At 39.3% G+C, this 72,089-nt stretch overlaps 1 protein-coding gene across 1 annotated transcript; it reads left to right on the top strand.

The window, feature by feature from the left end:
- Positions 1-5,952: 5,952 nt before the first annotated feature.
- On the top strand, positions 5,953-28,234 carry dsc2l (desmocollin 2 like). The gene is made up of 16 exons (XM_061979533.2): positions 5,953-6,217; positions 6,295-6,385; positions 6,457-6,653; positions 6,723-6,815; positions 16,755-16,913; positions 16,986-17,130; positions 17,195-17,349; positions 17,432-17,566; positions 20,926-21,111; positions 21,183-21,430; positions 21,505-21,647; positions 23,276-23,497; positions 23,724-23,945; positions 24,031-24,146; positions 24,231-24,464; positions 26,255-28,234. Exons 1-16 carry the CDS (start codon positions 6,179-6,181, stop codon positions 26,450-26,452), a joined length of 2,583 nt encoding a protein of 860 aa, XP_061835517.1. The 5' UTR covers positions 5,953-6,178; the 3' UTR covers positions 26,453-28,234.
- Positions 28,235-72,089: the final 43,855 nt, after the last annotated feature.

Raw genomic sequence — 72,089 nt, forward strand, 5'->3', positions numbered from 1 at the left:
ATACATTTTTTTTTCCTTTTACGGAAGGTTTTTTGTAGAGAATAAATGATGAAAAAAAACACTTAATTGAACGTTTTAAAAGAGGAGAAAACACGAAAAAAATTAAAATACAATTTTGAAACATAGTTTATCTTCAATTTCAACTCTTTAAAATTCAAAATTCAACCGACAAAAAGAAGAGAAAAACTAGCTAATTTGAATCTTTTTGAAAAAATTAAAAAAATATTTTATGGAACATCATTAGTAATTTTTCCTGATTAAGATACATTTAAGAATTTTGATGACATGTTTTAAATTGGTTAAAATCCAATCTGCACATTGTTAGAATTTTTAACAAATTGGACCAAGCTATATTTCTAACAAAGACAAATCAGTATTTCTTCTAGAATTTCCAGAACAAAAATTTTAAAAGAAATTCAAAATACTTTGAAATAAGATTTCAATTTGATTCTACAGATTTTCTAGATTTGCCAGAATAATTTTTTTGAATTTTAATCATAGTAAGTTTGAAGAAATATTTCACAAATATTCTTCGTCGAAAAACCAGAAGCTAAAATATTTATTATTCTTTACAAAAAAAAAAAACAAAAAAAAACTTGAACATTGATTTAAATTGTCAGGAAAGAAGAGGAAGAAATTTAAAAGGTAAAAAGGTATATTTGTTTAAAAATCCTAAAATAATTTTTAAGGTTGTATTTTTTATCTAAAATTGTATTTCTAAAAGTAATAAGAAGCAAAGTAAAAAATAAATGAATTTATTTAAACAATGAAGACACATCCATCCATCCATTTTCTACCGCTTATTCCAAGTGAAGACCAAGTCTTTAAAATAGTTTTTTGGATTTTCAAATTCTATTTGAGTTTTGTCTCTTTTAGAATTAAAAATGTCGAGCAAAGCGAGACCAGCTTGCTAGTAAATAAATACAATTTAAAAAATAGAGGCAGCTCACTGGTAAGTGCTGCTCTTTGAGCTATTTTTAGAACAGGCCAGCGGGCGACTGATCTGGTCCTTACGGGCTACCTGGTGCCCGCGGGCACCGCGTTGGTGACCCCTGCCCTAGCATATACAATAATATAAACCAAGTCATTGTATTTCATTTAGGATTATTTCATATCTTCATTTAAATAAAAATATATTTTTATCTTTTTTAGATACAGTCAATAAATAATGTGAACATGTATCATAACATGGAAATCTAAGAGAACGTGTTGTGGATGATTGTGGACTGGGAATTTTTTTAATTAAATTTTTTTACACATTTTTATTAAAAAAAAAAAAAAAAAGTTTTTCCGACGTATTACATTTTAGACGATTTCTCTTAGTTATTATTTCTCCGGCTGTAGAAAAGACCCGCTCACAGGGCACAGAGGAGGCGTCAGTGCGACACAGTTCGCGTATCGGTCACGTGACCAAAACAGCTCATGATCGGTCACGTGACTTTCTAAAAGCGGTACGCGCACCGACACAGGGTTTTGCTCTATGAGCTCGACGCATGCGCCGATGCATCGGTGTTGCCGGACCCATCACTACCGTTTTATACTTTTGCCCTCTATTAGTGATGGGTTGATGAGGCTTCATGAAGCGTTTCGACACATTTCAAAACTGTATTGATACTGTGTCGATACTGTGTCACTACGGAAAATGACGAATGACGGTCGCGGCTTTTGCCGCAGTTGCTGTGGTTAAATTGGAGCCCTGGTTACTATGTTTTTGATATTCTTAAAAAAAGACTAAATAGGTTGCATCAGAGAGCATCTTTATTGTACGATCAGGGGCATCAAAGTGAGGGGTAGATGGGGTGTTGTACCGGCTTTTATGAAGTGTGAAAAAAAAAAAATTCTGCCATTTTAATAGATAATTTATGCAAAACCCATCATAAATGTTAATACAAAATGAATATAGTCGCTACATCACCCTATCAACGATACAAAGAACACTTCACTCAACAGATGTCGTAACGTCATCAAAGCTCACCTTTAAGCCAGCACTAACATCATGGAAGCGAGAGGGGTGGTAGAAGAAATGTAAATATATAATAAATCAATTTTATCACAGCACAGGCGAAAGTTATGTACAAGTTTCACTTTTGCCTCTCATTGCCTGTAACTGTGGTGCGTTCAAATACCCTCGATTAAAGTTAGACACAGAGGCGTCACTAGTTAATAAAGATTTTAGAGACTTAACTCCCAGGAGATGCACTAATAATATTTTAATCATAATGATATGATAATCCTACATTTATCAGATAATCTCTAATTTACACTCTGAAGTTAAGGAAAATGACAGATTTATATAATACAATGACAAGTTATATCATTAAATACATATTCTGGCCATTTTGTATTGAATTATTCTATCACTTTTTTGTAAAACAAACAAAACAAACATTCTTTTTTTTTTTTTTTTTTTTTTTTTTTTTAACAAAACTACATCATTTATCAGGTTTTATCTATATGCAGTACAGGCCAAAAGTTTGGACACACCTTCTCATTCAATGTGTTTTCTTTATTTTCGTGACTATTTACATTGTAGATTGTCACTGAAGGCATCAAAACTATGAATGAACATGTGGAGTTATGTACTTAACAAAAAAAGGTGAAATAACTGAAACCATGTTTTATATTCTAGTTTCTTCAAAATAGCCACCCTTTGCTCTGATTACTGCTTTGCACACTCTTGGCATTCTCTCGATGAGCTTCAAGCACACCTGTGAAGTGAAAACCATTTCAGGTGACTACCTCTTGAAGCTCATCGAGAGAATGCCAAGAGTGTGCGAACAAGTAATCAGAGCAAAGGGTGGGTATTTTGAAGAAACTAGAATATGAAAAATGTGTTCAGTTATTTCACCTTTTTTTGTTAAGTACATAACTCCACATGTGTTCATTCATAGTTTTGATGCCTTCAGTGACAATCTACAATGTAAATAGTCATGACAATAAAGAAAACGCATCGAATGAGAAGGTGTGTCCAAACTTTTGGCCTGTACTGCATGTTCTAGATGTGTTAATCAAATCATTAAAAAGTCAAAAACGTATTTAAGGTTTTTACATGTATTTTAAAAAACTGTTTTCTACCAAGTCCATGCAATATTTATTTTTGTTGTGCATGCAAACATACCCGGTGTGTGTATGGGGCGGTAACGTTGGGTTTAAGGTGGGATGGGGGGTCCTTTAGGAGTTTTAGACTTAGACAAACTTTAATGAGCCACAAGGGGAAATTGTTCCACCCATTAGCTCAGTTACAAAGGATGGAAAGGATAAGGCTGGAAAGGATAATGCACACAAGGGCACAAAAAGAGGGCGAAAACAAAAGGTATAAAGTAGAGAAAAAATTTACCATAGTAGCAATATAAAAACATAACCTACAGTATATGCAATATTGACATACTCTTTATGCAGTATATAACATATACTGATATCCATCCATTCATCCATTTTCTACCGCTTGTCCCTTTCGGGGTCGTGGGGGGTGCTGGAGCCTATCTCAGCTGCATTCGGGCAGAAGGCGGTGTACACCCTGGACAAGTCTCCACCTCATCGCAGGGCCAACACAGATAGACAGACAACATTCACACTCACATTCACACACTAGGGCCAATTTAGTGTTGCCAATCAACCTATTATATTATTATATAATATATATCTTGGGTATCTGTACGATTCCCCATAACTTTAACATTCCGAGAAGTTCAATCACTTCAACAGTGATGATACAGTACAGCTAAAAAAAAAGTTTGTTTACCTAACACCAAAATTCTGAGTTAAAGTGACTCATTCTGTTAATGATTGGCTAGTGGGACGGAGGGAGATCAGCACTGTACTGTAATGTGTTGTTATTTCACCCCAGCTCGTAATTCACTTTCATTCTGGGAGTGACAGGAGTATTTGCTGAGTCTGGTTTGCGTTTACTGTTATGGCTCCCAGCCTAGGGCGGTTTCCTCGTGTCCACGCCCATGACTCACTACAATCTTCCGGACATATTTCTCACCTTTCCTGTACGCGTAGGCCGCGGAAAGTCTCATTTCATTTCACTCGCTCCCTTTTTCTCAAGGACAGTTTCGCGCTTGAGGACAATGGCCCTCAGTGTAGTCAACCGCTTGAACTTTTTGTTTTGTTTTGTTTGTGCAAGCATTTTTTTTTTTTTCCTGAGATAGTGGAGTGAGAACAGAGCCTCCCCCCTCACCCAGCTTCATTTAGTGCACATTCCTGCGGTGCTAAAGTGAGGAGCCTAGCTGTGTTCCTGCTGCATGAGAAAGAGGAGGGGCATGCAGAGGTCGTTCATCTGTGCAGACCTGGGAGAGCTTCCCCAGACCGGATGCACTAGAAAAACAAGTAGACAAACAATTGTGTTAAGGCAACATGCACTAAATACAGTACAGACAACTCTCCCTCAGAGGCATTCATAACTACTAACATCATTAGCCATTAACATTGCTTTAAGGCAATAGTTTGCATGTGGTCGCTATAAAACCTTTATGGGCTATGTTTGGTGTTGCTTCTTCAGGAAGTCAATGAATAAACTTGAACAAACTAGAACAGTGTTTTTCAACCACTGGTGTGCCGTGAGATACAGTCTGGTGTGCCGTCTGAGATTATGTAAATTCACCTCATGGGGTTAAAAATATAAAAAATATTTTTTGCAAACCAGTAATTATCCATCCATCCATTTTCTACCGCTTATTCCCCTTTGGGGTCGCGGGGGGCGCTGGAGCCTATCTCAGCTACAATCGGGCGGAAGGCGGTGTACACTCTGGACAAGTCGCCACCTCATCGCAGGGCCAACACAGATAGACAGACAACATTCACACTCACATCCACACACTAGGGCCAATTTAGTGTTGCCAATCAACTTATCCCCAGGTGCATGTCTTTGGAAGTGGGAGGAAGCCGGAGTACCCGGAGGGAACCCACGCAGTCACGGGGAGGACATGCAAACTCCACACAGAAAGATCCCGAGCCCGGGATTGAACCCAAGACTACTCAGGACCTTCGTATTGTGAGGCAGATGCACTAACCCCTCTGCCACCGTGAAGCCCACCAGTAATTATAATCCGCAAATATTGTGCCGTTGTCGAGTGTCGCTGCTGTCTAGAACTCGGCAGAGTAACCATGTAATACTCTTCCATATCAGTAGGTGGCAGCAGGTAGCTAATTGCTTTGTAGATGTCGGGAACATGGTTTGTTGTCGTGATCACAATATGCAGACGACAGCGGGAGGCAGCGTGCAGGTAAAAAAAAGTATCTAATGCTTAAACCAAAAGTAAACAACAAAGGAATGCCACTAAGAACAGGCATTTAAGCTTAGGGAAGGCTATGCAAAACGAAACTAGAACTGAACTGGCTGCAAAGTAAATAAAAACAGAATGCTGGACGACAGCAAAAACTTACAGCGTGTGGAGCTGAGACGGCATCCACAAAGTACATCCGTACATGACATGACAATCAACAAAGGATAGCAACAATACTTAAATAGTCTTGATTTCTAAAACAAAGCAGGTGCAAGGAATAGCGCTTAAAGGAAGACATGAAACTGCGACAGGAAAAGGCACCAAAATAGGAGCGCAAGACAATAACTAAAACACTACACACAAGAAAACACCAAAAAACTCAAAATAAGTCACGGTGTGATGTGACAGGTTGTGACAGTACACCTACTTTGAGACAAGACCTATAGTGATAGTTGGTTATGGTTTAAGTTCATATACAACAATTGCCAGAACGACTTTTTACTGTCAACATTAGCTACTGAGTTTCATTTGTTTAATGTATTCTGCTGGTGGTGTGCCTGCAGATTATTTCAATGAAAAAAAATGTGACTTGGCTCAAAAAAGGTTGAAAAACACTGAACTAGAACTTAATTTGGGGAAACAGCGCCTCCCGCCGGTTGTGAAGGGTAAAAGTTGTCAAAAGTTGAGTTGCACAGGTCCTCCTCCCTGCTGTAGAGCCTGCTGGGGAGCCTGGGTGGGGCGTTCAAGGTGTGTCCGGATTATTGACACGCCGCCAGCTGCGAGTGCGCGCAAAAGGTGTTTATGGACTAGGAAAAGCAGCAGGATTGTTTCCCTCTTCTGCATTCAACTTTCAATCACCATCTGGACGACTGTTTTGTTTCTTTTGCGTGGCGGAAGGCTGCCCTGTAGCGTCGCACCAAGTGGGCAAAGTGCACTTGCCTTAATAAAAGATGGCACATGCTATCATTTTCATCGCGAGTGTGACTCTGGTGAGTAAAATGTGTTTTTATTTACTAAAAGACGCAAACAGGATGTGATATTTGACACGATCCCTGTGTAACTTTAGATCCTCGCCGGAGTTGAGTCGTGCTTTGTCCCGAGCTTGCTTTACGTCCCGGTGCCTCAAACTATCCCGACCGGGCGCGAGATAACAAGAGGTATTTACTTAATATTCGTCGAAAAAAAGTTGTTCGGAAGCCTAACTCACCCAATATTCTGTGTGTCGTAGTCAATGTCGCGGACTGTGCTAGCGTCTCTTCCAACGACCGCACGTTTGCGGTTTGGACCAACGGCTCGGTGACGGCCATGGCTCCCGTCACTGTTCCGTCCAAAGGCCGGACTTTTTCCGTCCTGGTTCAGGACTTCAATGGACCCCAGCTGCGAATGGACGTCATTCTCATCGCCAGTCCCATGTTGAACAGACAGGTAAAACACACAATGTTTATTTTCGACTTGTTATTGTCATTTCTGTAATGTTGAATTCTTGTTTAATAGCCCACTGATGTGTTGAAACGGTCCAAAAGACGCTGGAGCCCTCCGCCCTTCCACATCTTGGAGAACGAGCCGGGTCCAAAGGACATTGATCGGGTAATGGTTTTAAATCATGCTTTCGACAGGTGTCCCCTTTTACTCGCATTATTAGGTACATTCAAACTTTGGTCACCAAGTACCACCTCGGCAAACATTTGGCTCTCCAAGTGCCAGCATAATGACCAACATTGAAATACAGTAGCATAGTAGGCCCACATATTCATTGAAAACAAGGCAGAGGTTTTATTTAACAATTGTTTGAGTTTGAGTTTATTTGGAACATGCATGCATACAACATGATACATCACAATTTCCAGTTTCTCTATTCAACATGTTCGAAAAGGAGTAGGAAGAAGCAGAGCTTATTTAATCCTACCCCTTTTCCTTTACACAGCAGTTGCTAAAACTTTTGTTCACTTCCTGTTCTCAATGTACTCCAGAAGTAATAACAATAATAATAAATAAATAAAAACATACATAATAATTGGTGAAGTAAGTTATATTTCATATGGTGAGATGAGTAAGATTATCTTGAAAATGAATGGATGGATAAGATAAATACAGAATGGTGTTTTTTCTATGTACTTTGTAAACACTTTAAGTTTGAAGAGTTTGTTGAAGTGGATCATATTAGTACTTTGTTGGATTTCTTTGCTTAATCCATTCCATAATTTGATTCCACATATTGATTTACTGAAGTTCTTAAGTGTTGTACGTGCGTACAAATGTTTTAAATTACATTTTTCTCTAAGATTATATTTCTCCTCTTTTGTTGAGAAGAACTGTATATTCTTAGGTAGCACATTAGAGTTTGCTTTGTTTTTAACTTTAGCTGTTTGCAAATTCACAATGTCGTGGAATTTCAGTATTTTTGATTCAATGAATAAAGGGTTTGTGTGTTCTCTATATCCAACATTATGTATTATTTTAACTGATCTTTTTTGTAACACAGTTAATGAATGAAGTGTACTTTTGTAGTTATTTCGCCATATTTCTACACAATAACTCAGATATGGTAACACTAGCAAGCAGTAGAGAATATGGAGTGATTTTTGGTCTAGAACATGTTTTGCTTTATTCATTATTGACGTGTTTCTTGCTACTTTATGTTGTATATTTTTTATATGAGATTTCCAATTCAATTTATCATCAATCATTATACCTACAAATTTAATTTAATTTACTCTTTCAATTTATATTCTGTCTATTTGTATTTGTGTTTGAATTTCTCTTCTACTGTTACCAAATAGCATTATTTTAGTTTTACTGAGATTCAAAGATTTTTTTTTTTGTCAAACCATCTTTTTAATTTGTTCATTTCTTCTGTTATTATTTGTATTAGCTTCTGTGTTCTCTCCTGAACAAAACACTGTTGTATCATCCGCAAAAAATACTAACTTTAAATCGTTAAAATCTTTAAATTGTATTTATTATTTTTGGCTTCTGCAGCATTACGCACAGTTTGAACAGTAACACTGTGTTGTTTGAATATAGGAAAATAAAACACTGTACTTTAATTAAGTGATTCTTTGGCGTAACACTAGCGGTACACATACCACAGTTTGAGAATCACTGCTGTAAGCAATCTAATGGTTACAGGGAGATTAAAGTAGCCCAGTGATTCTTAAACTGTAGTGGTACGTGGGCTCCATCTAGTGCAGAGCTGGGCAGATATTTTGACTCGGGGGGCCACATTGAGAGAAAAAATGTGTCTGGGGGGGCAGATGTGTATGTGTGTATAAACCATATATACACAATTAGCTGTAAAAATCTGTTGTACAGTATGTGTGTTTGGGTCCCTTTTTTTCGAGGAACACTAATACCAAAAGTCACAATGTCCGATAGAATTCTAAAAAAGTTATGACAGACCACCTCAAAAAAACGGAATGGAATTTTACAGTTTTTTACTGAATAGGACACCCAAAATGTACATGAAAATAAAGAAAGTGGGATTTACAATATTAACTATGAACAATAAAACACTGAATATTAACAACATATAACATATATATATATATATATATATATATATATATATATATATATAACATCGCTCCTCTTTTACTTCTCAGACCAGCTCCTCCATAGACATCTTTTACCATCAAGCAGAACACAACAAAAATGTAACAAACAGTAAAATATGAATGCAAAGTGTAATAAACATCTACAATATGATATATTATCACTTTTATGCAGACATTTGTTGTAAAAATTTGCTTCCGCATCTGTTCCTGACACAAACCTGCTCTGAAAACAAATCTGGCCCACTAGTTCAAGACTTACGGTTATTTAAAAACAGCACTGCACGTCATAATGGCGGCTACAGTTTTGATGTTAAAAGGTCTAAAAAAGTTATGTAGAACGTCCGGCGGGCCGGATTGAAAATCTTAATGGGCCGCATGTGGTCCGTGGGCCGTATTTTGGCCAGGTTTGATCTAGTGGTGCGCTAAAAAAATGACTTGATTCAAGTACAGTGTTTTCCTATATTCAAACACATTGGGGCTGTTCAAACAGTGTGTAATATTACAGTGGCAAAAATGATAAATATACTTGTTAAATAAAACCTCTGCCTTGTTTTTAATGTACTACACTACTGTTAGCAAGTTATTTCTGAAGTGGTGAAAAAAGTTATAGTACCACTGCTATATTACATTTGGGGCCTCCCCAATTTTCTGGAGCAGATTCTGTGGATATTTCTGCTGGATAGATCATTGTTGTAAATACGCATTTGTTTGGTCTTGAACCAATTTTAAGTGTTTTGCTCCTCCCACTTTGAAATTATTTCCATTACAAGAGATTTGAGATAATAGTTTAAGATAAAAGTGTTTCCCCCAGGACCAGAATGTATCTGTGGTGTTGGGTTGTGGCGGCGGCGCTAAATGACGTAATTTTGCATACTTGGGCATGACATAAAACTCAGTGTTTGTGTGTGTGTGTGTGTGTGTGTGAACGAAATTAATGGTTTCATGGGTGCGGGTATCATTTTAGACACTCATGCTTGTCACACGGCTGATTTATTCAAATCAACAACATTCATGAGGGCTACATGTAAGCGTGCGCTGATTTTAAAGATATTGTACATTGTATGTCTGATATGTCCCTATATTGATGCACCGATGTGTTATATTGCGTGACCAAGTCCTCTGCCTTACAGTATATGCGTACAAGGTGTGTTGAGAAGCAAAGTAAGGATGTAACAGGTCTCAAATTTTAACTTTTTAAGGTCAAGGCAAGTGTTGCCTTAAAGGAGGGCTCATATTTTAGGGCACCAAGGCAAACATTATTTTCTTTCGAGGCAGGGGCTCCAAAGCATGCATGTATATGTGTGTATATATTATATATATATATATATATATATATATATATATATATATATATTAGGGCTGCAACAACTAATCGATTAAATCGATTATAAAAATAGTTGGCGATTAATTTATTCATCGATTCGTTGGATCTATGCTATGCGCAGAGGCAATTTTAAATTTTTTATTTAAAAAAAAAATTTTTTTTTTAATAAACCTTTATTTATAAACTGCAACATGTACAAACAGCTGAGAAACAATAATCAAAATAAGTATGGTGCCAGTGTGCTGTTTTTTTTCAATAAAATACTGGAAAGGATAGAAATGTAGTTTGTCTCTTTTATCCGATTATTAATCGATTCATCGAAGTAATAATCGACAGATTAATCGATTATCAAATTAATCGTTAGTTGCAGCCCTAACATATATACCCACCATGGTATGAAATATTCATAGTGTTACATTCCTAAAGCATAGTTATGATGCTATCTACTGTAGAGTTGAAATGACAAGCTACACAGGCAGTCCCATTATAATGTGATTATGAGCGAGTGCAAACTTGCTAAACCCCAAAAAACGGAAGCCAATTCTTTCTGAGGCGGTCTAAATTTAATTTTGGCAGGCTGCCACAAACGAAAGAATGTATGGGAAATATTAACTGTAATAACCAAAATATTACTAAATCAGTGTGAAAAATCAGAAGGCAAATTTTGTTTTGGATCTTATTAGATTGTTGAGCTGAGTGTACTGAATGTGGGGAATCTGGTTGTCAAAGTACTACCTCAAAAGTATTTTGCTCCACTAGTACCTCTGCTTGTCACCATAAATAGTGGCTTATACTCACATAATTTGCTTATTGCAAAGGAGGTGTTAAACATGAATGTTTCTGCAACGGAACATCAATTATTTCATATGTTACTGTTTCTTAATCTAAATTTGTTAAAAAAAAAAATCTCTGGTGCATGTATACTTGATGGAGTTAGTGTACCACAGTTTGAGGATCTATGATCTAATGGTTTGAGATACTAATAATGCAGTATGTTTACAATGGTGGTTCGGAGCTGTGTGTTTTCATGCACTGAAACTAACCTAAATATTTCAAGAAATAAATGTAGGCAAACTAGACTTCATTGAAATAATTAGATTATTTTGATTTCACTACAACCACCATAACAAATTGTGTATTTATAACTTAATAACTTATTTGTGTCAATCGACGCTCATATTGTCGGATATAATACTTTGTAGATGTGCACGTGGGCCTAATATTGTGGCTGTAAATTACTAAGATGATGTTGATGAAAAGTACTGGAATGGCACACAGTAACATTTAAATGTACACAATATTACATTTGTTATGGATTACATTAGGGCTGTACACAGTACCAGTACGTTATTCCTTGTGGCTTTTAAATCAATACGGAGGGTGTGTGCCAAAATCTGTAAAATTAAAAATAAAATAATAATGATAATTTAAAAACATTCAGACAACATTGAGATAAAAAGGGAAGCACTTTGATTTATTTGACTTCCAAATAGACACGATACCGTTTGTTACTCATAAAGGAGTGACGATAAAGTCAGCACATAGTAAATACTTTGGAAGTTCATTCAAGTTGTGTTCACTTGTAATGAGCACACACAGGGTTACACAATCACAACAGTACATGACTAAAAATAATATACTGTTTTTCTAAGTGTTTTACCGCAACACTGGCCTTTATAACAATTTAAAAGTGTTTTTAGTAAGCCCTACTGGACAGTTGTGTGTCTGTAGCTTTAGTGCCAATGAGCTGTATTTGTCCACGCCTGTCTCCGACAGAGTGTGTAGTTCCAAGAAGCGATATTGTGCACTTTTTACATATACTGTACACTCGCTCTGAATGTATGTATGTAACAATATGTATGCCATATATCACGTACAATAACATTAAACAGTGGGACAAGACGTTAGCATTAGACTAGCCTGTGAGCTACAGTGCAAACATTTTAGTCACATTTTAACAGCAACATCATACGAGTTTCACCTACAGACTGTTTGCAGAGCTCCAGGCCTGTTTCTTTTTTTCCCTCCCTTTTTTTTTTTTTTTTTTTAACAACGCAGTTCTCTGTTAAGTGGGCACTTTGTTGGGTTCGGTCAGAAAACGTATCCTTTGCACAGAAGGTGTTTCGTTTGGAACATCAAAAATAACCGTTTGAGCCATCTTAAAAGTTGAGCAAATAATTGAGGGAGATGATATATTTTTGTCATTGTGAGCAGTCATAAACAGGCTCTATGACTGCATTAAAAAAAAAAAAATTGCCTATCATTCACAATCCTTATGTAAGACAAGAATACAATTGTTTTTTATCCTTTCTAATTAGTAAATGAATGCGATCAAAAGTCTGCTTACAATACACCCTATGAGAGTCGCTCTAGTCTGCCTATAAATCGCTTAAAAACATCCAAACACCTCCATTAAGGTTTTATATACACGCTGTAAGTATACATGTAAAGTAGTAACAGGCACATTCATAATAACATGTCATATTTATGCATTTTGGTAATTTTAGCCATTCGGTGGCGCATCCATTTCATAGACTCATCACAGTGTTCGCTTTTTCAACACCACTGATTACTTCTCACTGCAGACTTCATTAGAGCCTACAAACATAATAAAACGTCACATACTGTACAATGTCTGCTGTCACTGGGATGCCGGCTGCTAGGATGTTGATATATTCCCGTTTAGATGAAGAATGACTCATAATCCTTGCAAAGAAAAAAAGTGGGGTAGAACTAAGCGCCATTTCTTGTCTTTCTCGCCAATTCCGGGTCTAAATTAAATAAATAATTTTGACCAACTTGTCGAATTATGTCCTCATCCTTCTACTATCAAGGTGAGAGAAATTATTTATGATCGCGAATAAACTTTCACGGGTTCCAAGGGTAGGTCATGAGGTCAATATAGCAGCAACAAGCTTGTTATCTCTCTGTAACAATAGTTTGTCTGCATTAGCGCTTATGTACTTGGTTAATATGCAGCTCACGAAATGTGAATGGAGTATTGCTGGCGGTTTTTTGACGGTTATTTAGAGGGCTTTATGAATGGAATATAGAACCTACCGTTAACTCCATTGTAAGCAGACTTTTATTTATTATCATTATCATTATTTTCGAGTTAGAATGCATAAAAAAAAAATTACACCCGTCTTCTCTCATAATTGTGAACGGTAGGCAACATTTAAAAAAAAGTGCAGTATCCCTTTAAAAGTTACATTTTCAAAACAGGGGACCTTAAAGCCAACAGTACAGTTTAACCTCAAATTAACAAAATTAATCGGTTCTTTAACAGGGGCCATAGATAGAAAAGTTTGTATATTGAAGCAAATTTCCCCAAAAGTCCATATTTTAGTAAAAGTTTGTACACTTTGAAAATAATAAAAACACTATTCAGTACTGTATATCAAACAATCATAACCAACATTATCACCAGACCTATGTAAGCGTCAATATATACCTTGATGTTGCAGAAAAAAGACCATATATTTTTTTAACCGATTTTCGAACTCTAAATGGGTGAATTTTGGCGAATTAAACGCCTTTCTATTATTCGCTCTCTTTGTGACGTCACATCGGGAAGCAATCCGCCATTTTCTCAAACACATTACAAACACCGAGTCAAATCAGCTCTGTTATTTTCCGTTTTTTCGACTGTTTTCCGTACCTTGGAGACATGCCTCGTCGGTGTGTTGTCGGAGGGTGTAACAACACGAACAGGGACGGATTCAAGTTGCACCAGTGGCCCAAAGATGCGAAAGTGGCAAGAAATTGGACGTTTGTTCCGCACACTTTACCGACAAAAGCTATGCTACGACAGAGATAGCAAGAATGTGTGGATATCCTGCGACACTCAAAGCAGATGCATTTCCAACTAGACTGGACAGATCAGCTTTCAGGAAAAGAGAGCGGATGAGGGTATGTCTACAGAATATATTAATTGATGAAAACTGGGCTGTCTGCACTCTCAAAGTGCATGTTGTTGCCAAATGTATTTCATATGCTGTAAACCTAGTTCATAGTTGTTAGTTTCCTTTAATGCCAAACAAACACATACCAATCGTTGGTTAGAAGGAGATCGCCAAATTCGTCCTCGCTTTCTCCCGTGTTGCTGGCTGTCGTGTCGTTTTCGTCGGTTTCGCTTGCATACGGTTCAAACCGATATGGCTCAATAGCTTCAGTTTCTTCTTCAATTTCGTTTTCGCTACCTGCCTCCACACTACAACCATCCGTTTCAATACATGCGTAATCTGTTGAATCGCTTAAGCCGCTGAAATCCGAGTCTGAATCCGAGCTAATGTCGCTATACCTTGCTATTCTAACCGCCATGTTTGTTTGTATTGGCATCACTGTGTGACGTCACAGGAAAATGGACGGGTGTATATAACGATGGTTAAAATCAGGCACTTTGAAGCTTTTTTTAGGGATATTGCGTGATGAGTAAAATTTTGAAAAAAACTTCGAAAAATAAAATAAGCCACTGGGAACTGATTTTTAATGGTTTTAACCCTTCTGAAATTGTGATAATGTTCCCCTTTAACAAAGCCAAAACAACATATAGCTAAACTGTCCTCGTTTGTACACGCACACACAATTTCACTAGCCCTGTGGTGCACTCATGGTTTGAAATCACAAAACTCCATAACTTTAACAGCCATGTTGCTACAATGATCAGGAATAAAAAATAAAATTCACTTAACTTTGTTGACTAATCTTCTTTGCGTGCAGCGGAAGGGATGGGGAGCAGTGTTGACAACACTGATTATAGGGCTGGAAGTAACAACTATTTTGATAGTCGACGAGTCATCGACTATCTTAAGGATGAGTCGACTAATCGGATTATAGCGCTTACACATAGCACTTGGCTTCACTGTGACCACGGTGGGAGACGAGGAAAGACCGTTGTGTTTCCAACGTTATGCAGAAGTATAATTGTAAGACTTTCATAGACAAAAATATACTATTTCTGGTCAAGGTGGAGATTATTATTTGAGAAGCACTGACATAACCCGAGAAGTTGGTGAACTTTGACATTCAACTTGGACCCGGAAATGGCAAGAATGACATGAAGAAAAGACACTTGTTTTTTTTGTTTGTATGTTTTTTTTCTACCTGCTTTGCGTATCGATCGATATCTTTGTCGAAGAGCACACAGCCTGGAGGTTTAATGTCAGTGATGGGCAAGCTACTTGGAAAATGTACTAAGCTGAGCTACAAGTTACTCTCGATTAAATGTAGCTAAGCTACAGGGGAAGTTATCCCTGCAGAATTGTAGCAAGCTACACTACACTACTCCGACTCCCTCGTCGTCATGTGACACGAGTGCCTGTCTGTTATGATTTTGCTTACTAGCTTTGATGACCCGTTTTATCTTGCCTATGATTGGCCAGTCCGTAATATTTCGCCCTTACCTTAGCCAATTGTGACTCATCATACGAACACCAACCAATCATTATGGATGTTCTCATTATGTGGGGATGTTCTCATTTATCCAGGTCATTGTATTTTGTCCAGATTTTTGGGGCCCTGGATTTGCAGTCCATTTTCTCTCTTTGTAGCATGTAGCTTTGATGTACCCTACCTAGCTACCGGTATATCGGTCTAAAAGTAGCTAAGCTCCAGGAAAAGCTACTTGTTAAAGAAATAGATAGTACTTTATTGATTCCTTCAGGAGAGATCCCTCAGGAAAATTAAAAGTAGTTAAGCTACAGGAAAATGTAGTTAAGCGTAGCTTGTTACTACCCACCACTGTTTAATGTGCACAATTGAATATCTTTGTTGCTCAGACAGTAATGTGTCATATATGGAAAAGTCATATATTAATGGAGAAAGATGTTAATGTCTCTTGTTTCATGTTAGCATTTAAGCTAGCCAAAACTAGCTTGCTTCTCCAGTAAAGGAGCAATGTCACCGGTCCATGAGTTTATCAGTGTTATCAGTCACAGTTTTACGATAACTTTAAATTTAAAACGGTAATACTAACCCTGGGAAGTTTACCGCGGTTTATCATCATTCCGTTTATTGTTACACCCTTAAATCGTATCATTGATGTGTGTGTGTGTGTGTGTGTGTGTGTGTGTGCGTTCCCAAGTTCCTGACGAATAAAAAGTACTTGAATTTATTTAGACAAAGTTTAGCTGCCGAACTTTGGCTAAAATGATAGATAAATCTATTTTTCACACAACTTCATCTCACACTTGCTAGCTACCTAGCAAGGTAACAAGATAACTATCTTACGGAGTTGAGATTACATCCTCCAGATGTCCGACAGTGTCATAAAAAAACTAAATCTGCTTTGCAAAATGAGCAAGGTATTTATGGTTTTAACAAGAATAAGAGGAAATGTTCCCACACTTTTTATGTTCTCACCAGTAGTAATGACATCTTGACTATTGTCAGCTACTTAAATTCTATTGTCAGCAAATCGTTGTACCCCTAGCTGTAAATACTTCCTGAACGTTTAAAACCACACGTCGCTTGTCCTTTGCTTTCTTTGGACTCGTAATGAGCTTGCAAAACTAGAAACATTTTATAAAAAGGCTAAAACACTTAAAAGAGCAGCACAGTAGCTAATAACAGCAGCACTGTGCTGACTGGCTGAATACAGAGTTCGACTGGTTAAATATTTTTTAAATAATTTTGCTTCTGTTGCAGCTGGTGTCCGACTCTGAAAAAGATCATGTTAAGGTGGTCTACACCCTTACTGGCCCTGGTTTCGACCAGTACCCTGTGAATGTGTTCGGCTTTGACAAAAACAGTGGAATGTTGTCGCTGCTGAAGGCGGTTGATCGAGAGGAGTACCCGCAGTTTGTTGTGAGTGGAAAGTTTTGAGTCTTCTTGCATTCGGACAGCTGAATTTTTACATCAGACTTCTTTTCTTCACAGTTGACAGCCAACGCTATCAACCCATCTTCCGGACAGATAACAGATGATCCTCTACCTATCACTGTCTATGTAGATGACGTGAACGACAACGCGCCACAGTTTCAAGGCACAATGCAGTTTACTGTGCTCGAGCAGAGCATAGCAGGTGAGGAACATAAACTTGTGTTTTTTGTCCTATCGTGTTAAACTAATCTAGTTTTACGCCACAGGCACAAATCTTGGCAAGGTGAATGCTACCGACAGAGACCAAGAAGGCACCGACCATGTGAAGATCCGCTATTCCCTTTTGAACGAATTAGACAAATTTGCCATCAACGCTGAGACAGGTCACATCACAATGCGTACTAATGCATTGGATAGGGAGGTGAGCGCTGGTACAGTCTGATCCTTTAGCAAACAATTCAGTTCTACGGTGTATCAAATGTATGGAAATTTCCCCTCATCAGACCAAAGACAAGTATAGCGTGACAGTGCAGATTAAAGATCGGGACGGAAAAGACACCGGTTTGATCACGACAGGTGTGGCGACCATCCTTGTTGGTGACATCAACGACAACCCGCCAACCTTCACAAAGTCATCGGTAAATGCATTTTTTAGCACCTCATGGAGGGCTTTGTTGCTAACAACCTCTGGTCTAGTTCATCCCAAATGTGTTTTCAGGCGCACATAATTCAGTCTTCCACAAAAGTTGCAGGACTAGGTTAGAAAAGTTGGAATTGTACAAAATGTCTTAGAATTAAGATGAAGAGGTCTAGACCAGGGGTCGGCAACCCAAAATGTTGAAAAGAGCCATATTGGACCATAAATACAAAAAAGTAATCGGTCTGGAGCTGCAAAAAAATTTAAAGACTTATATAAGTGTTATAATGATGACAACACATGTAAGTGGCTAATTAGCTATATTAGTCTACAATCAAAATGACTATGTGTCGCAGGCTGACGCAAATCTTCGTTGACAGAAATGTTGAAATGTAATATTTATTCTACACATTTTTACACCATTGGAAAACATTAGTAAAACTTTTCAGAGGGTGAGATAACTCCTGGAAATTACTGTCTTAGAATGGCCAAAGGTATAGATGTGTGTGTCCAAGTTAAAGGAAACAGCAGGCTGTCTTCTTCTAATGGATTTATTACAAACTTTGCAAGCTGGGTAACGTTTGCTATGGTCTGGAACAACATGGCACACGAACAACTATCAGAAATGCAGCCAATATTACATACAGATAATGTGTCATGAAACATGGAAAAATAAACTAAATACACAGAGGACATAAGTAAAGGAAATTAAATGAGCTCAAATATACCTACAAACAAGTCATAATGACGCAATATGTACATACACCTAGCCTAAATAGCATGTTAGCATCGATTAGCTTGCAGTCATGCAGTAACCAAATATGCCTGATTAGCACTCCGACAAGTCAATAACATCAACAAAGCTCACCTTTGTGCATTCACGCACAGTATAAAACGTTTGGTGGACAAAATGAGACAAAGAAGGAGTGGCATAAAACACGTCTTTCTGTGGCAGCATCAGAGAAAGTTATACATGTCAACAAACTGTTGACTCAGTCCACACAACGGTGAGTTTAAGGCCCGCTGAAATTAGTAGGACAAAACGGCGCTCGCCAAATAATCTCATCAGTAACGCATAAACACAAACATATTAAATAGTGGACTTTCTGACAATTAGGAAGGTTTGTGTCGTGGTTGTTCTCCTACAGAAACCATATTACAACACAAAATATATTTTTCACCCCATTTTTTACCATTTCCATACATTTTTGAAAAAGCTCCATGGAGCCACTATGGCGCTGCTAAAGAGCCATGGGTTGATGACTGCCGGTTGCCAACCCTCCCGATTTTTCCGGGAGACTCCCGAATTTCAGTGCCCCTCCCGAAAATCTCCCGGGGCAACCATTCTCCCGAATTTCTCCCGATTTTCACCAGGACAACAATATTAAGGCGTGCCGTGATAGCACTGCCTTTAGCGTCCTCTGCAATCTGTCGACGCGTCCGCTTTTTCCCCATACAAACAGCGTGCCGGCCCAGTCACATGTTGTATGCGGCTTCTACAGACACACGTAAGTGACTGCAAGACATACTTGATCAACAGCCATACAGGTCACACTGAGGGTGGCCGTATAAACAACTTTAACACTGTTACAAATATGCGCCACACTGTGAACCCACACCAAACAAGAATGACAAACACATTTTGGGAGAACATCCGCACCGTAACACAACATAAACACAACAGAACAAATACCCAGAATCCCTTGCATCCCTAACTCTTCCGGGCTACAATATACACCCCCGCTACCACCAAACCCCGACCCCCCAACCCCGCCCACCTCAACCCCGCCCCCCCACACCTCAACACCCCCACCCCCCCAACCCCCAATCTCCCGAATTCGAAGGTCTCAAGGTTGGCAAGTATGGTCTAGACCAGTGATCCTCAACAGGCGGACCGCGGTCCATGTCCGGACCCAGCGACGTGTCCGTCCGGACCCAGCACGAATTATAGTAAAAAAAAAATAAAAAAAAATGTTTTATTATTATAATTATAATTATTATAAAAAAATATAATAATTGTATTTATCTGTGAGTTATCGCTAGCGCAAGTCAACGTTCTTTGTTGTTTTTAGTCAAATATGTCCACGTTTCGTTTACACTTCTCGTGTCTCACTCACTTTGTCTCTCTCTCTCTCTCTCTCTCTCTCTCTCTCTCTCTCTCTCTCTCTCTCTCTCTCTCTCTCTCTCAGAGAGAGAAAGAGAGAGAGACGGAGTGAGAGCGAGAGAACGCCACTCTGATTGGCTAATTCCGGGGTATGGGTTGTCATCTCTTTCACAACGACGCGCTGATAGGCTGTTACAACCTGGGTCATGTGCACAGTGCATGGAACCTTTCGCTGCAGGCACACAGTTGTCTCGTATCGCTACTTCGCTAACTGTTCACTTGTCAGTCACTGAATGTGAATCAAATCACAATGGCATGCTCCAAGTTGGCTCAGGCTGGTAAAAGAAAGGTGGACAGGGAAAACCGACGTTTCAAGGAAGAATGGACAGAGCAATATGTTTTCATCCTACCTACTGCAAGTACCAGACCAATGTGTCTACTATGCAACACTACTGTTGCTCTGGTGAAAAGTGAAAATCTGAAACGTCACTATCTGAAAGAGCACCGCGAATTTGAAGAGACATTTCCTCATGATTCAGAGCTAAGAAAAAAAGAAATCACGAGGCTGAAAAAGCCATATGAAACATCAAGCAAGATTTTTGTTAAATCTATGACACAACAACAAATAGCAACAGAGCAGTAACGTGCGGTGAGGTTGATGGCTGGTGAGGCACTGACTTCAACACAGTCAGATTTACAAACATATGAACCCCAAAGAGTATCTTATTCACCATTTGATTGGCAGCAGTTAACGGGTTATGTTTAAAAGCTCATACCAGCATTCTTCCCTGCTTGGCACTCAGCATCAAGGGTTGGAATTGGGGGTTGAATCACCAAAAATGATTCCCGGCGCAGCGCCGCTGCTGCCCACTGCTCCCCTCACCTCCCAGGGGGTGATCAAGGGATGGGTCAAATGCAGAGGACACATTTTTTCAAAGTTCTTATTTATTTTTGTTTCAAAGAAAATATTTCATGTATTTTATTGGATATTTATTTTATTTTTGTTAATTTTAAGAAAATGTTAAACTACCTACCTCCTGCTATTATATAAGCTTGACCGATAATAAACGGACCCAGCCTGTTTGAAAAAAAACATTTGTGGACCTTCAAGATTTGTACTTGAGGACCCCTGGTCTAGACCAACCTCTGATTGCCAGATTTACTGATTAAGAGATTTTACCTATTTAAATGGACAGTTAAAGTTCACTGTAGAATGTGTTTGTAATACTAATGTAGACGATTGTTCCATCCTGCAGTTTCAAGCCACAGCGAAGGAGAATGAAATTGACAAACTTCTACTCCGACTCCCTGTTGAAGATAAAGATTTGAAAGACACACCAAACTGGAAGTCAAAATTTGTAATCACTAAGGGAAATGAAAGTGGCAATTTCCGTATGGCTACAGACCCCAAAACAAATGAGGGGCTTTTGTATGTCTCGAAGGTGAGCTTTTTTCACTGCTCTGAGGAGTTGAAGTATTTTTACTAAAAAAAAGAGTCCCTTGGTCTTTCCAGCCATTAGATTATGAGACGACCAAAACTGTGAGGCTCGACATCATGGCCCGCAACGAAGCCGACCTGATCGGCACCACGGCCCGATGGAATTCTGTGCCTGTGGACTTGACTGTCACCGACGACGATGAAGGCCCAGAATTCACGGCGCCTACCGTCCGCTTCATCGTAAAAGAGAACACACCAAACGGCACACTCATTGGAACTTACAAAGCCGTAGATCCGGAAACCAAGAGCAGCGACGGCATCAAGTAAGCGCTCCCTTCACTCACTTGGCGACACTTGCTAAAGAACGTGAGACTGACGCACAGGGACTTCCTCTCAGGTATTACAAGGTTACAGAACCTGCCGGCTGGATCAATGTGGATAAGAACAATGGAGAGCTGACGGTTGCAAACACCATCGACAGAGAGTCTTCCTTTGTCAAGGATGGAATTTACAACATCAGCATGAAAGCCGTCGATGCAAGTATGTCGCTTTCAATGATTTAGTAGTACGATGTCTGAGTCCGTCCGTCCCACATGTGCCAAGGTGAACTGAGCTTAGCAATCTCAGTCAGCGTCCTAGGATAGCTGTAGGGATGGGTACCGATTTGGGTACTTTAATAGGCACCGACTAAATTCCGTCGGTACTACCGGGTATCAATTCACGTAAAATCTTACGGTGCCATATTTGGATACCTTTTGTTGTACGTGACGTCACTTGGCGGGCAAACAAGCACTCAAGCAGCACTCAAAGCAGTGTTACATTGGCCATGCCAACAAAGCAAGTATGCCCGGTATAACACACTCCAACGAACAGTTTTCACAATGTGCGAGCTCGATGCTAATTTACATTAGATTTGTCATAGACATGCTACTGATTAGCATTAGCAATTTTACATGGCTCTTTCAACACCTCCAAATTTGGTTCTAAAAACTACCACTAAGATGCACTTTACAATCAACCAGATGGTGTGTAAGAAACACAAAACTGTAAGTATTTATTAAATAGCCTATACACTACTGCTATCTAACGTCTTGGAATTGTAACTGGATGCAAAGTCTAAGATGTAATATTTGCAAATGAGATTCAAATGTGCAAGAAATTAAGACAGCACAGTTATCAATAACACTGTTAAATAACAAATATTTATAATAAACACATGAACACACACACAGAAGTACTGAAAATTGGTACCGTTGAATACCGGTATCGATTTCTGGGTAGCAATTCAAATGTGAAAGATACCCATCCCTAGTCGTATGTGCGGGTGAATGGGCCTCATTGTCCCGTTTTTCACTCAGCATTCTGGTTTAGTTGAATTCGCGATGTTAGAGTTTATTCATATTCAGCAACTTTTGAGCACATTTGACAAGATCTGCATCGAGGGCGGTACACTTCCCTGGCTATTGCACGCTTGAAAAAGGTGGCAATGCCATTGATTTCATTTATTTATTTGTGACCACCTTGTATAATAAAAACAAATCAGAATGACAAAAGTATAGTTCATGGTAAGTTTGCTCAAGCACATGTGACTGTGTTATATAAATAATGTGACCGCTCCTCCCGCCAGTTATTAACGATCCACCTTGCACAATGAAAATAAACAGAATGACTTGAAATAATCCAGTGATTAATTTAATGTATTTGATTGGTGTGCCAATTTCAGTGGCCTGGTACCTCGTACTTGGTGATTAGTAATTCAGGAGTAAAGGTTTTTGTCCTTAAGAGAAAGGCTGAAGTTATTTGAGCAATATATTTCAACGAAAATTTGGTTCCAACTCTGAATCTTACCAGATATAGCGTTAATAATTGATATGTTGTTTGCCTCAAAAAATTGCTTCCGATTGGGTCGGACATATACCCGCAACAGGCAAAAAGCAATTGCATGCCAAGTCACTGCAGAATATGTTTTTCATCTGCCCTTTTCGATTGTTTTGTTGCTGTCTGAGCGAAACCCGTCCTGGATTCGTCTGACCTGATTAACAGTAACTCACAGGTGGAATGAAAACCTGGCTCTGGGCCCAAACTGTTTGTTAGACATGGGCATTTCCAGACAGAAAACTGTCTTTGGTTTACCGTTCATAATATAATACCCATGGAATTTGTTTCAGGTTCTAAGACTGGCACAGGGATGGTAATCATCCAAGTGGAGGATGTGAATGACAACGTGCCAACAGTGCCCACTAGTGAAATGGTGCTGTGTGAAAAAGAAGGAGAACTTGGCTCAGTGGTGGTTGAGGCTAAAGACTCGGACCAATCTCCATTTTCGGCACCCTTCACTTTTGGTCTGCCTGCTGACAATGATGGGAAATGGTCTGTGACCAGATTTAATGGTAGGTCAGCTAAATCGAGTCATTTGCTTTTTCTGTCCCTTAAATGCTCAGATCATCTCACAGGGAAGCCACATTAAACAATGCACATATGCAGACATTAAAAAAGTGTCTTTAAATATAACCTATGAAGGATGCTTAGTTTTAAGACATTGGAAGGTTTCTGTGTTGCTACCTATTGTACGCTACGCAAATTTTCAGGGACCTGACAATCTGGTTTCCGCTTCAGACACAGCAGCTACGTTGAAGCAGCTCAAAGCACTTCCTATGAAGGTGCACAAAGTTCCCGTGGTGATCAAAGACCTGCAGGGCAACGGACAAACCCAGGTAGTGAATGTAAGGATCTGCCAGTGCAGGAATGGCGCCTGCTTGACCAAGCCGTGGTCAGCCTCACTCGGCCCGCTGGGTTGGCTGACTTTGTTGCTGCCTCTGTTGCTGCTACTGCTGCTCGGTCAGTTCCTCTCTTACTTAGAATCATCATTTTACGACACGATCAATTTGTGTACTCGGCGACATCGAAGACTTTGCTTTTGCAGTGTTGCTGCTCGCCTTTTTCTGTAAGACAAGGGCGGAAAACATTCAGCTGGAGGATACAGCTGATGGTGGTGGAATCCTGATCAAATCAAACACGGAAGCACCAGGGGAAGAAGTGGTAAGAACAAAAATGGTATTTCCTTGCATGCATCGTGTAAAAGAACCTCTTTTGCTTCATTTGTATCATTCATTCGCTCGACAGGATTCAAGTCTCATCAAGGTCCCCATCCCGAGTGCTGACATTAGTCGGGATTGGGCGGTAAAGAGCTCCAGCACAATTGGACGCCAAGACGAAGGCATGTACAAGGGCTTCGTTTCCACTGAAATGAAAGACGTCTACTCCGGGCAATACGACAGCCAGTATGGTACTCAGCAGCTCAACTACGACGCAAACTTTCTCAGCACCTGGCAAACAAATGGACGCTATTTGCACCAGGTAATCCATGTCGCTACTTATGCTAAAGGATATATACCGTATTTTTCGGACTATAAGGCGCACTAAAAATCCTTTCATTTTCTCAAAACTTGACAGTGCACCTTATAATCCGGTGCGCTTAATGTACGGAATAATTTTGGTTGTGCTCACTGACCTCGAAACTATTTTACTTGGCAGTCACACACAAGAGATACGTGTAGACTGCAATATGACTCAAGTAAACAACACCAAAATTGTATATGTTCCATTGAAAATATAGAACATTACACACAAATTGCGAATCTACATTTTTGGGGGGTTGAACCAAATTACTAATGCATAATTTTTTTACAACTAAATTCCGGTGTGTATTATTTGATGCTAATTCCATTTACAGGAGTACCTCAACTTACAAGCTTAATTGGTTCTGTGACGTAGCTCTTAAATCAAAACACTTGTATCTCAACACATTTCCCATTGAAATTAGTTTAAATCAATGGTGCTTAGCCCCCCAAAACAACACAATTCTAACATGTAACAGGTCTTGAAAATAAAAACAAACTTTTTTTCATAAGAAATATCGTATGAAAAACAATACAACAGAATGTACTACAAACAACTCAAATAGTTTTATGAATAATGCAATTATAATGTACAGAACATACGTTGGAGAGTGGACTTCTAGAGTTTCTCCTACTCGCTGCTTTTCCATCAAACACTATTGTTTTTCATTACGCCTTACTTCTGTTACTATATGTCAAAGGTGTCAAACTCCAGGCCCGAGGGCCAGATCTGGCCCGTCACATAATTTCATGTGGCCCATAAATGCATGGAACCCACGCAGTCACGGAGAGAACATGCAAACTCCACACAGAAAGATCCCGAGCCCGGGTTTGAACTCAGGACTACTCAGTACCTCAGTATTGTGAGGCAGACGCACTAACCCCTCTACCACCGTGCTGCCCCAAAAAAAAAAAAAAAAATAATGAATGAAAAGGATTTGTATTGTCTTCGATGATTTATTCCTTTAGTAAATGAATATCATCCACATTTTCTACTCAGCACTGTCCTTCACACTCACTTTCTTCCTTCCCATGGCAGAAAAAACAAAGTTAGGTCCATCTTTAGCTATAAGCTAATGCTTATAAAATGTTTTGGTCAGAGTTTATGGGGTTCAACTGTGACATTTGCCACGTCAACTAATGGCGGGAATGCTTTTAACTCAAATGTTTGCATAACAATTAGCTGAGACCCAGCTCTTATCTCCAAACAGTCTTAAAGTCGGGGCACTCTTGAGTTGACATGTAGTTTAGTTGTAGGAGTTAAAATTAATACAGCATATGCAATTAAGGTGGTTTTTCAAACTGTTAGTTGGTAGTGACATATTCCTTTTAAAACGGGCAGTTTGCTTCTTTAAAAAAAAAAAGGAGAATTATAATGTTAATTCCAAACCGAAAGTGGATAAAAAAATGTACAGTCCAAATATATAAATATGTTTAAAAATGATATCAAAAAATCAAAATTACATTTCTGAAAAAATGCAAACACAAAAAGCTTTGAGTGTGAATGATTAGCAGCTTTGATGTTAAGGCTAATGTACTAGATGGGTATGATCCTCGACAGATGAGAAAAATACAGATTTTTGATTGATATAACCATGTAAGGATGTTTTCAACCTGTAAAATAATGAATGTTTTATGGTTTATGGTTTATGGTTTTATGGTTCAACAGAATTCATGAAGCACACCTTGTTGGTGTTTACTAACCTGGTGAGTCGAGCGTCACAATCATTCTCTTGCCTTGCCTTGCAGAAACTCGGCTATTTCGCTGGGGAGGAGGACGGTCGATATGCGGACGACATCGTCCACCAATACGGCTATGAGGGAGTGGGCTCGCCGGCCGGCTCGGTGGGCTGCTGCAGCGACGACGGCGACAATGAAAACCTGGACTTCCTAAACACACTCGGACCAAAGTTCAAACCCCTCGCAGGCATCTGCAAAAAGACATGAACAATGACGACGGAAATTAAGTGTTATGCTTTTTTTTTTTGGTGCACAGGATGCAATAGGGGTCATTGGGGTGCCAGGCTCCCCACTCTCATGCCACCTGAAAGTGAATGAAAGGATCGAGAGAGTTGTGTTTCCCTGCTGCTTTTTCCTTAGTCCCAAGCACTGATAACCTTCTCGACACTGTCAACTGTACATAATATTTACGCTTGGTTTTGCAGGTTGCTACTATTTAATATGGTATTTTGGGTTTTACTAATTCCATGTGTTTATGGTAAACTACTTCGGTTGTGCAAAGTGTGATTTGCTATTTTTTAAACTGTTTCCTTCAATTTTAAGAGTTTTGATATTTTTCTATTATTAATAAATATGAATTAAGATTAATGTAGAGTTGCCTTAGGCTGCGTTCAGAATTGTTTGGTACACTGGTCCAGACCAAAAATAAAAATATACTTGGTGCGCACTTTGATGAAGTTTGCTTAGCGTTTCACATTCGTCATAGAACTTGGACAACTTTCGTGACAGATACTAAAACAATCCACACACAAAACGCCGTATGCTGAGTTAAATACATTGTAGCTTTTATATTTTGTTTTATTTAGCAGGTTAGATTTCCACAAAACAACCTGTGTGCGGGAGCATCCTATACACAGTACAGGCCAAAAGTTTGGACACACCTTCTCATTCAATGCATTTTCTTTATTTTAATGGCTATTTACATTGTAGATTGTCACTGAAGGCATCAAAACTATGAATGAACACATGTGGAGTTATGTACTTAACAAAAAAAGGTGAAATAACTAAAAACATGTTTTATATTCTAGTTTCTTCAAAATAGCCACCATTTGCTCTGATTACTGTTTTGCACCCTCTTAGCATTCTCTCCATGAGCTTCAAGCACACCTGTGAAGTGAAAACCATTTCAGGTGACTACCTCTTGAAGCTCATCGAGAGAATGCCAAGAGTGTGCAAAAAAGTTATCCGAGCAAAGGGTGGCTATTTTGAAGAAACTGGAATACAAAACATGTTTTCAGTTATTTCACCTTTTTTTGTTAAGTACATAACTCCAAATGTTTTCATTCCTAGTTTTGATGCCTTCAGTGACAATCTACAATGTAAATAGTCATGCAACGAAAGAAAACGCATTGAATGAGGAGAAGGTGTGTCCAAACGTTTGGCCTGTACTGTATATCCGCTTTAAATCCCACATACGAAAGAGGCCTGGGTCGGATATGAAGTCTTCAGAAATGCATCGTTCACACTGACATGAAGAAATCCGATACAGGTCGGATATTGGCAAACTAATCGGAATTTACCTGCACTGTGAACAAGGCCTAAAGTTCCCTTGCAACTGATTTCAATCTGCTTGTTTGATGCACAACTGGTTTGAGAGGAAAATGCTCAACTTGATTGCTTGTTTCTGCAACTCTATGAGATTTGTGGTGTATTCCGGTGACGGTCACCGTTAATGAATGTTAACAGGGTGTGGTTGCGGCAGTCGTCAGCAGTTATTGCAACATTCTGCTAAACGTGTGAAAGTCAGCACAAAGGCGAGTGAGGCACGACTCACACTGGCCTGACAAGAAAACAGAAGTGGTTTAACAGAGGAATCACAGAAAACCTTGCATTTCCATACAGGTTTCTACTTTTCCTTGAACGTTCTAATCTAATGATGAATGTGCACAGGTATAAGTGGTTTAACTTACTATTTGATTTCAACAGTCTGAATGTCGTTGGGGGATCCTCCTCGCAGCTGTAAAACTAATAATAAAATGCTCTCTTGTACTCGGACTCTTTTCTGTGGAAGAAGGAATGCTGCTCATTGTGCTGGCAGTGTGAATGATTTATCGGGTGTGGCAGTCTGGGCTTGCACAACTCCCAAGCATGCAGTAAGACACCTTCTGCCGCAAACGCCCAACCTTTTTGCCTCCCTGTCAGATCAAGTTCCAGCAGATCGCCTATGCAAAGCATGTGAGCGCAACACTATGACACCATTATGTTTCACAGCAGCATACAGACCTTGAATTACTGTATAGTGAAACAACACTCTTTTTTTTTTTGGTTGTTCAATACAATGGCAGATGGGCATTATAATTAGGCCTACAGTCAAAGTTGCCAGATGTGTAATTATCATAATAGTCCGATAATTTCACTTTGCATGATCAATAATTACAAAAATCCCATATCCGACCCCTTCAACACAAACATATTTTCTGCATTCTCTCACACGCCTCTTTGCAGCCAGGTGGAGGTGCTGTTGCTGCTTTTTTGACCACATTGCCCTTTATTTGAAATTTAAACTACATTATAAGCTGTCACACTATAACGTATGTGGTAATGTTTTCTATACTTTTAATATAGCAGATGGTCCTGAGCAGTGTTGGGTTAGTTACTGAAAACCAGTAACTAGTTACAGTTACTAGTTACTTTATTTCAAAAGTAACTCAGTTACTAACTCAGTTACTTAAACCAAAAAGTAATGCGTTACTGTGAAAAGTAACTATTTAGTTACTTATATATATATATATATATATATTTTTTTTAAGGCCCCATTTAATGCCCTTTTAGCCTTCATTTTAGTACTGTTATTGCACTGGAGAATAATACAATGTGTTGATCAACTTGACATGCATTTGCATCACTGAACTCTGCTAAGCAATGTGCTCTACATACAACACACAAAGACAAAGATATGTTTTAAAGGGCCAATTTGTTTCAGACCAGAACAAATTGACAAAACTATTTTAAATACCGTATTTTCCGCACCATAAGGCGCCCTGGGTTAAAAGCCGCGCCTTCAATGAACGGCATATTTCAAAACTTTGTCCACCTATAAGCCGCCCGGTGTTGTAAGCCGCATCTAACTGCGCTAAAGGAATGTCAAAAAAACAGTCAGATAGGTCAGTCAAACTTTAATAATATATTAAAAACCAGCGTTCTAACAACTCTGTTCACTCCCAAAATGTACGCAAATGTGCAATCACAAACATACGTATATCAACATGGACAGAGCTGCGTGAAAAAAGCCACCCGGCCTCTTCGCGTAAACTTAAACTTACCTTAACCACTCGCTCATCTTTTCTTCATCCATCCCTTCGACGCCGGCTGGAAAGGTCTCTTTTGGCAAGGTCTTCCTTTTGAATATCACCATGGGTGGAAGTTTCTGGCCATTAGCATGGCAAGCTAGAACCACAGTGAAGGATGACTTCTCATTCCCTGTGGTGCGAATATTCACCGTACGTGCTCCCGTTGTATCCACAGTGCGGTTCACAGGAATATCAGTTGCTGTGAAATAGTAATCCGTGTGCGGATGGAGAGATTGCGTCTTTTCATGAACCGGATCCCTGACGCTTAGTAGGAGCCATTTTGTGGTCTTTACAGATGTAAACACACAAAGGAAATGAAACATACGGTATATCCGCGCGCTTTTTCTTCTTCTACGCGGGCGGGTGGTTACTTACAGTAGAAGAAGAAGCGCTTCCTGTTCTATGGGGGCGGGTGCTTACCTTGGCGGTTGCTTGCGTAGAAGAAGAAGCGCTTCCTGTTCTACCGGGAAAAAAGATGGCGGCTGTTTACCGAAGTTGCGAGAACTTTATGAAAATGAATCGTAATATCAATCCATATATAAAGCGCACCGGGTTAAAAGGCGCACTGTCAGCTTTTGAGTAAATTTGTGGTTTTTAGGTGCGGCTAATAGTGCGGAAAATACGGTAGCTGCAACTTAACATACATAAGTAACAAACAGCATAATAACAACATAGCTGTAAAACAAGAAAGGCACACACTACATACATAAAGCCTAACCAGGCGTTTTCTCAAGGAATTCTGAAATAAAATCATGTCTGAAGCCCAGAACACTCTACACATTTCCCCACTTAGTTTAGAGAAAAGGAAATATTAGGCTGGCCCACTAGTATCCCTCTTTAGGTTTGTGAACTTTATAGTCTAAACATTTAGAGTGATGTGATAATCAAACACTCTAAAAGTTTAAAATGAAAGAGTATATAAGAGAATTGACAGAGTGTGTGTACCTTCAGTGTGCAGTGCCTCATTAAAATCCAGCCGCTGTTGGAGGTGGAGGTGAAGTGTGTGTCTCTTTACTAGCTTCGTCGAAGCATGTTGTTTTTGTCGCTGTTTCAGCATATTTGAAACTTACATTCAACTAAAATGTTCTTTTCTTTGTGGTCGATAAAAGAAACGTACTGAAAATATCTCCATTTTAAGAAACTCGGCTTCGGGGTTCGCCATGACGTCTTGATAGTAGACACAGACACGCCCCCTCCCACACACACACACACACTCACACACACACACACACACACGTACACACAGACAGCGCGCGGCGCGCCTCTTTTTTGTCGCCTCTTCAGCAGCGCTGCAACACTCAGATCTTCTCAGTTTCTAGCCGATACTACATAAAAAATAACGCAAAATAACGCAGTAACGCATCATGTAGTAACGGTAACGGAGTTACTGAATATAAAAAATAACGCGTTAGATTACTAGTTACCGATTACTAGTTACTTTGTAACGCGTTAGTCCCAACACTGGTCCTGAGCAACTTCAACAAAAATAATTCAATTTATTTTTTTACAGCGCTTTTAAAAAGGTATCAAAGAAAACATGATAATAATCATAAAAGCAAAGAGTACAATTATAAACTGTACAAGTGTGAAGCAACATAAAATTGACAAAATGAAAAACAACATGGTATTGTGAGATGTTTCGTCCAGTATTAAAAGCATTTTTTCCTCCATATAATTCAATTTTAAGCTTCAGGTAAGATAATGTATAATTGCCCATCTGGCAACACGGATGCACTATAACTCCATTTTAAAATGTTTTGAGTTGATTCACAAAACATTTGAACTTTACGTGATATTTATTGGAATCAATAGAAAGTGAGTTAGACTCATAACAAAGATGGATTAAATTACTAAATTTTCCGGACCATAGGGCGCACCGGATTATAAGGCGCACTGCCGATGAGCGGGTCTATTCGAGTCTATTTTCATACAAAAGACGCACCGGATTATAAGGCGCATTCAAGGGGTCATATTACAAACCCTGTTTCCATATGAGTTGGGAAATAGTCACGTGTTGCAGCCATGAAATTCTAAGTTAATTATTATTTGCAAAAAAAAAAAAAAGTTTATGAGTTTGAACAGCAAATATCTTGTCTTTGTAGTGCATTCAATTGAATATGGGTTGAAAAGGATTTGCAAATCATTGTATTCTGTTTATATTTACATCTAACACAATTTCCCAACTCATATGGAAACGGGGTTTGTATATATTTTTTTTCTAAATGTAAAACACTATCTTGTGGTCTACATAACATGTGATGGTGGTTCTTTGGTCAAAATGTTGCATAGATTATGTTTTACAGATCATCTTCAAGCCGCTTTCTGACTGTCACTTGAGGATGCACCGTTTTGTGGACGGCCTTATTGACGTGGCTCACCTTCGACAGCGTCCTTTCTCCGTCATCTTTGTTGTAGCGGTGTAGCGTGCAAGGACGGGGGTGGAAGAAGTGTCAAAAGATGGAGCTAACTGTTTTAATGACATTCAGACTTTACTTCAATCAATAACGGAGCAGCATCTTCTCATCCGTGGCTCACTAGTCGGAAATGTGTCCCGTAAAAAACCGTCTGACCGGAACTCTCTAATAACTAAAGTTCCGTGGGTGAATTATGTAAACTCACTACACTGGTAGTTTTTAGCGCTTTGATAGCTAGTCTACTGACAGATATAAGTAAGAAGTTCACGCTACTTTATATTAGAAATGACAACAGCGGAAGATGAATGCCACATAAGAAGGTAGAGAAAAAGAAGAAGCTTATGACTACGGTGTCGGCACGGACTACAATGGCGGACGCGCTCAAATTTTCAGTATTTTTGCAGATCCCAAATACTATTAAATATTGCAAAACAAAACGCCAGATAATGTCTGCTAATAGGTGCCATTTTTCGGTCCTTATACACGCACCATAATAATACTCGTATGTTTAATGTGCCGACAATCCATCAAGCCGTGCAGCTTCATAATTTACTGAAGTCATACTAAAAACATTTTGACAGATTTTTGAGTGCCGTGTGTAATGTTCTATATTCTCAATGGAACATTTAAAGTTTTGGTGTTGTGTACTGCCATTGTGTTGCTGGCTAGACGTATCTCTTATGTATGACTGCCATCGACTGGTCACACTTTTCATTACACCATGTACCAAATAAAATTGCTTCGAGGTCGGTAAGCACAACCAGAATTATTCCGTACATGAGGCGCACCGGGTTAAAAGGCGCACTGTCGATTTTTGAGAAAATGAAAGGATTTTAAGTACGGTATATTTAATTTTTTTTTTTTTACATAAAACCAAACTTTTAGGAGGGTCTTATTTAGATATGTTCTAGATTATCTTAATAACATCTTTAAAAACTAAAAAACCCTTATTGAGATTTTTACATGTGTTTAAAAAACAACTATTTCAACTAAATCCATGCAATAATTATTCTTTCAGTGCATGCAAACATATCAAGTGTGTATGGACCGGGGGCCCTTCAGGAGTCTTCTGTATGGGGGCCCAGAATTTGCTGCTACGCTCCTGCTGTACCGTGGCGACATCTTTTCTTATGTAATTCACTTTGAAATATTTCTGATTGGAGAACTGTTTTGAAATCCGAACAACGCGAAAGCCAACCAGTGTCAAGGATTTGTGCTCAACTGTGAAGGTTTCACTGTTTTGACAGTGGAGCGTGCAATCCACATTCCTTTAAATTAATTATTCACGCCATATTTAAAATGCCAAGATTCTGTAGATAACAGGCTTATCTACATTATGCACAAAGCTCCATAAATAAGTGATACACTATGAAAAATTAATTAAAAATAAAATTGAAATTTGCCTTAAATGAAGACACTTATGCAGGCCAGGGGGATATTAATAATTCATACACGATATGAAAAAGCGTGCATGTGCAGTAAACAATCCGAGGACTTTTGTTTGGGAAGTAGCATCAGTGTGATAAATTACCAACGTGAAGCTGGAAATATAATTACAAGGACCTAGAAAGGCGCGTTTGTCATGCGGTGGCAGTGATGGCAATCATAGATGACAGTAGAGCGAAGGAATGGAAAATGAAGCAGGATGGGGGAGAACTGGTCTCAGGCCTGCATCAAACAATGGGGTCTTATTAAAAAATACAATATCATCTTCTGAGATTATAGAAACACTGTCAGGATTGTGCGAGCATGTGGTTGAGATGTAAACATCAAGGCTCTTTGCTCTAAACCCCCACCGGGGCCAATTAGGAGAGTCTTGAAAAGTCCAAATAATGAAAATATGCAGTGAGCCTAAAGAAGGCTCTCAAAGAAGAGCATGACTGCTGCTTCTATTAGCCACAGTTGACATGTTTTATACATTTTGATTTTTCAATCCTTGGCGCAAAGACTTAATTTGCAGTCATTATTGTACGAAAAAAGTTATGCATTGTTGAAAATCACAGCATATAGTAAAATTGATATAGTGTAGCTACAGTGCATCCGGAGTGTATTCACAGCACTTCACTTTTTACACATTTCCTTATGTTACAGCCTTATTACAAAATGGAATAAATTCATTTTGTCTTTTTGAATACGATGCCACAAGGTTTGCACACCTACCTTTGGGCAATTTTTCCCGTTCCTCTTTGCAGCACCTCTCGAGCTCCATTAAGGTTGGATGCGAAGTGTCGGTGCAAAGATATTTGTTCAATTGGATTCAAGTCTGGGATCTGGATGGATCGTTCAAGGACATTTACAGAGTTGTACTGAAGCTATTCCTTTGCTATCTTGGCTGTGTGCTTGGGGTCGTTGTCCTGCTGAAAGTCCAAGAGCGCTCTGGAGCAGGTTTTCATCTAGGATGTCTCTGTACATTGCTGCATTCATATTTCCCTCTATCCCAGGGGTGTCAAACTCAAATACAGAGTGGGCCAAAATGTAAAACTGAACAAAGCCGCGGGCCAAGGTTGAACAAATTAACCTTTTAATAGGGACCCAAACAAGTTTTGCATTGAATATTGAACAAGCAAGGCTTGTATAACTTTATAGTGACATGCAAAATCGAGTTTCAAATGATAATAATAATAATTAAAAAATATCAATGGCATATCAAATACAATTTAAATAAAAATGTAACGCCTCTTTTCTATTTGCAGCCTTCTGAGGTAAATATCAACATTAACTTTTTCCACAGGCTAATAAATTAGAAAATAAAATAACAATGAATAAACCAACCATTCAGGACTTTAAACTGCTCAGTTTGCAACACACTGATCTAATCTGATGTGCCCAAGCCAGGTACCTGCCATCTTTTCTTGGATGCTAGTTCATTAATGTCGGGGCTCAGGCTTTGAGCTGAGGCATCTTTCATTATCGAACGAAGTTGTTCATCAGTCATTATACCTCGTAGTCCACCCGGACCACAGTCTTGGGGGCGTGCTTTAAAGGCACTGGGTTCACATTAATGTTGTGTCGTTCGCGAACGATTCGTTCCAACGAACAAATCTTTTGAGTGAACGTACTGAACCGAATCACTTCATGAACTGATTCATTCCTTTCTCAGTTCAGTTGAGCTCCGCCACGACCATGCCGGTATGAGTGGAACTGGCGCATTCTGTGACTCACTGAACCCTCGACGTCGGCGAACGACGCAGCCAGCTACTCATCATGGGGGCGGGGGGAGGGACTGAGCGAACGATTCGTTCACCGCGGATTAACGACATGAATCACTCAGTGAACGACAGAATCAGGACTCGCGAACCTACTGACACAGAGAACTGACTGTGTCGCGGAGGAGTATGTCACATTGAGGCTCTCGTTCAGTCACTGTGCGCGTCGTTCATTGGGTGCTGAGGGCTTGTGTCGTTCGCGAACTGACACATACCGATATCTGCCGCTGGGGAAGCTGTTACTGACTGACTCATGTTTCGCCGACCTGCACACAGAACTGCTGCTGCAGAAGTGATTCAGGTTCACGTACTGAACTGTGCTGACTGTGGGTGTATATTGCAGCCCGGAAGAGTTAGGGCTGCATGGGATTCTGGGTATTTGTTTTGTTGTATTTATGTTGTGCTACGGTGCGGATGTTCTCCCAAAATGTGTTTGTCATTCTTGTTTGGTGTGGATTCACAGTGTGGCGCATATTTCTAACAGTGTTAAAGTTATTTGTACGGCACCGTCAGTGTAACCTGTATCGGTGTTGGCCAAGTGTGTATGTGTACTGAAGCCGCACGTATTATGTAACTGGGCCAGCATTCGCTGGACGAGGTGAAAAGTGGACGTGACGATTTTTGGGAGGGGCACTGAAATTTGAGAGTCTCCCAGGAGGGTTGGCAAGTATGAGAATAAATGGGTTATACTTGTATAGTGCTTTTCTACCTTCAAGGTACTCAAATAAACACTGAATGCGGTGTTAACGCGGCACGGCACCACTGCTGAATATAATCGGCGGGCCAGCTCTAGTGTTAATTTGATATCGCCTCAAGGGCCAAGTGAAATTACACGGCGGGCCAAATTTGGCCCGCGGGCCAGAGTTTGACACCCATGCTCTATCCTGACTAGTCTCCTAGTTCCTGCCGCTGAAAAACATCCCCTAGGATGATGCCGCCACCGCCACCACCACGCTTAACAATAGGGAGGGTATTGGCCTGGTAATGAGGTGCCTGGTTTCCTCCAAACATGACACCTGGCATCCACGCCACAGAGTTCAATCTTTGTCTCATCAGACCAGAGAATTTTGTTACTCATGGTTTGAGAGTATTTCAGGTGCATTTTGGCAAACTTTTTACTAAAAAATGGTTTCTGTCTGGCCACTCTACCATACAGGCGTGATTGGTGGATTGCTGCAGAGATGGTTGTCCTTCTGGAAGGTTCTCCTCTCTCTACAGAGGAATGCTGTGGCTCTGACATAGTGACCATCGGGTTCCTGGTCACCTCCCTGACTAGGGTCCTTCTCCCCCAATCCTTCAGTTTAGACAGCCAGGCAGCTCTAGCAAGAGTCCTGTAAGTTCCAAACCTCTACATTTATGATGGAGGCCACTGGACCTTCAAGGCAGCAGATATTTTTCTGTACCCTTTGCCAAATGTGTGCCTTGTGACAATCTTGTCTCGGAGGTCTACAGACAATTCCTTCTACTTCATGCTTGGTTTGTGCTCTGCCATGCACTGTCAAGTGTGGGACATTTATATATAGACAGGTGTGTGACTTTCCAAATCATGTCCAACCAACTGAATTTACCACAGGTGGACTCCATTTAAGCTGTAGGAACATCTCAAGGATGATCAGTTGAAACAGGATACACCTGATCTCACTTTTGAGCTTCATGGCAAAGACTGTGAATACTCATGTACATATGATTTCTCTGTTTTTTATTCTTAATACATTTTAAGAAATATGCAAAAAAACAAAACAAAAAAAAAAGTTTTTACATTGTCGTTATGGGGTATTGTCTGTAGAATTTTGAGGACAAAAACAAATGTATTCCATTTTAGAGTAAGGCTGTAACATGACAAAATGTGGAAAAAGTAAAGTGCTGTGAGTATTTTTTGGATGCACTGTTCTGATAAAAGGCATAGAAAGTACCTACTACATTTTGGGATCAACCTGGTAGGTATAATGCACCATTTGTTAAGGGGTGGCTAGTGTGAAAAAAGGAGGGGAGAACTTCACCCACTGAGTGCTCCCGGAGGTCCGCCATTTTTGTAGTCTTAAGGGATCTGCCATTTTTGTCGTTCTTTTGTACCGAAAGTCCGCCTACATATCTGGCCGCCATTTTCGTAGTCCTTTGTGTCATCATCAAGTTATTTAGATAACCCTCCTTGATGCTGTAAAAACATGATTATGTTACTGCAAGATGACTTGGAGTGACTCTTTTGTTCCTAGAATCAGCCGATACCGAGTTGCTATGGTAACCTGATTTGGTTTTGCTTAAGGTAATTATAAATACTACAAGATAATTAAAGACTGGATATGATGTAAGCTGCAGGTGTCAAACTCAATGCCCGTCAACGCCTGGAAATAATATGCATCAATAAAGTACTTATTAAATAAATGATAATGATAAATGGGTTGTACTTGTATAGCGCTTTTCTACCTTCAAGGTACTCAAAGCGCTTTGACACTACTTCCACATTTACCCATTCACACACACATTCACACACTGATGGCGGGAGCTGCCATGCAAGGCGCTAACCAGCAGCCATCAGGAGCAAGGGTGAAGTGTCTTGCTCAGGACACAACGGACATGACGAGGTTGGTACTAGGTGGGGATTGAACCAGGGACCCTCGGGTTGCGCACGGCCACTCTACTACTGCGCCACGCCTAATACCCAAATGTATTCTTTCTTTCCGTTTTGACAGAAAAAAAATTATTTCTTGCATACCAATAACATATTTTGTATTCAGTAATATCTGATGATATAACAAACACTATATTATTATTTAAAAAAATTCTTGAAAAAAAAAAAAAAAAAAAAGCTTAAATATCTGCTTGATTTATGAATGAATCTGTAATAATAATGTTGGTAATGTTAATAATGTAATGTTAGTTACATTTGTATCATTACCTTATAAAATTTGAAGTTCTGACTCATTGTCAACAAACTAATAATAATAACTACTATAGCAGCCGCAACATTAATGCTGCCACAACGATGACTCTTGCTGGCCTACTGCCTTCGGTAATGGCACCATTCCCAAATTATGTCGGCTCTATTGATAACCTCACTAACAACTTTAACGACGCCCTGCGCAACACCATTGATAGTATAGCACCGCTAAAGCTAAAAAGAGCCCCTATGGTTTACACAAGAAACTAGAGCCTATAAATTATCGTGTAGAAAGCGGGAACGCAAATGGCATGCTACTAAACTTGAGGTTTTCCATCAAGCATGGAGTGATAGTTTAATAACTTATAAACACATGCTTACCTTAGCTAAAGCTAAATATTAGTCAAATCTCATCTACCTCAACAAAAATGATCCTAAATTTTTGTTTAGTACAGTAGCATCGCTAACCCAACAAGGGACTCCTCCCAGTAGCTCCACCCACTCGGCAGATGATTTTATGAATTTCTTTAATAAGAAAATTTAACTCATTAGAAAGGAGATTAAAGACAACGCATCGCAGCTACAACTGGGTTCTATTAACACAGATACGACTGTATCTACGACGGATACTGCCCTCCAAAATAGTTTCTCTCTCTTTGATTAAATAACATTAGAGGAATTGTTAAGATGTGTTAATGGGACAAAACAAACAACATGTTTACTTGACCCATTTCCTGGGAAACTTATCAAGGAGCTTTTTGTATTATTAGGTCCATCAGTGCTAAATATTATAAACTTATCACTTTCCTCTGGCACTGTTCCACTAGCATTCAAAAAAGCGGATATTCATCCTCTGCTCAAAAGACCTAACCTCGATCCTGACCTCATGGTAAACTACCGGCCGGTGTCCCACCTTCCGTTTATCTCGAAAATCCTCGAAAAAATTGTCGCACAGCAGCTAAATGAACACTTAGTGTCTAACAATCTCTGTGAACCTTTTCAATCTGGTTTCAGGGCAAATCACTCTACGGAGACAGCCCTCGCAAAAATGACTAATGATCTACTGCTAACGATGGATTCTGATGCGTCATCTATGTTGCTGCTTCTTGATCTTAGCGCTGCTTTCGATACCGTCGATCATAAAATTTTATTAGAGCGTATCAAAACACGTATTTGTATGTCAGACTTAGCCTTGTCGTGGTTTAACTCTTATCTTACTGACAGGATGCAGTGCGTCTCCCATAACAATGTGACCTCGGACTATGTTAAGGTAACGTGCGGAGTCCCCCCAGGGTTCGGTTCTTGGCCCTGCACTCTTTAGTATCGCAAATACGGTGTTAGCTTTCATTGTTATGCTGATGACACCCAACTCTACATGCCCCTAAAGCTGACCAACACGCCGGATTGTAGTCAGCTGTAGGCGTGTCTTAATGAAATTAAACAATGGATGTCCGCTAACTTTTTGCAACTCAACACTAAGAAAACGGAAATACTGATTATCGGTCCTGCTAAACACCGACATTTATTTAATAATACCACCTTAACATTTGACAACCAAACAATTACACAAAGCGACTCGGCAAAGAATCTGGGTATTATCTTCGACCCAACTCTCTCGTTTGAATCACACATTAAGAGTGTTACTAAAACAGCCTTCTTTCATCTCCGTAATATCGCTAAAATTCGTTCCATTTTGTCCACTAGCGACGCTGAGATCATTATTCATGCGTTCATTACGTCTCGTCTCGACTACTGTAACGTATTATTTTCGGGTCTCCCTATGTCTAGCATTAAAAGATTACAATTGGTACAAAATGCGGCTGCTAGACTTTTGACAAGATGAAGAAAGTTTGATCATATTACGCCTATACTGGCTCACCTGCACTGGCTTCCTGTGCACTTAAGATGCGACTTTAAGGTTTTACTACTTACGTATAAAATACTACACGGTCTAGCTCCATCCTATCTTGCCGATTGTATTGTGCCATATGTCCCGGCAAGAAATCTGCGTTCAAAGAACTCCGGCTTATTAGTGATTCCCAGAGCCCAAAAAAAGTCTGCGGGCTATAGAGCGCTTTCTATTCGGGCTCCAGTACTATGGAATGCCCTCCCGGTAACAATTAGAGATGCTACCTCAGTAGAAGCATTTAAGTCCCATCTTAAAACTCATTTGTATACTCTGGCCTTTGAATAGCCCCCTTTTTTTAGACCAGTTGATCTGCCGTTTCTTTTCTTTTCTCCTCTGTTCCCCCCTATCCCTTGTGGAGGGGGAGACACACAGGTCCGGTGGCCATGGATGGGGTGCTGGCTGTCCGGGGTCGGGACCCGGGGTGGACCGCTCGCCTGTGTATCGGTTGGGAACATCTCTGCGCTGCTGACCCGTCTCCGCTCGGGATGGTTTCCTGCTGACCCCACTGTGGACTGGACTCTTACTGTTATGCTGGATCCACTATGGACTGGACTCTCACAATATTATGTTAGACCCACTCGACATCCATTGCATTCGGTCTCCCCTAGAGGGGGGGGGGTTACCCACATATGCGGTCCTCTCCAAGGTTTCTCATAGTCATTCACATCGACGTCCCACTGGGGTGAGTTTTTCCTTGCCCTTATATGGGCTCTGTACCGAGGATGTCGTTGTGGCTTGTGCAGCCCTTTGAGACACTTGTGATTTAGGGCTATATAAATAAACATTGATTGATTGATTGATTGATTGTATGAATTTAGGTTGGAAAGAGGTCGGATTATCATACATTAAACTTTTTTTGTAAAAATGCAAATAAATATCAGATTGATTTATTTCAAAGAAAGTTATTCATTAAATTATACATTGTAAAAATGGTAATAGATTTTACGGTAAAAAAATTAATGGCTGCTCAGTGGTGAGTATTTTATCATAAAAAAACAATGGTACCATTTTTTCTATTTAAAGTAATACACCGCAAAAACAACAACCACTGATTAACATGATTAACACTGGCTGCCCGGTCGCCAGAATTTTACCAGAAAAAACATGGTAGCCTTTTTCCATTTGCAGTAACATCCTATAAAGAAATAACGATCAAATCCACGGTAAAATTCTGCCGACTAATCTTTAGTTTACAAATATTTTTTTATGCAATACGGAAAATATATATATTGTTGTGCAATAATATTATGAGGGGAATATTACTCGCCGTTACAAGCGGCCCTATTAAGGCAGCCATAACTGCAATGTGGCCCTCGATGAAAAGGAGTTTGACACTCCTGATGTAAGCGGACTTCCAGCACAAAAAGACTAAAAAAATGGAAAACCCCTTAAAGACTGTAAAAATGGCAGGCGGATTTCACACCTCTGGGAGCCCTTTTTATCATTTACAATAACGTATTATTGTTATCTTCTGTAAACCAGGAAGTATCCTGCAAGCAAATACTAGCTTTTGCACAGTGAACAATAATTCATGACCAGTAACCACGCTTATTAATTTAAACGCATTCAACTGGTGTGAAATGTGAAGACCATGTGGCGTGCGCTGACTAATACTTCTACAGCAATTAAAACCAACCAAAAAAAAAATAGATCCTTAAGCGCACCAAGTGAAGGCCGACTGAAAAAATAAAAAAGTGCTTCATTTAATAGTCATGCTTTTGTGTCTGGCCTTTTTAGAGCGGCTCGAGCCTTCACTAGCAGCCACTTCTGCTAAAATGCAATTAATTCTAAAGCGTGAAATTAATCTATTGCTTGTTAATGAGATTGCAGCACAGTGTGAAAACAATCTGGACCGATATGATGCTTTCGCCCTCTTCTATTCACCCTAAGGACGTTGACTGGAGCCTGTCGGCTGGCAAGAGTGCACATTTCTCAGAGGTTTATGAAGTAGTTTGGAAAAAAATGACTTTTAATTCACATCTGAAACCAACTGTATTTAATAATTATTTACACTCCACAAAATGAGGCATGTTGTTCATTTTGCACTTTCTAATTCATTAAAAAAAATAGGCTTTAATGAGCATATATTGTTATTCCTGTCATGGGCACTAGATGGCAGCCTTTACCTCTCATCTGAGTTGAAGGTATGGTTGCAGGCTGATGGGAGCACTTCAAAATGAGAACTTTGAAAGCTGTCACATACGGAATAACAAACACCTGAGAGCACTTCAAGCAGCCAAGTGCAGTCCTCATCCTCACCACTTGCTCTTCATCTCACTAATTGTCTTCTAAAGCTTACCTGCTGCTCCACACCAAAAATCACTCGGCATAAGTCCATTTTTTTATATAGTAAATTCACATCTTGTCCCAGACAGCTGCAATCTCACAAAGGAAAGACTACATATCATAATGTACTCAAGTAAGAGTACCGTTACTTTAGAAGAATACGACTCAAGTAAAAGTAAAAAGTAGTCATAAAAATAATGACTTGAGTAAGAGTAAGAAAGTATTCTTTGAAAAAAATGATCAAATATTGAGTAACTTATGATTTTTTTAGTACCGTATTTTCGGTACATAGGGCGCACCGGATTAAAAGGCGCACTGCGGATGAGTGTGTCTATTCAGGTCTATTTTCACACAAAAGGCGCATTAAAGAGGTCATATGATTTTTTTCGAAATGTAAAACACTATCTTGTGGTACATAACATGTAATGGTGGTTCTTTGGTCAAAATGTTGCATAGATTATGTTTTACAGATCATCTTCAAGTCGCTTTCTGAGCGTCTCTTCAGGATGCGCCGTTTTGTGGGCTGTCTTATTTACGTGGCTCACATTCGACAGCGTCTTCTCCCCGTCATCTTTGTTGCAAGGACGGGAGTGAAAGAAGTGTTAAAAGATGGCGTTAACTGTTTAAATGACATTCAGACTTGACTTAAATCAATAACGGAGCAGCATCTCCTCATCCGTGGCTCACTAGTGCAACAACAACGCCGGAAATGTGTCCCGTGAAAAACTGTCCGACCGGAACCCTCTAATAACTAAATTTCCGTGGGTGAATTATGTAAACTCACTACAGTTTTAGCGCTTTGATAGCTAGTTTACTGACAGATATAAGTAAGAACTTTACACTACTTTATATTAGAAATGACAACAGCGGAAGATGAATGTCACATAAGAAGATAGAGAAAAAGAAGAAGCGTATGACTCCGGTGTCGGCACGGACTACAATTGCAGACACGCACACATTTTCAGGACTTATGCAGATCCCAAATACAGATCAGCAGGTACCAGAAGGTAAGAAAAGTTGGTTTTGCTTAATATTCCGAAACAAAACGGCAGGTAATGTCTGCTAATAGGTGCCATTTTGCGGTCCTTATACACAAACCATAATAATACTCGTATGTTGAAGCACAGTACAATCCATCAAGCGGTGTCGCTTCATAGCTTACCAAAGTCGTACTAAAAATATTTTGACAGATTTTTGAGCGCCGTGTGTAATGTTCTATATTCTCAATGGAACATTTAAAGATTTGGTGTTGTTTATTGCCATTGATTGATTGATTGAAGCTTTTATTAGTAGATTGCACAGTACAGTACATATTCCGTACAATTGACCACTAAATGGCAACACCCGAATAAGTTTTTCAACTTGTTTAAGTCGGGGTCCACGTAAATCAATTCATGGTAAATCATATCGCAGTCTACACGTATCTCTTATATATGACTACCATCTACTGATCACACTTATTACACCATGTACTAAATAAAATTGCTTCGAGTTCAGTAAGCACAACCAAAATTGTGCTGTACATTAGGTGCACTGGGTTATAAACTGCACTGTTGATATTTGAGAAAATGAAATAATTTTAAGTGCACCTTATAGTCCAAAAAAAAACAGTAATTCAATTGTCTTCTTTTGGGAACATTCTGACACTTGGTAAACAAGTAGGTTTCCATTTTATCAGACCACCAGCCAGTGTTAATTTTGACAGCAGTTTTTTTATTCAGTTTTAGCCATAGTTTTTTTGACCAAGATGTATTTTATTAATTATTTATTATTGCGCAGCATCTCATAAACTAAATTCACAACAATATCTGCATTCCATGAATATTTCAATAGCTACATGTCACACTAACCTTATTGTGTGTTATTATCATTGGCGTTGTTCGGCCTATTTTAGGGGGGCTCAAGCCCCCCTAAATAATTTGGTGTTATATATATATATATATATATATATATATATATATATATATATATATATATATATATATATATATATATATATATCATTTTTTAAATTTTTTTTTTAACAAATACATGCCGACATATTCATTATAAAGTGGCCCGAATATGAGTTTGAATAAATTCATCATATAACCTGTCATTATTCACTCAGTTTCCCCTCACTTCATAGCGTAAATCACCAAAAATTATTACCGGGCGCGGCACCGCTGCTGCCCACTGCTCCCCTCACCTCCCAGGGGGTGAACAAGGGGATGGGTCAAATGCAGAGGACACATTTCACCACCCCTAGTGTGTGTGTGTGACAATCATTGGTACTTTAAGGTAGAGAGCCCCTTTAGTGTGTCGGTGTCCAATCCATTCCACTTGTTCATATAAAAAATGCCCACGTCACTCAAAATCCAGTCCGCATTTTCTCTGCGACCTTGCCTGCGGTCCTTGGACTTGTTCATATAGAAAATGCCCACATCACTCTTGTAGAATCTATATAAAGTAATATACATTAGTCTAATGTTAAAACAATGAAAAAAACATTAAATATATTTGTTTTATTGTATTGTTACATTAATAGCTGTTGTATTGTTATAGAATGGCTTGGTAAACATTTCATAGGATTTTCAGAGGGAGGAAAAACCAAGACATTTAATATAAAATGTCAAAATAATAAATACATTAAAAGAAAAAGAAAAAAATGGTTAAAAGTCATCGTCCCAGGGAGCATTTCATTTCGTCCCGTGCATTTTTTAAATAATAATAATAACAATGAATAATTTCTAAGTCTTTGTTAGCAGTTTGTGAAGTTTTGTGCTCGTGCGCTACGTTCGCTCGCGTCCTGTGCATCTCCTGGGGGCTAAGCCCCCCCTGTCCTTAAAAGCCAGTGACGCCCCTGGTTATTATGTTAGCTGAAGTTAAATAAAACTTTTTTTTTCAAACGTTCAAAGATATATGACTAAAATGGTCACATGAAGAAACGAACCAGTTTTATTATAGATTGGCAGGCAAGTACTACGAAAGTAGTGGTAGAATAAGCAGTCTTGCTCCTTCTCTACTGTACAAGTCATTTGGAAATATTAGTTTAGGCCTACTTACCGTTGCGTAGATGTCCTGATGATTAGCCTGCAGAAGACCTTTCAAGTTGGTTGTATATTTACTGGAGAAAATCAACCCACAGGGTTTACAACGTATCTTGTTGTATACCATTGTAAAAGTAAAATGTCTCCATCGGACTTCTCTTTCTTCCAGGTGTCGAAAGCATATTGAAATGATGTGTGCAACAATACAGTAGAGATGTAACGATATAAGAATTTCATATCACTGTTATTGTGACCAAAATTATCGAGGTTAACATTATTATATCAGTGTTCAATGTGCTCAAAAGATTTTTAATCATAACATAGACACACTTAAAAAAGCCACTGTTGTACATGTCTTGAGTTTCTTATGCCTTATTGCAATGTTGTATCAGTTTTAATAGCTAAACGTTTATTGGTGTACTGTAAATATTGGTTTGTACTGTAGCACTTTAAGATGAAAAGGGTGTAATTAATTAATTCTACTAAAATTATGTATTACTTTAGGTTGTCCTACTCTGTTCGGCGGTGCTTGAACGCATCATAAAACACCTCCGTGTCTTTTCCTCTGAGGAAAAATCAATCCTAATTCTGTTCTAAGAGGGCACAGCTTGTAGGTTCAATGTGCACAACTGAATAACTTAGTTGCTCCGACAGTTATGCGTTTAAATAAGTTTATATAAGGGTCTGTTTTTAACGGGGAAAGACATATGTCTCTTGTTGTCATGTTCATGCTGGCACGAGTCAGTCCGCCGTCAGTTTATCAAAGTGTAGTTATCAATATCAGTTTCTTGGGTAATTTAAATTTAAAATGGTAATACTAACCGTCGGGAGTTTATTACAGTTTATCGTTACATCCCTACAATATACCGTAGTCCTGTTTCCCGGTAAAAAAAAAATCCAAACACAGTGTCTCAGTAGTTGGGAGTTCTGGTTGGTTCTCTGCCGTAAGGCTCCGTTTGATTGGTTAAATGGAGTCAAGCGTCACTAAAGCTGACGTTGGATTGGCGAAACAGAGTCACGTGACAGTGGCTGCCGGAAGAAAGTTTGCTGACAAAATGAATTGTCTTTGCGAGTCTTAGTCAATATATTATAAAATAATTATGATACAAGTAAATGCAACAATTGGAGTGAAACTCAATGTAACGGAGTAGAAGTAGCGTTTCTTCTTCACGAAAATACTCAAGTAAAAGTAAAAAGTATGTTACATTAAAACTATTTTGACAAGTACAATTTTTTTTTAATAGTTACTTGAATACATGTAACGGAGTAAATGTAGCGCATTACTACCCACCTCTGCATATCATGACGTCATTGGGCAATGCAGACAATCTCTTGGAATCAATTCAAATTGAGTGTATACTATAATCCCTTGTTCATCACTTTTAATCGGTTCCCGGCCTGACCATGGTAAATGTATTTCCCCGAAGGAATTACCGTATTTTTCGGACTATAAGGCGCACTTAGAATCCTTTCATTTTCTCAAAAATCGATAGTGCACCTTATAACCCGGTGTGCCTAATGTACGGCATAATTCTGGCTGTGCTTACCGACCTCGAAGCAATTTTATTTGGTGCATGGTGTAATGGTAAGTGTGACCAGTAGATGGCAGTCATACATAAGAGATACGTGTAGACTGCAATATAACGCCAGTAAACAACACCAAAACGTTATATGTTCCATTAAAAATATAGTACATTACACACGGTGCTCAACAATCCGTCAAAATGTTTTTACTATGACTTTAGTAAGCTATGAAGCCGCACCATTTGAGGGATTGTCGGCGCATTAAACATACAAGTATTATTATGGTGTGTGTATAAGGATCGCAAAAATTGTTTCGCAATATTATGCAAAAACAACTTTTCTTACCTTCTGGTACCTACTGATGTGTATTTGGGATCTGCATAAGTCCTGAAAATGTGCACGCGTCCGCCACTGTAGTCCGTACTGACACCGTAGTCATAAGCTTCTTCTTTTTCTCTACCTTCTTATGGCACATTCATCTTCCGCTGTTGTCATTTCTAATATAAAGTAGCGTAAAGTTCTTACTTATATCTGTCAGTAGACTAGCTATCAAAGCGCTAAATACTGTAGTGAGTTTACATAATTCACCCACGGAACTTTAGTTATTAGAGAGTTCCAGTCCAACGGTTTTTCACGGGACACATTTGAGCCACGGATGAGGAGATGCTGCTCCGTTATTGATTGAAGTAAAGTCTGAATGTCATTAAAACAGTTAGCTCCATCTTTTGACACTTCTTCCACTCCCGTCCTTGCACGCTACACCGCTACAACAAAGATGACGGGGAGAAGGTGCTGTCGAAGGTGAGCCACGTAAATAAGACCGCCCACCAAACGGCGCATCCTGAAGAGACGCTCAGAAAGCTACTTCAAGATGATCTGTAAAACATAATCCATGCAACATTTTCACCTTTCTGGGTCGCGGGGGGGGGGGGGGGGGGGGGGGGGTGCTGGAGCCTATCTCAGCTGCATTCGGGCAGAAGGCGGTATACACCCGGGACAAGTTGCCACCTCATGGCAGGGCCAACACAGATAGACAGACAACATTCACACTCACATTCGCACACTAGAGCCAATTTAGTGTTGCCAATCAGCCTATCCCCAGGAGAGCAAACAGCATCCTCAGGGACTCATCCCACCCAGGTCACCACTGGCCCGAACTCTTGCCCTCAGGGAGGCGCTATAAGACCATCAAAGCAAGGACAAATAGATTGAAAAACAGTTTCTATCCTAGAGCTGTTATTGCCCTAAACTCTGCACGTACCTGAACACTCACCACTTTATTAACTTGCTTACCTCTGTTAGAGATCTACTGTGCAATATGTTTTTAGCATTTTATTATGTTTTTAAATGTTAAATTGTTTTATTATTGTTTGTTGTCTTAAGACTATTTTATGTAGGTTGTTTTAAAAGCACTGAGCTGGATTGCTGTCCAATTTTGTTGTTTCCATACAACATACTTGCCAACCTTGAGACCTCTGATTTCGGGTGGTGGGCGGGGCGGGGGCGTGGTTGGGGGCGTGGTTAAGAGGGGAGGAGTATATTTACAGCTAGGATTCACCAAGTCAAGTATTTCATATATATATATATATATATATATATATATATATATATATATATATATATATATATATATATATATATATATATATATATATATATATATATATATATATATATAAATAAAAGAAATACTTGAATTTCAGTGTTCATTTATTTATTTATTTACACATATACACACAAATAACACTCATCTACTCATTGTTGAGTTAAGGGTTGAATTGTCCATCCTTGTTCTATTTGTCACTATTTTTCTAACCATGCTGAACATGCTGTGTGGCACGCAAAAAGTGCTTTCATCAAATGCACTAGATGGCAGTATTGTACTGTTTAAGAGTGTCACAACATTGCTGTTTACGGCAGACGAACTGCTTTACGATAGACAAAACGTGACTGCTGTTGTTGTGTGTTGTTGCCGCGCTGGGAGGACGTTAATGAAACTGCCTAACAATAAACCCACATAAGAAACCAAGAACTCGCCCTCGATCATTCTACAGTTATAACATGATTGGGCAGGTACGCTGTTTGTATTGTGTGCCTGAATTTCGGGAGTCTCCCGGAAAATCCGGGAGGGTTGGCAAGTATGCCATACAATGACAATAAAGGTATTCTGATTCTGATTCTGCATGTTTTTGGAGCGGCTTGAAGATGATCTGTAAAACATAATCTATGCAACATTTTGACCAAAAAAACACCATTACATGTTATGTAGACCACAAGGAAGTGTTTTACATTTAGAAAAAAAACAAATGCTATGACTCCTTTATTGCGCCTTATATGTGAAAAAAGACCGAAAATAGACCATTCATCGGCAGTGCGCCTTATAATCCGGTGCGCTCTATGGTCCGGAAAATATGGTAGGCAGACATATTTGTAATAAAAATTAGTACATTTAAACTTGTAGCACATTTAAACAATGTTACACCAGTTGGTGGGTGTACCTAATAATGTGATAACACACTTTAGCATGACTGACAGCTGTCAATCCTCCAGTTATGGCAGCAGCCCAAATGTATTTGTTGAATCAAATCATGTATTTGCTTTTAATGTGTAAGCAAAATATCTTTTTCCATCCCTAAAACCAACCTTAAAAACACTGCCAGCAAGTTGCAGAGTGGGCGGGAGCTGTACGGCTAAATCACAAATAAGGATTAATGTATGGTGGAAAAACAGAGAGTAAGTGGTTATTTTTTATATTGACCTCCTTTCTGTCCAAACAACAAATGGCAAAAAAGCGATGTAGTGGGATGAAAGCAGAACTTTCATCTGGGGTCTCCTAATGAGAACCCTAACTCGGATCAAACTACGCTACCGTCAAACCGCACATTCATTATTTGTGTATGGTGTGCTAGGCGGAAGGTCCTGCGCGCTATTCATCTCCACGGTTACACCCCTCGGCCAATCAAAAGACTGTGTTTTAAGGCCTCGCTTCTCGTTACACAACTCAAGTGCAACAGTGTGAACTATCCACTCATTATCGTTCACCGAGGAGCTGGTTTACTCTTCCCAACCCACTCCTACAGCTCGGAGACCATGTTCTGAGAAACATCATCAAAGATCAGCACAGCGGTGTTATAAGGGAACAAAATTGGTGGGGCAACAACCACTTAGGCCAGAGGAAAACGACACTGTCCACAGTGTTTTCTTATCCGAGAGCAATACGGTAATGCCAAGTCTTTGCTTTACCTTGGGTGCACAATTTTTAGGCATATAATGATTTTATGCATATTTTCCCGACTCTAAATTGTATAAATTCCTCGGGGAGGATGTGGCAATGAATGTCAAACTCGTTTTAATTGCATACTGCCGAGGGCCACTTGTTAGCTCGAAACAATATAAATGTATAAGCTATTTTTTAGGGGAGTGTGACAAATATTGGACGGATAATTTTCCAACATGTGGAATTTTGCTGTCATAACAATACTATTAACAAATAGCTCTGTTAAAAGAAACGTAGACAGTAGGTAGAGGATTCATATGGCCTCATTCGTCGTGGTTCACCTGACACATGAAACGTGATGAGTTCGGGGGGGGGTTCACTATCCGCAGTAGAGTGTTGAATATTCCAAAATATGTTTTGACCGCAGTAGGGTTGTCTCAATACCAATATTTTGGTATCGGTACCAAAATGTTTTTCGATACTTTGATACTTTTCTAAATAAAGGGGACCACAAAAAATGGCATTAATGGCTTTATTTTAACAATACATCTTAGAGTACATTAAACATATGTTTATTATTGCAATCGAAGAACAATTTTGTCCTTAAAAAAAAAAATAGGGAACATACTAGACAACTTGTCTTTTAGTAGTAAGTAAGCAAACAAAGGCTCCTAATTAGTCTGCTGACGTATGCAGTAACATATTGTGACATTTATCATTCTATTATTTTGCCCAAATTATAAAGGACAAGCTGTGAAAAAATATTATTAATCCACTTGTTCATTTACTGTTAATATCTGGTTATTTTCCATTTCAACATGTTCTATCTACACTTCTGTTAAAATGTAATAATCACTTATTCTTCTGTTGTTTGATACTTTACATTAGTTTTGGATGATACCACAAATGTAGGTATTGATCCGATACCAAGTAGTTACAGGATCATACATTGGTTATATTCAAGGTCCTCATGTGTCCAGGGATGTATTTCCTGAGTTTATAAACTAATATGAATTTTTAAAAAAGGAAAAAAGATTTGGTGACTATAAAAAATATCTTTGTAACATCCACTATAATGATACCAAGTACAATAGTGTATCTAGTTGATACTACTTTCTTGGTATTAGATCGATACCTAAATTTGTGGTATCATCCAAAACTAATGTAAAATATCCAAACAACAGAAGAATAAATTATTATAAAAATTTAACAGAAGTGTAGATAGAACATGTTAAAAGAGAAAGTACGCAGATATTAACAGTAAATGAACAAGTAGATTAATAATTCATTTTCTACCGCTTGTCCTTAATAATTTTGACAAAATAATACGTCAGCAGCTAAATTAGGAGCCTTTTTTTGCTTCCTTACTAATAAAAGAAGAGTTATCTCGTATGTTCACTATTTTATTTAAGGACAAAATTGCAATAAGAAACACATGTTTAATGTACCGTAAGATTTTTTGTTATTATGAAGACAATAATGGCATTTTTTTTGTGGTGCCCCTTATTTAGAAAAGTATCGAAATACATTTTGGTACCGGTACCAACATATTGGTATCGGGACAACCCTAGTCCATACCCCAAAGAAAAATCGGATGATCACAGTTACAGCCCCCACACCTGTGGCTGACTGATCGCAGAGCTCCAGGCTTTATTTCAAGAAGTGTAGCAAAGCCCTTTTTTTTAATGTATGTCACGTCAAAAGTGACAGTTGGAGCACCTCTAAACAGGCTGTAAGGACACAATGCTATCATTAAGAAGCCAACTTTGCATTATAGGGGGGTTTTAACGTGAGATATTGTACAGTGTCTTTGAAAGAGTTATCATACTCTTAAAATAAAATGTCAGTCTTGCAGTAACAGGAGCTTCTTCAAACAGCCACCAAAAACTGCTATTGACGCAAAGACTAGCGACATAAGGGTGCTGAGAGAAAACTAAACACCTCACAGTGTGGCTCAACAGAATTAGACGATGTTCATCTGACGGAAAAAAGAGGCCAGTCCAAGTGTCTCCCACCTGCTGAACAAGGAAATAAAGTGGTGTGTGCGTGTGAACGTGTGTCAGCCAATTCCGCGAGATTAAGGCCTCACAGTGTGCGTAACCCCTGCCGTGAGGATCTATAGACCACCTTCTGCGTGAGCTGATGCTTTGGCTTCTCTGGCAGCACTTTGAAGCTGAGAGATGACAAAACGTAGTCTCACACAGGAGTCGTGGCCTGATAACAGCCACACAGCCTCGGTGTGGCATTTAATTGGCGGGCCACACGTTTGATTTCAAGGTTTTTGCCGCTCGGTTGGGGGTAAAATAAGGTGCGAGCAAAGGCACAAACATCTTGGCACTGCCTGTCCTGTACGGACAATAGTGAGAAGGAACTCATTTGAAGACAGATGACTTGTTTCACACAAGGGTTTGTTTCATAAATGATGAAAACGGACTGAAAAAAAGGGTGATTGGATGAAAAAAATCTGTCCATCACATTCATTACAGAACTACCAAAAGTTAACAGCCTGTGTGAAAGAGTGAAAACATCCCTTACTTCCCCAAAAATTATAATGCTCCTTACCGTATGGCAAACTCAAGCTTCTGTCAATTTTATGAAAAAAGAAATGCGTGACAGACAAAGTACGAAGACACAATGGCTCAGTCAATCCATCAGGAGTTAGGCTCCAAGGCTTTTTTTTTTCTTTAAAGGGGAACATTATCACCAGACCTATGTAAGCGTCAATATATACCTTGATGTTGCAGAAAAAAGACCATATATTTTTTTAACCGATTTCCGAATTCTAAATGGGTGAATTTTGGCGAACTAAACGCCTTTCTAATATTCGCTCTCGGAGCGATGACGTCACAACGTGACGTCACATCGGGAAGCAATCCGCCATTTTCTCAAACACCGAGTCAAATCAGCTCTGTTATTTTCCGTTTTTTCGACTGTTTTCCGTACCTTGGAGACATCATGCCTCGTCGGTGTGTTGTCGGAGGGTGTAACAACACGAACAGGGACGGATTCAAGTTGCACCAGTGGCCCAAAGATGCGAAAGTGGCAAGAAATTGGACGTTTGTTCCGCACACTTTACCGACGAAAGCTATGCTACGACAGAGATGGCAAGAATGTGTGGATATCCTGCGACACTCAAAGCAGATGCATTTCCAACGATAAAGTCAAAGAAATCTGCCGCCAGACCCCCATTGAATCTGCCGGAGTGTGTGAGCAATTCAGGGACAAAGGCCCTCGGTAGCGCGGCAAGCAATGGCGGCAGTTTGTTCCCGCAGACGAGCGAGCTAAACCCCCTGGATGTCTTGGCTCACACCGTCCCTTATGCCACCGAAGATGATCAAGAGAAGAATATCGACCCTAGCTTCCCTGGCCTGCTGACATCAACTCCAAAACTGGACAGATCAGCTTTCAGGAAAAGAGAGCGGATGAGGGTATGTCTACAGAATATATTAATTGATGAAAATTGGGCTGTCTGCACTCTCAAAGTGCATGTTGTTGCCAAATGTATTTCATATGCTGTAAACCTAGTTCATAGTTGTTAGTTTCCTTTAATGCCAAACAAACACATACCAATCGTTGGTTAGAAGGCGATCGCCGAATTCGTCCTCGCTTTCTCCCGTGTCGCTGGCTGTCGTGTCGTTTTCGTCGGTTTCGCTTGCATACGGTTCAAACCGATATGGCTCAATAGCTTCAGTTTCTTCTTCAGTTTGGTTTTCGCTACCTGCCTCCACTCTACAACCATCCGTTTCAATACATTCGTAATCTGTTGAATCGCTTAAGCCGCTGAAATCCGAGTCTGAATCCGAGCTAATGTCGCTATAGCTTGCTGTTCTTTCCGCCATGTTTGTTTGTGTTGGCATCACTGTGTGACGTCACAGGAAAATGGACGGGTGTTTATAACGATGGTTAAAATCAGGCACTTTGAAGCTTTTTTTTAGGGATATTGCGTGATGGGTAAAATTTTGAAAAAAACTTCGAAAAATATAATAAGCCACTGGGAACTGATTTTTAATGGTTTTAATCATTCTGAAATTGTGATAATGTTCCCTTTTAAAATCCATTCATTTTCTCAAAAATCGACAGGGTGCCTTATAACCTGGTGTACCTAATGTACGGCATAATTCTGGTTGTGCTTACTGACCTCGAAGCAATTTTATTTGGTACATGGTGTAATGATAAGTGTGACCAGTAGATGGCAGTCACACATAAGAGATACGTGTAGACTGCAATAAAACGCCAGTTAACGACACCAAAACTTTAAATGTTCCATTGAGAATATAGAACATTACACACGGCGCTCAAAAATCTGTCAAAATGTTTTTAGTACGACTTAAGTAAGCTATGAAGCCGCACTGTTTGATGGATTGTCGGCGCATTAAACACACCAGTATTATTATGGTGTGTGTATGAAGACCCCAAAATGGCAACTATTAACAGACATATCTAGCGTTTTGTTTTGCAATATTATGCAAAACCAACTTTTCTTACCTTCTGGTACCTGCTGATGTGTATTTGGGAGCTGCATAAGTCCTGAAAATGTGTGCAGGTCCTCCATTGAAGTCCGTGCCGACGACAAACTCATAAACTTCTTTCTTTCTACCTTCTTATGTGGCATTCATCTTCCGCTGTTGCCATTTCTAATATAAAGTAGTGTAAAGTTCCTACTTATATCTGTCAGTAGGCTAGCTATCAAAGCGCTAAAAACTGTAGTGAGTTTACATAATTCACCCACGGAACTTAAGTTATTAGAGAGTTCCAGTCCGACGGTTTTTCACAGGACACATTTGAGCCACGGATGAGAAGACGCTGCTCCGTTGTTGATTTAAGTAAAGTCTGAATGTCATTAAAACAGTTAGCTCCATCTTTTGACCCTTCTTCCACTCCCGTCCTTGCACGCTACACCGCTACAACAAAGATGACGGGGAGAAGACGCTGTTGAAGGTGAACCACGTAAATAAGACCGCCCACAAAACGGCGCATCCTGAAGTGACTGTCAGAAAGCGGAAAAAAGATGATCTTGAAGATGATCTGTAAAACATAATCTATGCAACATTTTGACCAAAGAACCACCATCACATGTTATGTAGACCACAAGGAAGTGTTTTACATTTAGAAAAAAATCATAATATGACCCCTTTATGCGCCTTATAATCCGGTGCGCCTTTTGTATGAAAATAGACCTGAATAGACTCGCTCATCCGCAGTTCGCCTTTTAATCTGCCCTATGGTCGGAAAAATATGGCACTATGATTGATTTTCTACATTTAAAACATTTTGTTGTGGTCTACATACCATGTAATGGTGGTTCTTTGGTCACGATTTTGTTTTACAGACGATCTTCAAGCCACTTTCTGTCTGTCTCTTCAGAATATGTCTTAAGTATGTAAGGACATTGCGCCTTATAACCCGGTGCACCTAATGTACGTATTAATTTTGGTTGCGCTAACCTACCTCAGAGCAATTTTATTTGGCACATGGTGTAATGATAAGTGTGACCAGTAGATGGCAGTGACACATAGGAGATACGTGTTGCCCAAAACTTTGACGTTTTTTTTAGCTGTGTTTCCAATACCACTAGAAATGCACAAAACCTAAATATCGCAATAAGAAATTAGGAATTTCAAAAAACCTCTCAAATATCACTAAAACACTTTTGGTAGTTTTTGAGATGTTTTGATATTGAAGTGTTCGGCACAAACACAGATGCAAGACAACGAGGGCAGCTAGGTCGTCTTGTCTCGCTTCCAATAAGTCGGCCGGGGCCAGTGATGTCAGGAGGGCTGTAAGGATGTTGCCTTTGTCTTCTTTTGACATCATGGCAACAGTCGTGGCTGCAATATCTTCCTCAAAGTGGAGTCTCGCGGGATGAGATTTTACAAGAATTACGCCCTTATGATGCAAAACACTCTTTAATGGAGACACCTACAAGTCGAAAATGTACTTTAAATAGCGCTTTTATTTTGCGAAAAACTGCAATGGAAACACAGATACTGAGAATGTAGAGCATTACACATGGTGCTCAAAAATCTGATGACTTTGGTAAACTCAGAAGCAGCACTGCCTGCTGGATTGTCGGCACATTAAAGCTGCCATAGTCAGGCGTACTGTGCTTCAACATACAGGTATCATTATGGTGTGTGTATAAGGACTCCAAAATGGCACCTATTAGGAGACATATTGTCTGGCGTATTGTTTCGACCTATTATGCAAAACCAACTTTTGATACCTGCTGTTGGGTATTTGGAGTCTGCATATGTCCCGGAAATTTTCGTGCTTCCGCTATTGTAGCCTGCGCAGTAATAAAAAAGCTCCTTCTTTTTCACCAACCTCTTGTTTTGGGGCATTCATTCTCTACTATTGCCATTTCTAATACAAAGTAGCATACAGTTCTAACACGTCTGTCAGTAGACTTGCTATGGATGCGCTAAAACCTACTGGTACAACAAAGATTTGCAAAGAAAGCGCTAAAAACGTTAAAAACTAACAAAGATGATGGGGAAAAGAGGCTATCAACGTGTAGGCACGTAAATAAGACCGCCACACCAAACGGCGGTGTGCTCTATGGTATTTTACGAGAATTACGCCTTTATGATGCAAAACACCGTTTATGGAAACACCTACAAGTCGCAAATGTACTTGAAATATCGCTTTAATTTTGTCAAAAACTGCGATGGAAACACATCTATTGAGAATGTAGAACGTGTGTGTTATGTTAAAAAATCTGATGACTTGGTTAGCTACGAAGCAGCACCGCTTGATTGATTGTCGGCACATTACGGCTACCGTAGTCAGGCGTACTGTGCTTCAACATACAGGTATTATTATGGTAGCATAACATACCTGTCAATAGACTTGCTATGAAAGCGCTAAAATCTATTGGTACAACAAAGATGACGGGGAAAAGATGCTATCAAGGTGTGGGCACGTAAATAAGACCGCCACACAAAACGGCGCATTATAATTCGGTGTGTTCTATGGTCTGAAAAATACAGTAGTTTTTATACAATGTTGTCAGGTTTTTTTTTACTCCGGTTATTCATTCATAAGTAATTCCCTATTCTCATTGAATCAAGGTATCACCAGGATACAAGCTGTTTCTTGGCTAATTGTTATGCTTTAAGTTGTGAACCTCCCGTAGTTAGTTGCTGCAGTGAGTGAGACACAGTGAACCCTGTAAGATCTGACAAAACATCAGGTGTTTAGCTCACAGCTGGAGATCGATGTAACATTTTTTTCCAAGCACGGGAATGAAGAAAGTGAGTGTGAAAGACAGTGTTGAGAAGAGGAAGTGGATGATGTTAATTGAGTTAAAGCAATAAATCATCAAAAAACACGACAGAGCGTGTACCCGACATGGTGAAACAGTTTGGGCGTAGCACTGCTAGTCTGCACCACACTGGAGCAGAATGAGTCGATAACGGCAGCCAAAGACCTAAAATTCTAAACGGCGGACATTTATCCATTCTAAACGGCGGACATTTATCCATGAGCATATGGAGAAGCTGATGATGGTGTGTTTCACAGAGAAGCAAATCTCCAAGGTGCACCGGATTATGAGGCGCACTGCCGATGAGCGGGTCCAGTCAGGTCTATTTTCATACAAAAGGCGCCTGGCTTATAAGGCGCATTAAAGGAGTCATATTATTATAATTTTTTTCTAAATGCAAAACACTTCCTTGTGGTCTACATAACATGTAATGGTGGTTATTTGGTCAAAATGTTGCATAGATTATGTTCTACAGATAAACTTCAAGCCGCTTTCTAACAGTCGCTTACATGGCTCACCTTCGACAGCGTCTTCTCCCCGCCATCTTTGTTGTAGCGGTGTAGCGTGCAAGGACGGGAGTGGAAGAAGTATCAAAAGATGGAGCTAACTGTTTTAATGACATTCAGACTTTGCTTAAGTCAATAACGGAGCTCACTAGTGCAATAACAACGCCGGAAATGTGTCCCGTGAAAAAACGTCCGAACTCTCTAATAACTAAAGTTTCTTGGGTGAATAATGTAAACACACTACACCTGTTTGTTTGAGCGCTCTCATGGCGAATTTACTGTCAGTTTACTGACAGATATAAGTAAGAACTTTACACTACTTTATATTAGAAATGGCAACAGCGGAGGATGAATGTCCCATAACAAGAAGATAGAGAAAAAGAAGAAGCTTATTGACTACGGACTACAAAGGCGGACTAGCGCATATTTTCAGGACAGATCCCAAATACACATCAGCAAGTACCAGAAGGTAAGAAAAGTTGCTTTTGCATAATATTGTGAAACAAAACGCCAGAGAATATGCCTTACCTTATACACACACCATAATAATACACACAAGTTGAAGCACAGTACAATCCATCAAGCGGTGCGGCTTAATAGCTTACCAAAGTCGCACTAAAACATTTTGATAGATTTTTGAGCGCTGTGGGTAATTTTCTATATTTTCAATGGAAAATATAACATTTTGGAGTTTACTTGAGTCATTTTGCAGTCTACACGTATCTCTTATGTGTGACTGCCATCCTTTTGCGGTTTACACGTATATGTTATGTGTGACTGCCATCACATTGCAGTCTGAACGTATCTCTTATGTGTGACTGCCATCTACTGGTCACACTTATCATTTCACCATGTACCAAATAAAATAGCTTCGAGGTCGGTAAGCACAACCTAAATTATTCCGTACATTAGGCGCACTGAATGAAACGATTTTAATTGTGACTTATAGTCCGAAAAATACGGTACTTTGTAAAACTACTGTAGTTTGTTGAACATTTTATTGTATTGTATTTATACAATATTTCTACGATCTAAAAGTATGTTTTCTTTTTAAAAGACATGTTAAAAAGGGTGCCGTTTTGCGAATGAAAAACACAGATGGGCGATGTTTCACATACAAGTTTTTTGAGGTATGAGCTGCGTCACAGAACCAATAAACTAGTATTTTGAGGTACTACTGTATTTCTTTTAGTTCTTCCATTGCTAAATACATTAAATCCAAAATCACAAAAATCTGAGTGGCTGCACACTGCAATTATTCGTGGCATCTTTGGGGTGCCTTGACTGGCTGCCAGCATCTTCCACTTTGTCGATACACCTGGGCAACGCTTACTCTAATCAGCAGATGTCTTGTTTTCATGATTCCGAAGAGGTAGATATTATCAACGTTCTTGACTGCAAGGGTCGCCAGGCACACAGCACTCCACTTCTACAGAGAGTCCGTCGGGTGTCCAGCAAAAAACCTTCCCTCAGGACAGGAAGGTTCGCCCCAATCCAAGGTTTTGTCAATTCCGTGGAGAGGGCAGCTGATCAATTCCATTGTTTGGATTTTGGAGAGCACGTGCAAAAAGAGGCTACAAGAAAGTTAAACAAGACATGACGAGACAAAGAGACAAGCAGGGCAGGGCATTCTGTACCCCCCTTTTGGATTCAGTACCCCCCTTTGCAACTGGCTGCTTGACTTACTCACAGACAGACCCCAATCTGTGAGAGTGGGCAACAACACCTCCAGTGCTATCTCCCTGAGCACCGGCTCCCCCCAGGGTTGCGTCCTGAGTCCGCTGCTGTTCACGTTGATGACTCATGACTGCTGCGCCAGGTCCACTACCAACCACATTGTGAAGTATGCGGATGACACGACAGTAGTGGGCCTCATCCGTGACAACAACGACATGGACTACAGGGAGGAGGTGAAACATCTGGTTGACTGGTGCAGAACCAACAACCTGGTCCTGAATGTCAACAAGACCAAGGAGATCATCGTTGACTTCAGGAAGCACCAGTCCAGCCACGCTCCACTCTACGTCAACGGCACATCAGTGGAGATAGCAAGCAGCACCAAATTCCTGGGGGTGCAGATAACTGACAATATAACCTGGTCCCTACACACCGGAGCTCTTGTAAAAAGAGCTCAGCAGCGCATGCACTTTTTGCGTCGGATGAAAAGAGCACAGCTCCCTCCCCCCATTCTCAGCACATTCTACAGAGGCACTATAGAGAACCTGCTGACCAACAGCATCTCTGTCTGGACTGGAGCCTGCAATGCCTCAGACTGGAAGTCTCTCCAGAGAGTGGTGAGGACGACGGAAAAGATCATCAGGACTCCTCTTCCTCCTATCCAGGAGATCGCAAAAAGCCGCTGCCTGACCAGGGCTCAGAAAATCTGCAAAGACTCCTGCCACCCCCACCAAAGACTGTTTTCACTGCTGGACTCTAGAAAGAGGTTCCGCAGCCTCCGAAGCAGAACCTCCAGGTTCTGTAACAGCTTCTTCCCTCAGGCCGTAAGACTCTTGAACGCATCATAATTAAATTATCCCCTCAACTCCCCCCAAAATGGATTAACTCGCTGGAATAAAAAAAAAAATATAACATACATCCATAAACGTGGACGCATGTGAAAAAGTGCAATATATTTATCTGTACAGTAATCTATTTATTTATTTATATATATTTATATATATTTATTTATTTTATATATATATATTTATATATTATTTATATATATTTATTTATTTATATATGCACCTTATTGCTTTTTTATCCTGCACTACCGTGAGCTTATGTAACGAAATTTCATTCTTATCTGTGCTGTAAAGTTCAAATTTGAATGACAATAAAAAGGATGTCTAAGTCTAAGTCTAAGAGGGAGAGGAGTGCGACCGACCGCTGTTGCCTAGAGTCAAGAGAGAAAGTCCTGGCTGTGAAAACAGAAACTAAACAGATTGTTAGAAACTATTGGGACATGGAGATTCGATTTTCATAAGTTTTGCCAGTATAAACAATTTGTTCTTTTAATGTTTGAAATAAACTCAACCAGAGACATTGTGGTAATTATTGTCTTTGCAATCCACATGAATCCAACATGGCAAAGAACATGCTTGACTCCATATTGAATTGTTGAAAATCTTCAACAAAAGACCTATGACCGCGTAGTTGTCCACATTTCACTGTACAAACTTGTTTACACGCTACCCTTCATGTTCTAAGACTTCAGCCTTTGATCCATCAACACTGATGCTCGGGGAAATACAATTTATCGAATTGCTGCCAGTCTTGGCTCAACACTCACCTGTCAGGAGGTTGACAACTTCTCACAGCCCTAGCAGAACACACAAATACCGTAGACAAAAACAAACAAATGACAAAAAGAGAGCAATTCCGGAATGTCACGCAGTTGGCACCAGAAGAGGTAATTCTGACGAGCTCCCGCGAGCTCGCTTGGGTCGCATTACCCAAATATTGGCAGCAAAGCGATAGATGCTGGCAGGACTCTGATTTAACTGAGTGGCCGTATTGATTTGTCAATAGAAAACAAAGAATCACATCAGCACACGGTGCTATATCTGTCCTGTGTAGCGGAGGTACAGGAACCATGCTATTTCCATTAAAATGCTGATCAATCTTATTTTGACTGAGCTGCTGTGCAATAAGTCCTATAAAAATGTATCCAATATTTAAAAAAAAAATCATAATTCACACATAGAATGTAAAAAAAACAACAACCACACTGCATTGTTTGGTCGACGACATTATCTTTATTGTTGTCGTCGTGTGTGCTAATGTTAGTTGGTCTCTGTAAGCATCGATGTTTTTCTATTGGTCTTATTGATCGCAGTGTTTACGCAAATGTAAGACGACAACATTATACATAAGCCCTTTTGTAATCGATCGATCAGCCGCTGATCCGTATCAGCCGTTTTTTCACGAAAAAGTACGTGATCGTGGCTAAACATGCTACACACAGACCAGGCCAGGAGCAGACATGCTAATAGATAAGCTAAGCTAGCTTTAAGCAACACCAAGAAATAAGTGCTTAGTAAAGTTTAAGAAGTGTAGATGGAACCATGTTGCAGCAGAAAGTAAGCAGGGAAGAAATAAAAAAGTAGATTAATACGCGTTAGAGCAGAGATGTCAAACTGGTTTTCATCAGAGGGCCGCTTGTAACAGTGAATAATGTATGAATTTGCCTCTGGATTTCATTATTAATTATATACATTGTTTTAAGTAGACTGTCGATATTACAGTAACAACTTTACATTAAACACATTTTTACTGTAAAAAAGTGTTTTTTAAATTTTTTAATTTTTTTTACGGTAAATGGAAAAACAGTACTACTGTTTTTTGGGGTTTTTTATGGAAAAAGCTGGCAGCTTAGTTGCCAGATATTTTGTGTTAAATTGACATTGTTTTACAACATTATATTGTTAATGGAAAAAAACAAATTATTTTTTTATTCTGGCAACCTAGCTGACAGTCTTTCTACCGTAAAACAAATGTACTGTCTTTCCATTTACAGTACTACACCGTTAAAAACAACAATGTAGATTTTACAGTCAAAAACTGGCTGCTCAGTCAACAGAATTTTTAACGCAAAAAACAGTAATACCGTATTTTTCATATTATAAGTTGCAGTTTTTTTCATGGTTTGGCCGTGGGTGCGACATATACTCCGAAGCGACTTATGTGTGAAATTATTAACACATTACCGTGAAATATCAAATAATATTATTTATCTCATTCGCGTAAGAGACGAAGCAAATGGCAGCAATCGTCACACACACGTCAGCAATCCTCACTCACACGTCAACCAATAAGAATTTGGTGGGGGAGGGTCATAGCAGAAGTGCATTGTGGGTCATGGGATGCTATATGTTATATGCTACTGCCGTAGCTATTAAAGGGGAACATTATCACCAGACCTATGTAAGTGTCAATATATACCTTGATGTAGCAGAAAAAAGACCATTTATTTTTTTAACCGATTTCCGAACTCTAAATGGGTGAATTTTGGCGAATTAAACGCCTTTCTATTATTCGCTCTCGGAGCGATGACGTCACAACGTGACGTCACATCGGGAAGCAATCCGCCATTTTCTCACTTTCGTCGGTGTGTTTTCGGAGGGTGTAACAACACGAACAGGGACGGATTCAAGTTGCACCAGTGGCCCAAAGATGCGAAAGTGGCAAGAAATTGGACGAAATTTGTTCAAAATACGAGGCTGTTGTGAAAGCCGACGAAATGGTCAGTCGTTTGTTCCGCACACTTAACCGACGAAAGCTATGCTACGACAGAGATGGCAAGAATGTGTGGATATCCTGCGACACTCAAAGCAGATGCTGACATCAACTCCAAAACTGGACAGATCAGCTTCCAGGAAAAGAGAGCGGATGAGGGTATGTCTACAGAATATATTAATTGATGAAAACTTTATTCATTACTCACGGTTTTACGTAAATTATTATACATAAACTGTGTTTACCAATAATTTAGCTTAAAAACATTAATTTTTTTCAATCATTCGAGTACATTCGGGTAGTCTTGTGTTATGCAGTATTTTGTGTCTATTTAGGTATGGTTAACCTGAGTGCTGAAATCGTGGAAAAATATATGTTCTTAGCGCGCCTGAAATGGATCACATCAACATTTGCGGTAACTTATAAAAACTGAGACGGACTGAACAAAAATGGCACCGAAAAGGAAATCATATACTGCAGGTTACAAGCTGGACGTAGTGAAATATGCAGTAGAGAACGGCAATCGAGCAGCAGAAAGAAAGGACATACCAGAGGCGACGCCGGGGAGGAAGATTTCATCGGATTTAGCGATCGGGAGTGACAGATTGTTTGGTAAACGTATAGCATGTTCTATATGTTATAGTTATTTGAATGACTCTTGCCATTACGTTAACATACCAGGCACGTTCTCAGTTGGTTATTTGTGTGTCATATAATGTACACTTATTCAGCTTGTTGTTCACTATTCTTTATTTATTTCAAATTGCCTTTCAAATGTCTATTCTTGGTGTTGGATTTTATGAAATACATTTCCCCCAAAAATGCGACTTATACTCCAGTGCGACTTATATATGTTTTTTCCCTTCTTTATTGTGCATTTTCGGCCGGTGCTACGTATACTCCGGAGCGATTTATAGTCCGAAAAATACGGTAGTTTTTTTCAAATTACAGTAATATGCTGTAAAGAACAATGTAACATTTATTGTCATTTTGATTAATTTGATGGATAGTTTGCTGTAAAGTTAAGTATTTTTTTTTTAGACAAAAAACTGTTTGAAAAGTATGATAATATACTGTAATATTTGTTGCAACATTGGATACTATTAAAGTTTAAAAGGTATGCAATTTCAAGCAGTACATATATCATTTCCAGGTGTTTGCGGGCCAGATGTGTGCCCGGGCCTTGAGTTGGACACCTGTGCGTTAGAGGATAATATAACAACTGTTGGTGCATCAGCATTGTCACAGTCAGTCCACCACACGTAAGAGGAGGCGGATCGATCCATAAATTGGTGGTGTCGATACCAAGGGTAGTATCAGTCTATGATTGACACCAGAGTAATCAGATCAATATTCTTATTGTCTCAAAATAATTATTTTCGTTGTTTTTGGTAATGTTTACAAACTATGGCAATAATTCCCTAACACATGAGGACTATTAGGGCATTTAAATGAGTAGCAGATAGTTTTTACATTTGTGCAGTTATTGTGTACTATTGACTTTGTTTTACTCAAACAATTATAATAAAAGAAAATAAGGAACTACTTGAAATATTGTGTTGATATTGTTAAACTGACAATAGCACTCACCATAACTACATTGAAAAATGTAGAGTTAATACACATGATTGGTATTGGTATTGGTATCGTCCGATTTTACTCATGGATGATCAGTATTGTATTTGGCAGCATAAAACCCTGTATGTGAAGTTTGTTGTGAAAATATTTTATGTTAGTAGTCATTTTATGGGTTGATTATTAGGACACAGCTAATCAAAAGTCAATCAAATGATAAATGAAAATTAACTTGATGATTTTGCCTGCGTCAATAAATTGCAATGTCCGTGTGCGTCTGTTTTCTTCATCTCTTGCTTTCCAATCAGGGTTCTCTACAGACGAGCGCGTTTTTCCAATAGCAAAATTATATGAACGTGGTGAACCCTCCTGTCAGTCATCCATTCACAATCTTTGTCCCCGTGTGAGCAGGCGGGACTGCTAGAGTCTGACAAACAGAGCCTAGGTATCAAAAATTAGAAGGGAAAAAAAAGATCATTTCAAAGCCAAATGCTCTGCTGTAAGAATATTTCAGCTTTAAAACGAATAGCAAGATTAGCCTATTGACACGGATAAACGAGCCAGTTTGCCGAAATTGTTGGAATTTAACGGCGACAAAAAAAACAAAAAAACACCAGACCCAGTTTTTTCAACAGAGTAAAAAATGCACCTCAATATATTGTTTTTGCTAACAGAGATAATTATGCTTGTTTACTTAAGTAAAAGTTATTGACCTTCCAAATACAATGGTAAAAAATAGTACTGGAAAAAAAAGTTAATTGCATTTGAAAGGGTTAATTGCATTATTATTATTATGGGCCTGCTGCAATGCCAGCGCCCATTCATGGCTACAGCAGTGAATGAGCGCTGGCATTGCAAGCAGCCCATATTATTATTGCTCATACTTCAACTTTTATTAATATTATTCTTGTTCCGCACGTTTCTCTTACGTCTAATACGAGACGGTTTTAACCATTTTATTCATCCAATTTCTTAGCTGCTAGACACTTGTTTGATGACTCTTTTTCATTGATGACCATTATCTCGAAATGTGCATCATAACTCTTTGTTGTTTGCTGACTTGCACAAAAAAAAATATATATCTGAATTGTTCCAGACTTTGAAGATCCAAATGTGTACCGTATTTTCCGGACTATAGGGCGCACCGGATTATAAGGCGCACTGCCGATGAGCAGGTCTAGTCAGGTCTATTTTCTTACAAAAGGTGTACCGGATTATAGGGGGCATTAAAAAGGTCATAATATGATTTTTTTTCTAAATGTAAAACACTTTCTCGTGGTCTACATAACATCGGAGGATGAATGTCCCATAACAAGAAGATATAGAAAAAGAAAAAGCTTATCGACTACGGTGTCACCACGGACTACAAAGGTGGATGCGCGCAAATTTTCAGGACTTATGCAGATTCTAAGTACACATCAGCAGGTACCAGAAGGTAAGAAAAGTTGCTTTCGCATAATATTGCGAAACAAAACGTCGGATAATATGTCTTACCTTTTACACACACCATAATAATACTTGTATGTTGAAGCACAGTACAACACATCAAGGGGTGCGGCTTCATAGCTTATCAAAGTCATACTAAAACATTTTGATAGTGTGTAATGTTCTATAATTTCAATGGAACATATACCATTTTGGTGTTGTTTACTTGAGTCATATTGCAGTCTACACATGTTTCTTATGTGTGACTGCCATCATATTGCAGTCTACACGTATCTCTTATTTGTGACTGCCATCTACTGGTCACACTTATCATTTCACCGTGTACCAAATAAAATAGCTTCGAGGTTGGTAAGGACAACCAAAACTATTCCGTACATTAGGCCCACCGGGTTATAAGGCGCACTGTCGAGTTTTGAGAATTTTTTTTAAATTTTAAGTGCGCCTTATAGTCCGAAAAATATGGTAAATCTCTAGAGGAATATAAGACGACCTGTAATGTTTTTGCTGAAACACTTTATGATGACATGATGTCTGATTAGAAGATATTTATGTGCCTAACCAGCTGAAAGGACAGAATACCAACAGACACACATTTCTAGAATTAAGGGGATATTCCTTATTTTACCTGATCTTCAAACCTTCTTTGTGCTTCCATCCCATTTATTGACTGCAACTTAATTTCCCAGTCATCTCTCTATTCATCAATCCATCCATCCTGATTGGCAGATAAAGGAGTGTCGAAGGAGGGGAAATCGATGCATGAACATTGGGTAGTCTTTCCTTTCCTCTGACCTTTCATCCTCATCTCTAAGAGGTCAAATCAAAGCTGTGTCATTTACATTTCTGACACTGTGGAATGGATCATGTATAAACCATGTCCACACGGTCATATCAAATATGTCATCACGGTAAAAAAGTATTAGCTGCGCCAAGGTGCGTTTAAAGATGTTCAAGCAAGTTTATGATGGCAGAAAAGGGCTTGAATAGTGATGAACTTCTATTGACAACCTGTACACGCCCACACAGGTCTTAAAAAGTCAATGCCGTCTTTAGAGTTTGACCTTTGGAGGGTCCGAGACGATGACTCTCCCTTAGATGGAATGAATGTATGAGACGGTGCTTGTGATTAATTACAAACAGGACCCACAGCAAATTGCCGCCACGAGTGACAGCTTGTGTGATAACATTCCTTATCAGTGACCTCCATCACTGGACTCCTTCCATAACTCACACGGCCCTGATTGAGAGTGTTTCTCATGGAACTATTCAACAGAGTTCATAGATGATCGATTGCCTGACGAAAGATGATTTTCAAGATACATTATTGCACAAGATAAGGCTGTAGATTTATTAAAGGGAAAACCTAAAATAAATAGTGCACAACAGGTGCCCTCAGTCGGCCACTTCAGACCTGAAAGAGCTTTCAGCCTCATATTGAAACTGTTCAGTCTCAGTAGAGAAGTGCTCAAAGCAGTACTGCCTCCGCTCCGTAGGGGGCTATGGTTAGGCATCACAATGTAGCAGCAGCAGCAGAAGAAGAGATCTTGACAAAGAAGAGTAATACATTTGGACAGCTTGTTACGTGGTGTGTACCATATTTTCCGGACCATAAGGCGCACTGCCGATGAATGGTCTATCTTCAATCTTTTTTCATATAAAAAGGAGTCATTATGTATACATATATATATATATATATATATATATATATATATATATATATATATAAGGAAAACACTTCATTGTGGTCAGCATAACATGTGATGGTGGTTCTTTGGTCAAAATGTTGCATGGATTATGTTCTACAGATCATCTTCAAGCCGCTTTCTGACTGTCACTTGAGGATGCACTTTTTGTGGATGGCCTTATTTACGTGGCTCACCTTCGACAGCGTCCTTTCTCCGTCATCTTTGTTGTAGCAGTGTAGCGTGCAAGGACGGGAGTGGAAGAAGTGTCAAAAGATGGGGCTAACTGTTTTAATGACATTCAGACTTTACTTCAATCAATAACGGAGCAGCATCTACTCATTCGCCGGAAATGCGTCCCGTGAAAAATCGTCCGACCGGAACTATCTAATAACTAAAGTTCCTTGGGTGAATTATGTAAACTCACTACACCGGTATGTTTTAGCGCTTTCATGGCAGATATAAGTAAGAACTTTACACTACTTTATATTAGAAATGGCATCAGCGGAGAATGAATGTCCCATAACAAGAAGACAGAGAAAAAAAAGTCGACACGGACTATAAAGGCGGACATGAGCAATTTTTCAGGACTTCCGCAGATCCCAAATACACACCAGCGGATACTACAACGTAAGAAAAGTTGCAAAACAAAAACGCCAGATAATATGTCTTACCTTATACACACACACGATAATACTTGTATGTTGAAGCACAGTACAATCCATCAAGCGGTGCGGCTTCATAGCTTACCAAAGTCGCACTAAAACATTTTGATAGATTTTTGAGCGCCGTGTGTAATGTTCTATATTTTCAATGGAACATATAAAATGTTGGTGTTGTTTACTGCCATCATATTGCAGTCTACACATATCTCTTGTTTGTGACTACCATCTGCTGGTCACACTTATTACACCATGTACCAAACAAAATAGCTTTGGGGTCGGTAAGCAAAACCAGAATGATTCCTTACATTAGGGGTTATAAGGCGCACTGTCGAGTTTTGAAAAGAAAAAAAAGGATTTCAAGTGCACCTTATAGTCCGGAAAAAACGGTACATGGTGTCGCAGCTTACAATCCTACATGGGGTATACACTACAAATAAAAATGAGAAAATGTTTGTGACACGCATTGACCCTGTAATCAAATAAAAGCTTTACAAAAGACAAAAATGTTCACCAGACATGCAGGACACTTCCACAAGCCGGAGGAGTGTGCATCTGGCTCACAAAGTGTCCACTGAGAAGAATTCTGGCCCTCGGACATATTTACTTAAGGACTCCTGGTGTACAATTAGTTACTCAGTTCATACGCTTTTTAGGTTTAGTGCAGTCACCTACAGTAGGAAGGGGATTCATATTGCCCCATTCGTCATCGTTTGCCTGAAACATGAAACGTGACGAAATAGGGGGTGTACTATCCACTTTTTCCACAAGGGGCATTGGAGTGTTGAATATCTCAAAATCTATGACCACAGCGTCAGTTGTTTTTGAACTGTATTTTATTTGAAGGAAAAAGTGCAATTACATTAAAAAGATGGCTGCACTGGTGCTAATTTCCAACTGTAGTCTTTTTAATTGCACATTTAACATCCACAAATTATAATGACACGATATAAAAAATACATAAAATTTAAATTACATAATGAAAAGCAATTTAAAATACAAGTGCAATACATAGAGAAAGTGCGAGTTACCAATGAGTGGGCGGTCAAGTTACAGTATTTTAGCAGCATCATTTAAAGTGCAGAAGTATATAAAGTGCAGCAGTTTTTATCAATGTCCACGTAACACAGCATATAGTACAGGAGCCATCAGATGGTACCCACAGGGGTATCATCCAATAGCTATATACCCCGCTGGTACTGCATACGTAAACAAGATGGCGATATTACACAATTAGACTGGTACTCTGGTGGCCATCAGACGGTACCCGCTAGGGCAGGAATGTCAAAATCGTTTTCATTGAGGGCCACATGGCAGTTATGAAACCACTTATTTTTTTACAGCTGAAGTTGCGCTCATTAGTGAGAGGCTGCACCTTACTCCGCTCAAGAGGCAAAACAAATGCATACATAAGAAGTTTTTTCCTTATAACAAATATTTTAATTATAAATATTCAATGTGAAAAAAACGAATGTCGTTAAAAAAAATACTAAGGGACACTAAAACACATCAATTGAAGTCACTTTAATCAGCCACTTAGTCTTCTAGCAGCTATAAAGTTATAAAATGATGTTGCTGAATAAAATGTTGACACACACACCGAGGACGGAAGATTCTCAACGCGAGCATTGATCCTGCAGCCGTGGATGGTGTCAGAAAAATTGTATGTAAATTATCAAAAAACTTTCTGTTCTCTGAGTTCCCAATGAACAGACAAGAGGCTGTCTTTGCTACACCAAGCAAAGGCTTGGAAATTTCCATTGTGTAGGATGGGAAGAGACGGGATGGGGGTTATCTATTGTCATCGAAGACCTGCTCAAGCTGAATCCAGGACTAGCCCAAGCCCGAGGCATCTTTTTCTTTTGTGTTAATGTGACCGAAAACAATGATTGTTTACATACTCCCCATTTCTTTGGAAGAAGATGTTGTTGTGTAAACAGGGAGTGTCCAAATAAAGGAGGAGACGAAAACCTTTTTCGTCAGAGCTTGGTGCAAGACTGTACAGAGAGTACAGTTGCCGCGTCTCTCCTCAAAATTGAGTCCAAATTGAATTCTGTCTCTGTTTAATTATTTGCCTCTTGTCTTGTTTAATAGATGTCATCAGTGTTTGAACCTGACATCTTCTTGGTCCTTCGAGCCGGATTCCAACACGTCTGACGATTCCAGCAAGAGTGAGTGAAACCAGAAAGACCATGGCACCCAAATCCTGATTGAAGAACTGCTTTTTCTTCATTTTGGCTGGAATCTGACGACTGACGGAAAACCGAGGACAAGAGGAAGGAATGCAGAGTTCAGTGAGTCCAAATTTAATTCTGTCTCTGTTTGATTCTTTGCTTCTTGTCTTGTTTAATAGATGTCATCAGTGTTTGAACCTGTTTGCACGTCCTTTTAACACACGTTAAATAAAACACAAAATATTGCTCGCAAAACGGTGATGAGTTTTGATAAATCCCATTGTGCGTGTTAATTATATTTGCATCTTCTCCTCCCAGAATTTGCGGGCGTTCTGACGATCAGCATATATTTTCAGGGTATCCATGGAGTCTTAAAAAGTCTTAAATCCAACAATTTAAGACTCACAAAAGGTCTTAAATATGATTTCAAAAGGTCTTAAAACTCAATTTACATTACTTTTGTTTAAAACATGCATAAACTTCTGTCTTGCTGTCAAATATTTCCATTTTTGAGGACGCTATAACCTAACTAGGTAGAAGTAATAAGATTGAGATTATAGATTGACTCCAGTAAGTAACACGAGCAGCAGATTAGAGCAATTTGCCAGAAGAACACGGTATGGGCTTGCTATTTTTTAACATTATATTATTTTACCTGCATGCCGCCTCTCGTCCCTGCATCCTGGAGTCACGCCGACAATGCCACGTGTGACAGACGTAACCAGCATTAATGTGGAAAAAGGGTATATGTTGAAGGAAGTAATTTTCACTCACAAAACCGTTCCTAAAGACTACACTGAAAGTAAACCTTGATGAGCTATATCTGCGTTCAGCCTATTAAGAACACAACACAAGAGGGCTCGGGTTTTGTTTCTGTTTGTTTCTAAAAAGCAATCTTCACATTCATTAGGAGAGTACGCGGAACACGAAGCGAGTGAATAGCTAATTCCACTTGAAAACGTTGCTCATCTAAAAAACACAAGGAGAGGTTCATTATTCATGTAATTAATAATTTTTTTTACCATTCTATTATCAAACTAAGTGATGTAGCTCCATCAAGAAGGCTTCACGCTGTAAAATACAGTATGAATATATAGATGATGTTTAGACCATGGTCTGTAACAATAGAAGAGGGCAGATGAAGGTTGCATGTAATTACATCCACCCCGGGCCTAATTGGGTCACCCTTACAATAAGTGGGCGTTGTGTTCTAGTGTACTTTGTGTTATAACCAGCTGACTGAGGAAATATTTTTTTCACGTTTTCATTTTTATTGGCATAACACAATGCACAACGTTAATAAGTGCATTGCGTTGGTTTGACAAGCATGTTTTAGCACATTGTTTAGCCCAACTGTCACGTCTGTCTTTTCACCAGCTTGGTGCCCAGTTGTCATGGCTGATAAAACACTGCACAGTACACAGATTGTTGCTAATAATGGCATCATCATCCTGCATAACTCACCTTTGTCATGTGTTTGTGCAACGGCTGACAAGATGTAGCACAAGCAAGTACACTAACTTTGTGCACTACATTAACCAGGCACC

This window comes from Nerophis lumbriciformis, linkage group LG19 (assembly GCF_033978685.3).
Source record: "Nerophis lumbriciformis linkage group LG19, RoL_Nlum_v2.1, whole genome shotgun sequence".
In the NCBI taxonomy this organism is placed as follows: domain Eukaryota; kingdom Metazoa; phylum Chordata; class Actinopteri; order Syngnathiformes; family Syngnathidae; genus Nerophis; species Nerophis lumbriciformis.

Excerpts from the sequence above, each read along its gene's own strand:
- dsc2l (XM_061979533.2), top strand. The coding sequence starts at position 6,179 with ATGGCACATGCTATCATTTTCATCGCGAGTGTGACTCTG. Across the intron at positions 17,131-17,194 it reads GCTCGAGCAGAGCATAGCAG|GCACAAATCTTGGCAAGGTG; the intron begins GTGAGGAACATA and ends TTTACGCCACAG. Across the intron at positions 21,112-21,182 it reads GGCTTTTGTATGTCTCGAAG|CCATTAGATTATGAGACGAC; the intron begins GTGAGCTTTTTT and ends TGGTCTTTCCAG.